Genomic DNA, 71,739 nt, shown 5'->3' with positions numbered 1-71,739 from the left:
GTTCCAGTGAGACAGGGAGTTTATGGATGGGTACAGGTTCAGGGCATATTTGTGTGGAGTTCTGCATTGGTACCTTCCAGTGAGACAGGGAGTTTTTGGAGGGGTACAGGTAGAGGGTATATTTGTTTGGAGTTCTGCGTTGGTACGTTCCAGTGTGAATGGGAGGTTATTGAGGGGTACAGGTTCAGGGCATATTTGTTTGGAGTTCTGCATTGGTACGTTCCAGTGAGACAGGGAGGTTATGGAGGGTACACGTTCAGGGCATATTTGTGTGGAGTTCTGCAGTGGTACGTTCCAGTGAGACAGGGAGGTTAAGGTGGAGTACAGGTTCAGGGCATATTTGTGTGGATTTCTGCATTGGTACGTTCCTGTGAGACAGGGAGGTTATGGAGGGGTACAGGTTCAGGGCAAATTTGTGTGGAGTTCTGCATTGGTACATTCCAGTGAGACAAGGAGGTTCTGGGTGGGTACAGGTTCAGGGCATATTTGTGTGGAATTCTGCATTGGTACGTTCCAGTGAGACAGGGAGGTTATGGAGGGTACAGGTTCAGGGCACATTTGTGTGGAGTTCTGCATTGGTACGTTCCAGTGAGACAGGGAGGTTATGGAGGGGTACAGGTTCAGGGTATATTTATGTGGAGTTCTGCGTTGGTACGTTCCAGTATGACTGGGAGGTTATGGAGGGTACAGGTTCAGGGCAAATTTGTGTGGAGTTCTGCATTGGTACATTCCAGTGAGACAAGGATGTTCTGGGTGGGTACAGGTTCAGGGCATATTTGTGTGGAATTCTGCATTGGTACGTTCCAGTGAGACAGGGAGGTTATGGAGGGTACAGGTTCAGGGCATATTTGTGTGGAGTTCTGCATTGGTACGTTCCAGTGAGACAGGGAGGTTATGGAGGGGTACAGTTTCAGTATATATTTATGTGGAGTTCTGCGTTGGTACGTTACAGTATGACTGGGAGGTTATGGAGGGGTACAGGTTCAGTGCATATTTGTGTGGAGCTCTGCATTGGTACGTTCCACTGAGACAGGGAGGTTATGGAGGGGTACAGGTTCAGGGCAAATTTGTGTGTCGTTCTGCAGTGGGACGTTCCAGTGAGACATGAGGTTATGGACGGTTACAGGTTCAGGACACATTTGTGTGGACTTCTGCATTGGTACGTTCCAGTGAGACCGGGAGGTTATGGAGGGGTACTGGTTCAGGGCATATTTGTGCGGAGTTCTGCATTGGTACGTTCCAGTGAGACAGGGAGGTTATGGAGGGGTACAGGTTCAGGGCAACTTTGTGTGTAGTTCTGCATTGGTACGTTCCAGTGGGACTGGGAGGTTATGGAGGGTACCGGTACATGCCATATATGTGTAGAATTCTACAGTGGGACGTTCAGTGAGACTGGGAGTTTATGGACGTGTACGGGTTAAGGGCATATTTGTGTGGAATTCTGCATTGGTACGTTCCAGTGAGACGTGGAGGTTTTGGAGGGCTACAGGTTCAGGGCATATTTGTGTGGAGTTCTGCAGTGGGACCTTCCAGTGAGACAGGGAGGTTATGGACGGGTACAGTTTCAGGGCACATTTGTGTGGAGCTCTGCATTGGTACGTTCCAGTAAGACAGGGAGGTTATGGAGGGGTACAGGTTCAGGGCATATTTGTGTGGAGTTCTGCATTGGTACGTTCCTGTGAGACAGGGAGGTTATGGAGGGGTACAGGTTCAGGGCATATTTGTGTGGAGTTCTGCATTGGTACGTTCCAGTGAGACAGGGAGGTTACGGAGGGTACAGGTTCAGGGCATATTTGTGTGGAGTTCTACATTGGTACGTTCGTGTGAGACAGGGAGGTTATGGAGGGGTGCAGGTTCAGGGCATATTTGTGTGGAGTTCTGCATTGGTACCTTCCAGTGAGACAGGGAGGTTACGGAGGGTACAGGTTCAGGGCAAATTTGAGTGTAGTTCTGCATTGGCACTTTCCAGTGAGACAGGGAGGTTATGGAGGGGTACAGGTTCAGGGCAAATTTGTGTGGAGTTCTGCATTGGTACATTCCAGTGAGACAGGGAGGTTATGGAGGGTACAGGTTCAGGGCATATTTGTTTGGAGTTCTGCATTGGTACGTTCCAGTGAGACAGGGAGGTTATGGAGGGGTACAGTTTCAGGGTGTATTTGTGTGGAGTTCTGCGTTGGTACGTTCCAGTCTGACTGGGAGGTTAAGGAGGGGTACAGGTTCAGGGCATATTTGTGTGGACTTCAGCATTGGTACGTTCCAGTGAGGCAGGGAAGTTATGGAGGGTACAGGTTCAGGGCATATTTGTGTGGAGTTCTGCAGTGGGACGTTCCAGTGAGACATGAGGTTATGGACGGGTACAGGTTCAGGGCACATATGTGTGGAGTTCTGCATTGGTACATTCCAGTGAGACAGGGAGGTTATGGAGGGGTACAGGTTCAGGGTATATTTGTGTGGAGCTCTGCATTGGTACGTTCCAGTGAGACAGGGAGGTTTTGGAGGGGTACAGGTTCAGGGCAAATTTGTGTGTAGTTCTGCAGTGGGACGTTCCAGTGAGACATGAGGTTATGGACGGGTACAGGTTCAGGGCACATTTGTGTGGACATCTGCATTGGTACGTTCCAGTGAGACCAGGAGTTTATGGAGGGATACAGGTTCAGGGCATATTTGTGTGGAGTTCTGCATTGGTACGTTCCAGTGAGACAGGGAGGTTGTGGAGGGGTACAGGATCAGGACAAATTTGTGTGGAGTTCTGCATTGGTACGTTCCAGTGAGACAGGGAGGTTATGGCGTGTACAAGTTCAGGGCATATTTGTGTGGAGTTCTGCATTGGTACGTTCCAGTGAGACAGGGAGGTTATGGATGTGTACAGGTTCAGGGCATATTTGTTTGCAGTTCTGCATTGGTACTTTCCAGTGGGACTGGGAGGTTATGGAGGGTCCCGGTACATGGCATATTTGTGTGGAATTCTGCAGTGAGACGTTCCAGTGAGACAGGGAGTTTATGGACGTGTACAGGTTCAGGGCATATTTGTGTGGAATTCTGCATTGGTACGTTCCAGTGAGACAGGGAGGTTTTGGAGGGGTACAGGTTCAGGGCATTTTTGTGTGGAATTCTGCATTGGTACTTTCCAGTGAGACAGGGAGGTTATGGAGGGTACAGGTTCAGGGCATATTTGTGTGGAGTTCTGCATTGGTACGTTCCAGTGAGACAGGGAGGTTTTGGAGGGGTACAGGTTCAGGGTATATTTGTTTGGAGTTCTGCGTTGGTACGTTCCTGAGTGACTGGGAGGTTATGGAGGGGTACACGTTCAGGGCATATTTGTGTGGAGTTCTGCAGTGGGACGTTCCAGTGAGACAGGGAGGTTATGGATGGGTACAGGTTCAGGGAACATTTGTGTGGAGTTGTGCATTGGTACGTTCCAGTGTGACTGGGAGGTTATGGAGGGGTACAGGTTCAGGGCATATTTGTTTGGAGTTCTGCATTGGTACGTTCCAGTGAGACAGGGAAGTTATGGAGGGTACAGGTTCAGGGCATATTTGTGTGGAGATCTGCAGTGGGACGTTCCAGTGAGACATGAGGTTATGGACGGGTACAGGTTCAGGGCACATTTGTTTGGAGTTCTGCATTGGTACGTTCCAGTGGGACAGGGAGGTTATGGAGGGGTACAGGTTCAGGGCAAATTTGTGTGGAGTTCTGCAGTATGACGTTCCAGTAAGACATGAGGTTATGGACGGGTACAGGTTCAGGGCACATTTGTGTGGAGTTCTGCATTGGTACGTTCCAGTGAGACAGGGAGGTTATGGAGGGGTACAGGTTCAGGGCATATTTGTGTGGAGCACTGCATTGGTACGTTCCAGTGAGACAGGGAGGTTATGGAGGGGTACAGGTTCAGGGCAAATTTGTTTGTAGTTCTGCAGTGGGACGTTCCAGTGAGACATGAGGTTATGGACGGGTACAGGTTCAGGGCACATTTGTGTGGACTTCTGCATTGGTACGTTCCAGTGAGACAGGGAGGTTATGGAGGGGTACAGGTTCAGGGCATATTTGTGTGGAGTTCTGCATTGGTAAGTTCCAGTGAGACAGGGAGGTTATGGAGGGGTACCGGATCAGGGCAAATTTGTGTGTAGTTCTGCATTGGTACGTTCCAGTGAGACAGGGAGGTTATGGATGTGTACAGGTTTAGTGCATATTTGTGTGGAGTTCTGCATTGGTACTTTCCAGTGGGACTGGGAGGTTATGGAGGGTACCGGTACATGGCATATTTGTGTGGAATTCTACAGTGGGACGTTCCAGTGAGACTGGGAGTTTATGGACGTGTACGGGTTAAGGGCATATTTGTGTGGAATTCTGCATTGGTACGTACCAGTGAGACGTGGAGGTTTTGGAGGGCTACAGGTTCAGGGCATATTTGTGTGGAATTCTGCAGTGAGACGTTCCAGTGAGACAGGGAGTTTATGGACGTGTACAGGTTCAGGGCATATTTGTGTGGATTTCTGCATTGGTACGTTCCAATGAGACAGGGTGGTTATGGAGGGGTACAGGTTCAGGGCAAATTTGTGTGGAGTTCTGCATTGGTACGTTCCAGTGAGACAGGGAGGTTATGGAGGGTACAATTTTAGGGCATATTTGTAGGGAGTTCTGCATTGGAACGTTCCAGTGAGACAGGGATTTTATGGATGGGTACAGGTTCAGGGCATATTTGTGTGGAGTTCTGCATTGGTACTTTCCAGTGAGACAGGGAGGTTATGGAGGATACAGGTTCATGGCATATTTGTGTGGAGTTCTGCAGTGGGACGTTCCAGTGAGACAGGGAGGTTCTGGACGTGTACAGGTTCAAGTCATATTTGTGTGGAGTTCTGCATTGATACGTTCCAGTGTGACAGGGAAGTTATGGAGGGGTACAGGTTCAGGGCTTATTTGTGTGGAGTTCTTCGTTGGGACGTTCCAGTGAGACAGGGAGGTTAAGATGGAGTACAGGTTCAGGGCATATTTGTGTGGATTTCAGCATTGGTACGTTCCAATGAGACAGGGAGGTTATGGAGGGGTACAGGTTCAGGGCAAATTTGTGTGGAGTTCTGCATTGGTACGTTCCAGTGAGACAGGGAGGTTATGGAGGGTACAATGTTAGGGCATATTTGTAGGGAGTTCTCCATTGGAACGTTCCAGTGAGACAGGGAGTTTATGGATGGGTACAGGTTCAGGGCATATTTGTGTGGAGTTCTGCATTGGTACCTTCCAGTGAGACAGGGAGTTTTTGGAGGGGTACAGGTAGAGGGTATATTTGTTTGGAGTTCTGCGTTGGTACGTTCCAGTGTGAATGGGAGGTTATTGAGGGGTACAGGTTCAGGGCATATTTGTTTGGAGTTCTGCATTGGTACGTTCCAGTGAGACAGGGAGGTTATGGAGGGTACACGTTCAGGGCATATTTGTGTGGAGTTCTGCAGTGGTACGTTCCAGTGAGACAGGGAGGTTAAGGTGGAGTACAGGTTCAGGGCATATTTGTGTGGATTTCTGCATTGGTACGTTCCTGTGAGACAGGGAGGTTATGGAGGGGTACAGGTTCAGGGCAAATTTGTGTGGAGTTCTGCATTGGTACATTCCAGTGAGACAAGGAGGTTCTGGGTGGGTACAGGTTCAGGGCATATTTGTGTGGAATTCTGCATTGGTACGTTCCAGTGAGACAGGGAGGTTATGGAGGGTACAGGTTCAGGGCACATTTGTGTGGAGTTCTGCATTGGTACGTTCCAGTGAGACAGGGAGGTTATGGAGGGGTACAGGTTCAGGGTATATTTATGTGGAGTTCTGCGTTGGTACGTTCCAGTATGACTGGGAGGTTATGGAGGGTACAGGTTCAGGGCAAATTTGTGTGGAGTTCTGCATTGGTACATTCCAGTGAGACAAGGATGTTCTGGGTGGGTACAGGTTCAGGGCATATTTGTGTGGAATTCTGCATTGGTACGTTCCAGTGAGACAGGGAGGTTATGGAGGGTACAGGTTCAGGGCATATTTGTGTGGAGTTCTGCATTGGTACGTTCCAGTGAGACAGGGAGGTTATGGAGGGGTACAGTTTCAGTATATATTTATGTGGAGTTCTGCGTTGGTACGTTACAGTATGACTGGGAGGTTATGGAGGGGTACAGGTTCAGTGCATATTTGTGTGGAGCTCTGCATTGGTACGTTCCACTGAGACAGGGAGGTTATGGAGGGGTACAGGTTCAGGGCAAATTTGTGTGTCGTTCTGCAGTGGGACGTTCCAGTGAGACATGAGGTTATGGACGGTTACAGGTTCAGGACACATTTGTGTGGACTTCTGCATTGGTACGTTCCAGTGAGACCGGGAGGTTATGGAGGGGTACTGGTTCAGGGCATATTTGTGCGGAGTTCTGCATTGGTACGTTCCAGTGAGACAGGGAGGTTATGGAGGGGTACAGGTTCAGGGCAACTTTGTGTGTAGTTCTGCATTGGTACGTTCCAGTTAGACAGGGAGGTTATGGAGGGGTACAGGTTCAGGGTATATTTGTGTGGAGTTCTGCATTGGTACGTTCCAGTGAGACAGGGAGGTTATGGAGGGGTACAGGTTCAGGGCAAATTTGTGTGTAGTTCTGCATTGGTACGTTCCAGTGAGACAGGGAGGTTATGGAGGGTACAGGTTCAGGGCATATTTCTGTGGAGTTCTGCAGTGGTACGTTCCAGTGAGACAGGGAGGTTATTGGTGGGTACAGGTTCAGGGCATATTTGTGTGGAATTCTGCATTGGTACGTTCCAGTGAGACAGGGAGGTTTTGGAGGGGTACAGGTTCAGGGCATTTTTGTGTGGAATTCTGCATTGGTACGTTCCAGTGAGACAGGGAGGTTATGGAGGGTACAGGTTCAGGGCATATTTGTTTGGAGTTCTGCATTGGTACGTTCCAGTGAGACAGGGAGGTTATGGAGGGGTACAGTTTCAGGGTGTATTTGTGTGGAGTTCTGCGTTGGTACGTTCCAGTCTGACTGGGAGGTTAAGGAGGGGTACAGGTTCAGGGCATATTTGTGTGGACTTCAGCATTGGTACGTTCCAGTGAGACAGGGAAGTTATGGAGGGTACAGGTTCAGGGCATATTTGTGTGGAGTTCTGCAGTGGGACGTTCCAGTGAGACATGAGGTTATGGACGGGTACAGGTTCAGGGCACATATGTGTGGAGTTCTGCATTGGTACATTCCAGTGAGACAGGGAGGTTATGGAGGGGTACAGGTTCAGGGTATATTTGTGTGGAGCTCTGCATTGGTACGTTCCAGTGAGACAGGGAGGTTTTGGAGGGGTACAGGTTCAGGGCAAATTTGTGTGTAGTTCTGCAGTGGGACGTTCCAGTGAGACATGAGGTTATGGACGGGTACAGGTTCAGGGCACATTTGTGTGGACATCTGCATTGGTACGTTCCAGTGAGACCAGGAGTTTATGGAGGGATACAGGTTCAGGGCATATTTGTGTGGAGTTCTGCATTGGTACGTTCCAGTGAGACAGGGAGGTTATGGAGGGGTACAGGATCAGGACAAATTTGTGTGGAGTTCTGCATTGGTACGTTCCAGTGAGACAGGGAGGTTATGGCGTGTACAAGTTCAGGGCATATTTGTGTGGAGTTCTGCATTGGTACGTTCCAGTGAGACAGGGAGGTTATGGATGTGTACAGGTTTAGGGCATATTTGTTTGCAGTTCTGCATTGGTACTTTCCAGTGGGACTGGGAGGTTATGGAGGGTCCCGGTACATGGCATATTTGTGTGGAATTCTGCAGTGAGACGTTCCAGTGAGACAGGGAGTTTATGGACGTGTACAGGTTCAGGGCATATTTGTGTGGAATTCTGCATTGGTACGTTCCAGTGAGACAGGGAGGTTTTGGAGGGGTACAGGTTCAGGGCATTTTTGTGTGGAATTCTGCATTGGTACTTTCCAGTGAGACAGGGAGGTTATGGAGGGTACAGGTTCAGGGCATATTTGTGTGGAGTTCTGCATTGGTACGTTCCAGTGAGACAGGGAGGTTTTGGAGGGGTACAGGTTCAGGGTATATTTGTTTGGAGTTCTGCGTTGGTACGTTCCTGAGTGACTGGGAGGTTATGGAGGGGTACACGTTCAGGGCATATTTGTGTGGAGTTCTGCAGTGGGACGTTCCAGTGAGACAGGGAGGTTATGGATGGGTACAGGTTCAGGGAACATTTGTGTGGAGTTGTGCATTGGTACGTTCCAGTGTGACTGGGAGGTTATGGAGGGGTACAGGTTCAGGGCATATTTGTTTGGAGTTCTGCATTGGTACGTTCCAGTGAGACAGGGAAGTTATGGAGGGTACAGGTTCAGGGCATATTTGTGTGGAGATCTGCAGTGGGACGTTCCAGTGAGACATGAGGTTATGGACGGGTACAGGTTCAGGGCACATTTGTTTGGAGTTCTGCATTGGTACGTTCCAGTGGGACAGGGAGGTTATGGAGGGGTACAGGTTCAGGGCAAATTTGTGTGGAGTTCTGCAGTATGACGTTCCAGTAAGACATGAGGTTATGGACGGGTACAGGTTCAGGGCACATTTGTGTGGAGTTCTGCATTGGTACGTTCCAGTGAGACAGGGAGGTTATGGAGGGGTACAGGTTCAGGGCATATTTGTGTGGAGCACTGCATTGGTACGTTCCAGTGAGACAGGGAGGTTATGGAGGGGTACAGGTTCAGGGCAAATTTGTTTGTAGTTCTGCAGTGGGACGTTCCAGTGAGACATGAGGTTATGGACGGGTACAGGTTCAGGGCACATTTGTGTGGACTTCTGCATTGGTACGTTCCAGTGAGACAGGGAGGTTATGGAGGGGTACAGGTTCAGGGCATATTTGTGTGGAGTTCTGCATTGGTAAGTTCCAGTGAGACAGGGAGGTTATGGAGGGGTACCGGATCAGGGCAAATTTGTGTGTAGTTCTGCATTGGTACGTTCCAGTGAGACAGGGATGTTATGGATGTGTACAGGTTTAGTGCATATTTGTGTGGAGTTCTGCATTGGTACTTTCCAGTGGGACTGGGAGGTTATGGAGGGTACCGGTACATGGCATATTTGTGTGGAATTCTACAGTGGGACGTTCCAGTGAGACTGGGCGTTTATGGACGTGTACGGGTTAAGGGCATATTTGTGTGGAATTCTGCATTGGTACGTACCAGTGAGACGTGGAGGTTTTGGAGGGCTACAGGTTCAGGGCATATTTGTGTGGAATTCTGCAGTGAGACGTTCCAGTGAGACAGGGAGTTTATGGACGTGTACAGGTTCAGGGCATATTTGTGTGGATTTCTGCATTGGTACGTTCCAATGAGACAGGGTGGTTATGGAGGGGTACAGGTTCAGGGCAAATTTGTGTGGAGTTCTGCATTGGTACGTTCCAGTGAGACAGGGAGGTTATGGAGGGTACAATTTTAGGGCATATTTGTAGGGAGTTCTGCATTGGAACGTTCCAGTGAGACAGGGATTTTATGGATGGGTACAGGTTCAGGGCATATTTGTGTGGAGTTCTGCATTGGTACTTTCCAGTGAGACAGGGAGGTTATGGAGGATACAGGTTCATGGCATATTTGTGTGGAGTTCTGCAGTGGGACGTTCCAGTGAGACAGGGAGGTTCTGGACGTGTACAGGTTCAAGTCATATTTGTGTGGAGTTCTGCATTGATACGTTCCAGTGTGACAGGGAAGTTATGGAGGGGTACAGGTTCAGGGCTTATTTGTGTGGAGTTCTTCGTTGGGACGTTCCAGTGAGACAGGGAGGTTAAGATGGAGTACAGGTTCAGGGCATATTTGTGTGGATTTCAGCATTGGTACGTTCCAATGAGACAGGGAGGTTATGGAGGGGTACAGGTTCAGGGCAAATTTGTGTGGAGTTCTGCATTGGTACGTTCCAGTGAGACAGGGAGGTTATGGAGGGTACAATGTTAGGGCATATTTGTAGGGAGTTCTCCATTGGAACGTTCCAGTGAGACAGGGAGTTTATGGATGGGTACAGGTTCAGGGCATATTTGTGTGGAGTTCTGCATTGGTACCTTCCAGTGAGACAGGGAGTTTTTGGAGGGGTACAGGTAGAGGGTATATTTGTTTGGAGTTCTGCGTTGGTACGTTCCAGTGTGAATGGGAGGTTATTGAGGGGTACAGGTTCAGGGCATATTTGTTTGGAGTTCTGCATTGGTACGTTCCAGTGAGACAGGGAGGTTATGGAGGGTACACGTTCAGGGCATATTTGTGTGGAGTTCTGCAGTGGTACGTTCCAGTGAGACAGGGAGGTTAAGGTGGAGTACAGGTTCAGGGCATATTTGTGTGGATTTCTGCATTGGTACGTTCCTGTGAGACAGGGAGGTTATGGAGGGGTACAGGTTCAGGGCAAATTTGTGTGGAGTTCTGCATTGGTACATTCCAGTGAGACAAGGAGGTTCTGGGTGGGTACAGGTTCAGGGCATATTTGTGTGGAATTCTGCATTGGTACGTTCCAGTGAGACAGGGAGGTTATGGAGGGTACAGGTTCAGGGCACATTTGTGTGGAGTTCTGCATTGGTACGTTCCAGTGAGACAGGGAGGTTATGGAGGGGTACAGGTTCAGGGTATATTTATGTGGAGTTCTGCGTTGGTACGTTCCAGTATGACTGGGAGGTTATGGAGGGTACAGGTTCAGGGCAAATTTGTGTGGAGTTCTGCATTGGTACATTCCAGTGAGACAAGGATGTTCTGGGTGGGTACAGGTTCAGGGCATATTTGTGTGGAATTCTGCATTGGTACGTTCCAGTGAGACAGGGAGGTTATGGAGGGTACAGGTTCAGGGCATATTTGTGTGGAGTTCTGCATTGGTACGTTCCAGTGAGACAGGGAGGTTATGGAGGGGTACAGTTTCAGTATATATTTATGTGGAGTTCTGCGTTGGTACGTTACAGTATGACTGGGAGGTTATGGAGGGGTACAGGTTCAGTGCATATTTGTGTGGAGCTCTGCATTGGTACGTTCCACTGAGACAGGGAGGTTATGGAGGGGTACAGGTTCAGGGCAAATTTGTGTGTCGTTCTGCAGTGGGACGTTCCAGTGAGACATGAGGTTATGGACGGTTACAGGTTCAGGACACATTTGTGTGGACTTCTGCATTGGTACGTTCCAGTGAGACCGGGAGGTTATGGAGGGGTACTGGTTCAGGGCATATTTGTGCGGAGTTCTGCATTGGTACGTTCCAGTGAGACAGGGAGGTTATGGAGGGGTACAGGTTCAGGGCAACTTTGTGTGTAGTTCTGCATTGGTACGTTCCAGTTAGACAGGGAGGTTATGGAGGGGTACAGGTTCAGGGTATATTTGTGTGGAGTTCTGCATTGGTACGTTCCAGTGAGACAGGGAGGTTATGGAGGGGTACAGGTTCAGGGCAAATTTGTGTGTAGTTCTGCATTGGTACGTTCCAGTGAGACAGGGAGGTTATGGAGGGTACAGGTTCAGGGCATATTTCTGTGGAGTTCTGCAGTGGTACGTTCCAGTGAGACAGGGAGGTTATTGGTGGGTACAGGTTCAGGGCATATTTGTGTGGAATTCTGCATTGGTACGTTCCAGTGAGACAGGGAGGTTTTGGAGGGGTACAGGTTCAGGGCATATTTGTGTGGAGTTCTGCAGTGGGACGTTCCAGTGAGACAGGGAGGTTATGGACGGGTACAGATTCAGGGCACATTTGTGTGGAGTTCTGCATTGCTACGTTCCAGTGAGACAGGGAGGTTATGGAGGTGTACAGGTTCAGGACATATTTGTGTGGAGTTCTGCATTGGTACGTTCCAGTGAGACATAGAGGTTTTGGAGGGGTACAGGTTCAGGGCAAATTTGTGTGTAGTTCTGCATTGGTACGTTCCAGTGAGACAGGGAGGTTATGGAGGGTACAGGTTCAGGGCATATTTCTGTGGAGTTCTGCAGTGGTACGTTCCAGTGAGACAGGGAGGTTATTGGTGGGTACAGGTTCAGGGCATATTTGTGTGGAATTCTGCATTGGTACGTTCCAGTGTGAATGGGAGGTTATTGAGGGGTACAGGTTCAGGGCATATTTGTTTGGAGTTCTGCATTGGTACGTTCCAGTGAGACAGGGAGGTTATGGAGGGTACACGTTCAGGGCATATTTGTGTGGAGTTCTGCAGTGGTACGTTCCAGTGAGACAGGGAGGTTAAGGTGGAGTACAGGTTCAGGGCATATTTGTGTGGATTTCTGCATTGGTACGTTCCTGTGAGACAGGGAGGTTATGGAGGGGTACAGGTTCAGGGCAAATTTGTGTGGAGTTCTGCATTGGTACATTCCAGTGAGACAAGGAGGTTCTGGGTGGGTACAGGTTCAGGGCATATTTGTGTGGAATTCTGCATTGGTACGTTCCAGTGAGACAGGGAGGTTATGGAGGGTACAGGTTCAGGGCACATTTGTGTGGAGTTCTGCATTGGTACGTTCCAGTGAGACAGGGAGGTTATGGAGGGGTACAGGTTCAGGGTATATTTATGTGGAGTTCTGCGTTGGTACGTTCCAGTATGACTGGGAGGTTATGGAGGGTACAGGTTCAGGGCAAATTTGTGTGGAGTTCTGCATTGGTACATTCCAGTGAGACAAGGATGTTCTGGGTGGGTACAGGTTCAGGGCATATTTGTGTGGAATTCTGCATTGGTACGTTCCAGTGAGACAGGGAGGTTATGGAGGGTACAGGTTCAGGGCATATTTGTGTGGAGTTCTGCATTGGTACGTTCCAGTGAGACAGGGAGGTTATGGAGGGGTACAGGTTCAGTATATATTTATGTGGAGTTCTGCGTTGGTACGTTACAGTATGACTGGGAGGTTATGGAGGGGTACAGGTTCAGTGCATATTTGTGTGGAGCTCTGCATTGGTACGTTCCACTGAGACAGGGAGGTTATGGAGGGGTACAGGTTCAGGGCAAATTTGTGTGTCGTTCTGCAGTGGGACGTTCCAGTGAGACATGAGGTTATGGACGGTTACAGGTTCAGGACACATTTGTGTGGACTTCTGCATTGGTACGTTCCAGTGAGACCGGGAGGTTATGGAGGGGTACTGGTTCAGGGCATATTTGTGTGGAGTTCTGCATTGGTACGTTCCAGTGAGACAGGGAGGTTATGGAGGGGTACAGGTTCAGGGCAACTTTGTGTGTAGTTCTGCATTGGTACGTTCCAGTTAGACAGGGAGGTTATGGAGGGGTACAGGTTCAGGGTATATTTGTGTGGAGTTCTGCATTGGTACGTTCCAGTGAGACAGGGAGGTTATGGAGGGGTACAGGTTCAGGGCAAATTTGTGTGTAGTTCTGCATTGGTACGTTCCAGTGAGACAGGGAGGTTATGGAGGGTACAGGTTCAGGGCATATTTCTGTGGAGTTCTGCAGTGGTACGTTCCAGTGAGACAGGGAGGTTATTGGTGGGTACAGGTTCAGGGCATATCTGTGTGGAATTCTGCATTGGTACGTTCCAGTGAGACAGGGAGGTTTTGGAGGGGTACAGGTTCAGGGCATATTTGTGTGGAGTTCTGCAGTGGGACGTTCCAGTGAGACAGGGAGGTTATGGACGGGTACAGTTTCAGGGCACATTTGTGTGGAGTTCTGCATTGCTACGTTCCAGTGAGACAGGGAGGTTATGGAGGTGTACAGGTTCAGGACATATTTGTGTGGAGTTCTGCATTGGTACGTTCCAGTGAGACATAGAGGTTTTGGAGGGGTACAGGTTCAGGGCAAATTTGTGTGTAGTTCTGCATTGGTACGTTCCAGTGAGACAGGGAGGTTATGGAGGGTACAGGTTCAGGGCATATTTCTGTGGAGTTCTGCAGTGGTACGTTCCAGTGAGACAGGGAGGTTATTGGTGGGTACAGGTTCAGGGCATATTTGTGTGGAATTCTGCATTGGTACGTTCCAGTGAGACAGGGAGGTTTTGGAGGGGTACAGGTTCAGGGCATATTTGTGTGGAGTTCTGCAGTGGGACGTTCCAGTGAGACAGGGAGGTTATGGACGGGTACAGTTTCAGGGCACATTTGTGTGGAGTTCTGCATTGGTACGTTCCAGTGAGACAGGGAGGTTATGGAGGTGTACAGGTTCAGGACATATTTGTGTGGAGTTCTGCATTGGTACGTTCCAGTGAGACATAGAGGTTTTGGAGGGGTACAGGTTCAGGGCATATTTGTGTGGAGTTCTGCAGTGGGACGTTCCAGTGAGACAGGGAGGTTATGGAGGTGTACAGGTTCAGGACATATTTGTGTGGAGTTCTGCATTGGTACGTTCCAGTGAGACATAGAGGTTTTGGAGGGGTACAGGTTCAGGGCATATTTGTGTGGAGTTCTGCAGTGGGACGTTCCAGTGAGACAGGGAGGTTATGGACGGGTACAGGTTCAGGGCACATTTGTGTGGAGTTCTGCAGTGGGACGTTCCAGTGAGACAGGGAGGTTATGGAGGTGTACAGGTTCAGGACATATTTGTGTGGAGTTCTGCATTGGTACGTTCCAGTGAGACATAGAGGTTTTGGAGGGGTACAGGTTCAGGGCATATTTGTGTGGAGTTCTGCAGTGGGACGTTCCAGTGAGACAGGGAGGTTATGGACGGGTACAGGTTCAGGGCACATTTGTGTGGAGTTCTGCATTGGTACGTTCCAGTGAGACAGGGAGGTTATGGAGGTGTACAGGTTCAGGGCAAATTTGAGTGTAGTTCTGCATTGGCACTTTCCAGTGAGACAGGGAGGTTATGGAGGGGTATAGGTTAAGGGCAAATTTGTGTGGAGTTCTGCATTGGTACATTCCAGTGAGACCGGGAGGTTATGGAGGGTACAGGTTCAGGGCATATTTGTGTGGAGTTCTGCATTGGTACGTTCCAGTGAGATAGGGAGGTAATGGAGGGGTACAGGTTCAGGGTATATTTGTGTGGAGTTCTGCGTTGGTACGTTCCAGTGTGACTGGGAGGTTATGGAGGGGTACAGGTTCAGGGCATATTTGTGTGGAGATCTGCAGTGGGACGTTCCAGTGAGACATGAGGTTATGGACGGGTACAGGTTCAGGGCACATTTGTTTGGAGTTCTGCATTGGTACGTTCCAGTGGGACAGGGAGGTTATAGAGGGCTACAGGTTCAGGGCAAATTTGTGTGGAGTTCTGCAGTATGACGTTCCAGTAAGACATGAGGTTATGGACGGGTACAGGTTCAGGGCACATTTTTTGTGGAGTTCTGCATTGGTACGTTCCAGTGAGACAGGGAGGTTATGGAGGGGTACAGGTTCAGGGCATATTTGTGTGGAGCACTACATTGGTACGTTCCAGTGAGACAGGGAGGTTATGGAGGGGTACAGGTTCAGGGCAAATTTGTTTGTAGTTCTGCAGTGGGACGTTCCAGTGAGACATGAGGTTATGGACGAGTACAGGTTCAGGGCACATTTGTGTGGACTTCTGCATTGGTACGTTCCAGTGAGACAGGGAGGTTATGGAGGGGTACAGGTTCAGGGCATATTTGTGTGGAGTTCTGCATTGGTAAGTTCCAGTGAGACAGGGAGGTTATGGAGGGGTACCGGATCAGGGCAAATTTGTGTGTAGTTCTGCATTGGTACGTTCCAGTGAGACAGGGAAGTTATGGATGTGTACAGGTTTAGGGCATATTTTTGTGGAGTTCTGCATTGGTACTTTCCAGTGGGACTGGGAGGTTATGGAGGGTACCGGTACATGGCATATTTGTGTGGAATTCTACAGTGGGACGTTCCAGTGAGACTGGGAGTTTATGGACGTGTACGGGTTAAGGGCATATTTGTGTGGAATTCTGCATTGGTACGTACCAGTGAGACGTGGAGGTTTTGGAGGGCTACAGGTTCAGGGCATATTTGTGTGGAATTCTGCAGTGAGACGTTCCAGTGAGACAGGGAGTTTATGGACGTGTACAGGTTCAGGGCATATTTGTGTGGATTTCTGCATTGGTACGTTCCAATGAGACAGGGTGGTTATGGAGGAGTACAGGTTCAGGGCAAATTTGTGTGGAGTTCTGCATTGGTACGTTCCAGTGAGACAGGGAGGTTATGGAGGGTACAATTTTAGGGCATATTTGTAGGGAGTTCTGCATTGGAACGTTCCAGTGAGACAGGGATTTTATGGATGGGTACAGGTTCAGGGCATATTTGTGTGGAGTTCTGCATTGGTACTTTCCAGTGAGACAGGGAGGTTATGGAGGATACAGGTTCATGGCATATTTGTGTGGAGTTCTGCAGTGGGACGTTCCAGTGAGACAGGGAGGTTCTGGACGTGTACAGGTTCAAGGCATATTTGTGTGGAGTTCTGCATTGATACGTTCCAGTGTGACAGGGAAGTTATGGAGGGGTACAGGTTCAGGGCTTATTTGTGTGGAGTTCTTCGTTGGGACGTTCCAGTGAGACAGGGAGGTTAAGATGGAGTTCAGGTTCAGGGCATATTTGTGTGGATTTCAGCATTGGTACGTTCCAATGAGACAGAGAGGTTATGGAGGGGTACAGGTTCAGGGCAAATTTGTGTGGAGTTCTGCATTGGTACGTTCCAGTGAGACAGGGAGGTTATGGAGGGTACAATGTTAGGGCATATTTGTAGGGAGTTCTGCATTGGAACGTTCCAGTGAGACAGGGAGTTTATGGATGGGTACAGGTTCAGGGCATATTTGTGTGGAGTTCTGCATTGGTACGTTCCAGTGAGACAGGGAGTTTTTGGAGGGGTACAGGTAGAGGGTATATTTGTTTGGAGTTCTGCGTTGGTACGTTCCAGTGTGAATGGGAGGTTATTGAGGGGTACAGGTTCAGGGCATATTTGTTTGGAGTTCTGCATTGGTACGTTCCAGTGAGACAGGGAGGTTATGGAGGGTACACGTTCAGGGCATATTTGTGTGGAGTTCTGCAGTGGTACGTTCCAGTGAGACAGGGAGGTTAAGGTGGAGTACAGGTTCAGGGCATATTTGTGTGGATTTCTGCATTGGTACGTTCCTGTGAGACAGGGAGGTTATGGAGGGGTACAGGTTCAGGGCAAATTTGTGTGGAGTTCTGCATTGGTACATTCCAGTGAGACAAGGAGGTTCTGGGTGGGTACAGGTTCAGGGCATATTTGTGTGGAATTCTGCATTGGTACGTTCCAGTGAGACAGGGAAGTTATGGAGGGTACAGGTTCAGGGCACATTTGTGTGGAGTTCTGCATTGGTACGTTCCAGTGAGACAGGGAGGTTATGGAGGGGTACAGGTTCAGGGTATATTTATGTGGAGTTCTGCGTTGGTACGTTCCAGTATGACTGGGAGGTTATGGAGGATACAGGTTCATGGCATATTTGTGTGGATTTCTGCATTGGTACGTTCCTGTGAGACAGGGAGGTTATGGAGGGGTACAGGTTCAGGGCAAATTTGTGTGGAGTTCTGCATTGGTACATTCCAGTGAGACAAGGAGGTTCTGGGTGGGTACAGGTTCAGGGCATATTTGTGTGGAATTCTGCATTGGTACGTTCCAGTGAGACAGGGAGGTTATGGAGGGGTACAGGTTCAGGGCAAATTTGTGTGGAGTTCTGCATTGGTACATTCCACTGAGACAGGGAGGTTATGGAGGGTACAGGTTCAGGGCAAATTTGTGTGGAGTTCTGCATTGGTACATTCCAGTGAGACAAGGATGTTCTGGGTGGGTACAGGTTCAGGGCATATTTGTGTGGAATTCTGCATTGGTACGTTCCAGTGAGACAGGGAGGTTATGGAGGGTACAGGTTCAGGGCATATTTGTGTGGAGTTCTGCATTGGTACGTTCCAGTGAGACAGGGAGGTTATGGAGGGGTACAGGTTCAGTGTATATTTATGTGGAGTTCTGCGTTGGTACGTAACAGTATGACTGGGAGGTTATGGAGGGGTACAGGTTCAGTGCATATTTGTGTGGAGCTCTGCATTGGTACGTTCCACTGAGACAGGGAGGTTATGGAGGGGTACAGGTTCAGGGCAAATTTGTGTGTCGTTCTGCAGTGGGACGTTCCAGTGAGACATGAGGTTATGGACGGTTACAGGTTCAGGACACATTTGTGTGGACTTCTTCATTGGTACGTTCCAGTGAGACCGGGAGGTTATGGAGGGGTACTGGTTCAGGGCATATTTGTGTGGAGTTCTGCATTGGTACGTTCCAGTGAGACAGGGAGGTTCTGGACGTGTACAGGTTCAGGGCATATTTGTGTGGAGTTCTGCATTGATACGTTCCAGTGTGACAGGGAAGTTATGGAGGGGTACAGGTTCAGGGCTTATTTGTGTGGAGTTCTTCGTTGGGACGTTCCAGTGAGACAGGGAGGTTAAGATGGAGTACAGGTTCAGGGCATATTTGTGTGGATTTCAGCATTGGTACGTTCCAATGAGACAGGGAGGTTATGGAGGGGTACAGGTTCAGGGCAAATTTGTGTGGAGTTCTGCATTGGTACGTTCCAGTGAGACAGGGAGGTTATGGAGGGTACAATGTTAGGGCATATTTGTAGGGAGTTCTGCATTGGAACGTTCCAGTGAGACAGGGAGTTTATGGATGGGTACAGGTTCAGGGCATATTTGTGTGGAGTTCTGCATTGGTACGTTCCAGTGAGACAGGGAGTTTTTGGAGGGGTACAGGTAGAGGGTATATTTGTTTGGAGTTCTGCGTTGGTACGTTCCAGTGTGAATGGGAGGTTATTGAGGGGTACAGGTTCAGGGCATATTTGTTTGGAGTTCTGCATTGGTACGTTCCAGTGAGACAGGGAGGTTATGGAGGGTACACGTTCAGGGCATATTTGTGTGGAGTTCTGCAGTGGTACGTTCCAGTGAGACAGGGAGGTTAAGGTGGAGTACAGGTTCAGGGCATATTTGTGTGGATTTCTGCATTGGTACGTTCCTGTGAGACAGGGAGGTTATGGAGGGGTACAGGTTCAGGGCAAATTTGTGTGGAGTTCTGCATTGGTACATTCCAGTGAGACAAGGAGGTTCTGGGTGGGTACAGGTTCAGGGCATATTTGTGTGGAATTCTGCATTGGTACGTTCCAGTGAGACAGGGAAGTTATGGAGGGTACAGGTTCAGGGCACATTTGTGTGGAGTTCTGCATTGGTACGTTCCCGTGAGACAGGGAGGTTATGGAGGGGTACAGGTTCAGGGTATATTTATGTGGAGTTCTGCGTTGGTACGTTCCAGTATGACTGGGAGGTTATGGAGGATACAGGTTCATGGCATATTTGTGTGGATTTCTGCATTGGTACGTTCCTGTGAGACAGGGAGGTTATGGAGGGGTACAGGTTCAGGGCAAATTTGTGTGGAGTTCTGCATTGGTACATTCCAGTGAGACAAGGAGGTTCTGGGTGGGTACAGGTTCAGGGCATATTTGTGTGGAATTCTGCATTGGTACGTTCCAGTGAGACAGGGAGGTTATGGAAGGGTACAGGTTCAGGGCAAATTTGTGTGGAGTTCTGCATTGGTACATTCCACTGAGACAGGGAGGTTATGGAGGGTACAGGTTCAGGGCAAATTTGTGTGGAGTTCTGCATTGGTACATTCCAGTGAGACAAGGATGTTCTGGGTGGGTACAGGTTCAGGTCATATTTGTGTGGAATTCTGCATTGGTACGTTCCAGTGAGACAGGGAGGTTATGGAGGGTACAGGTTCAGGGCATATTTGTGTGGAGTTCTGCATTGGTACGTTCCAGTGAGACAGGGAGGTTATGGAGGGGTACAGGTTCAGTGTATATTTATGTGGAGTTCTGCGTTGGTACGTAACAGTATGACTGGGAGGTTATGGAGGGGTACAGGTTCAGTGCATATTTGTGTTGGGCTCTGCATTGGTACGTTCCACTGAGACAGGGAGGTTATGGAGGGGTACAGGTTCAGGGCAAATTTGTGTGTCGTTCTGCAGTGGGACGTTCCAGTGAGACATGAGGTTATGGACGGTTACAGGTTCAGGACACATTTGTGTGGACTTCTTCATTGGTACGTTCCAGTGAGACCGGGAGGTTATGGAGGGGTACTGGTTCAGGGCATATTTGTGTGGAGTTCTGCATTGGTACGTTCCAGTGAGACAGGGAGGTTATGGAGGGGTACAGGTTCAGGGCAACTTTGTGTGTAGTTCTGCATTGGTACGTTCCAGTTAGACAGGGAGGTTATGGAGGGGTACAGGTTCAGGGTATATTTGTGTGGAGTTCTGCATTGGTACGTTCCAGTGAGACAGTGAGGTTATGGAGGGGTACAGGTTCAGGGCAAATTTGTGTGTAGTTCTGCATTGGTACGTTCCAGTGAGACAGGGAGGTTATGGAGGGTACAGGTTCAGGGCATATTTCTGTGGAGTTCTGCAGTGGTACGTTCCAGTGAGACAGGGAGGTTATTGGTGGGTACAGGTTCAGGGCATATTTGTGTGCAATTCTGCATTGGTACGTTCCAGTGAGACATGGAGGTTTTGGAGGGGTACAGGTTCAGGGCATATTTGTGTGGAGTTCTGCAGTGGGACGTTCCAGTGAGACAGGGAGGTTATGGACGGGTACAGTTTCAGGGCACATTTGTGTGGAGTTCTGCATTGGTACGTTCCAGTGAGACAGGGAGGTTATGGAGGTGTACAGGTTCAGGACATATTTGTGTGGAGTTCTGCATTGGTACGTTCCAGTGAGACATAGAGGTTTTGGAGGGGTACAGGTTCAGGGCAAATTTGTGTGTAGTTCTGCATTGGTACGTTCCAGTGAGACAGGGAGGTTGTGGAGGGTACAGGTTCAGGGCATATTTCTGTGGAGTTCTGCAGTGGTACGTTCCAGTGAGACAGGGAGGTTATTGGTGGGTACAGGTTCAGGGCATATTTGTGTGGAATTCTGCATTGGTACGTTCCAGTGAGACAGGGAGGTTTTGGAGGGGTACAGGTTCAGGGCATATTTGTGTGGAGTTCTGCAGTGGGACGTTCCAGTGAGACAGGGAGGTTATGGACGGGTACAGTTTCAGGGCACATTTGTGTGGAGTTCTGCATTGGTACGTTCCAGTGAGACAGGGAGGTTATGGAGGGTACAATTTTAGGGCATATTTGTAGGGAGTTCTGCATTGGAACGTTCCAGTGAGACAGGGATTTTATGGATGGGTACAGGTTCAGGGCATATTTGTGTGGAGTTCTGCATTGGTACTTTCCAGTGAGACAGGGAGGTTATGGAGGATACAGGTTCATGGCATATTTGTGTGGAGTTCTGCAGTGGGACGTTCCAGTGAGACAGGGAGGTTCTGGACGTGTACAGGTTCAAGGCATATTTGTGTGGAGTTCTGCATTGATACGTTCCAGTGTGACAGGGAAGTTATGGAGGGGTACAGGTTCAGGGCTTATTTGTGTGGAGTTCTTCGTTGGGACGTTCCAGTGAGACAGGGAGGTTAAGATGGAGTTCAGGTTCAGGGCATATTTGTGTGGATTTCAGCATTGGTACGTTCCAATGAGACAGGGAGGTTATGGAGGGGTACAGGTTCAGGGCAAATTTGTGTGGAGTTCTGCATTGGTACGTTCCAGTGAGACAGGGAGGTTATGGAGGGTACAATGTTAGGGCATATTTGTAGGGAGTTCTGCATTGGAACGTTCCAGTGAGACAGGGAGTTTATGGATGGGTACAGGTTCAGGGCATATTTGTGTGGAGTTCTGCATTGGTACGTTCCAGTGAGACAGGGAGTTTTTGGAGGGGTACAGGTAGAGGGTATATTTGTTTGGAGTTCTGCGTTGGTACGTTCCAGTGTGAATGGGAGGTTATTGAGGGGTACAGGTTCAGGGCATATTTGTTTGGAGTTCTGCATTGGTACGTTCCAGTGAGACAGGGAGGTTATGGAGGGTACACGTTCAGGGCATATTTGTGTGGAGTTCTGCAGTGGTACGTTCCAGTGAGACAGGGAGGTTAAGGTGGAGTACAGGTTCAGGGCATATTTGTGTGGATTTCTGCATTGGTACGTTCCTGTGAGACAGGGAGGTTATGGAGGGGTACAGGTTCAGGGCAAATTTGTGTGGAGTTCTGCATTGGTACATTCCAGTGAGACAAGGAGGTTCTGGGTGGGTACAGGTTCAGGGCATATTTGTGTGGAATTCTGCATTGGTACGTTCCAGTGAGACAGGGAAGTTATGGAGGGTACAGGTTCAGGGCACATTTGTGTGGAGTTCTGCATTGGTACGTTCCAGTGAGACAGGGAGGTTATGGAGGGGTACAGGTTCAGGGTATATTTATGTGGAGTTCTGCGTTGGTACGTTCCAGTATGACTGGGAGGTTATGGAGGATACAGGTTCATGGCATATTTGTGTGGATTTCTGCATTGGTACGTTCCTGTGAGACAGGGAGGTTATGGAGGGGTACAGGTTCAGGGCAAATTTGTGTGGAGTTCTGCATTGGTACATTCCAGTGAGACAAGGAGGTTCTGGGTGGGTACAGGTTCAGGGCATATTTGTGTGGAATTCTGCATTGGTACGTTCCAGTGAGACAGGGAGGTTATGGAGGGGTACAGGTTCAGGGCAAATTTGTGTGGAGTTCTGCATTGGTACATTCCACTGAGTCAGGGAGGTTATGGAGGGTACAGGTTCAGGGCAAATTTGTGTGGAGTTCTGCATTGGTACATTCCAGTGAGACAAGGATGTTCTGGGTGGGTACAGGTTCAGGGCATATTTGTGTGGAATTCTGCATTGGTACGTTCCAGTGAGACAGGGAGGTTATGGAGGGTACAGGTTCAGGGCATATTTGTGTGGAGTTCTGCATTGGTACGTTCCAGTGAGACAGGGAGGTTATGGAGGGGTACAGGTTCAGTGTATATTTATGTGGAGTTCTGCGTTGGTACGTAACAGTATGACTGGGAGGTTATGGAGGGGTACAGGTTCAGTGCATATTTGTGTGGAGCTCTGCATTGGAACGTTCCACTGAGACAGGGAGGTTATGGAGGGGTACAGGTTCAGGGCAAATTTGTGTGTCGTTCTGCAGTGGGACGTTCCAGTGAGACATGAGGTTATGGACGGTTACAGGTTCAGGACACATTTGTGTGGACTTCTTCATTGGTACGTTCCAGTGAGACCGGGAGGTTATGGAGGGGTACTGGTTCAGGGCATATTTGTGTGGAGTTCTGCATTGGTACGTTCCAGTGAGACAGGGAGGTTCTGGACGTGTACAGGTTCAGGGCATATTTGTGTGGAGTTCTGCATTGATACGTTCCAGTGTGACAGGGAAGTTATGGAGGGGTACAGGTTCAGGGCTTATTTGTGTGGAGTTCTTCGTTGGGACGTTCCAGTGAGACAGGGAGGTTAAGATGGAGTACAGGTTCAGGGCATATTTGTGTGGATTTCAGCATTGGTACGTTCCAATGAGACAGGGAGGTTATGGAGGGGTACAGGTTCAGGGCAAATTTGTGTGGAGTTCTGCATTGGTACGTTCCAGTGAGACAGGGAGGTTATGGAGGGTACAATGTTAGGGCATATTTGTAGGGAGTTCTGCATTGGAACGTTCCAGTGAGACAGGGAGTTTATGGATGGGTACAGGTTCAGGGCATATTTGTGTGGAGTTCTGCATTGGTACGTTCCAGTGAGACAGGGAGTTTTTGGAGGGGTACAGGTAGAGGGTATATTTGTTTGGAGTTCTGCGTTGGTACGTTCCAGTGTGAATGGGAGGTTATTGAGGGGTACAGGTTCAGGGCATATTTGTTTGGAGTTCTGCATTGGTACGTTCCAGTGAGACAGGGAGGTTATGGAGGGTACACGTTCAGGGCATATTTGTGTGGAGTTCTGCAGTGGTACGTTCCAGTGAGACAGGGAGGTTAAGGTGGAGTACAGGTTCAGGGCATATTTGTGTGGATTTCTGCATTGGTACGTTGCTGTGAGACAGGGAGGTTATGGAGGGGTACAGGTTCAGGGCAAATTTGTGTGGAGTTCTGCATTGGTACATTCCAGTGAGACAAGGAGGTTCTGGGTGGGTACAGGTTCAGGGCATATTTGTGTGGAATTCTGCATTGGTACGTTCCAGTGAGACAGGGAAGTTATGGAGGGTACAGGTTCAGGGCACATTTGTGTGGAGTTCTGCATTGGTACGTTCCAGTGAGACAGGGAGGTTATGGAGGGGTACAGGTTCAGGGTATATTTATGTGGAGTTCTGCGTTGGTACGTTCCAGTATGACTGGGAGGTTATGGAGGATACAGGTTCATGGCATATTTGTGTGGATTTCTGCATTGGTACGTTCCTGTGAGACAGGGAGGTTATGGAGGGGTACAGGTTCAGGGCAAATTTGTGTGGAGTTCTGCATTGGTACATTCCAGTGAGACAAGGAGGTTCTGGGTGGGTACAGGTTCAGGGCATATTTGTGTGGAATTCAGCATTGGTACGTTCCAGTGAGACAGGGAGGTTATGGAGGGGTACAGGTTCAGGGCAAATTTGTGTGGAGTTCTGCATTGGTACATTCCACTGAGACAGGGAGGTTATGGAGGGTACAGGTTCAGGGCAAATTTGTGTGGAGTTCTGCATTGGTACATTCCAGTGAGACAAGGATGTTCTGGGTGGGTACAGGTTCAGGTCATATTTGTGTGGAATTCTGCATTGGTACGTTCCAGTGAGACAGGGAGGTTATGGAGGGTACAGGTTCAGGGCATATTTGTGTGGAGTTCTGCATTGGTACGTTCCAGTGAGACAGGGAGGTTATGGAGGGGTACAGGTTCAGTGTATATTTATGTGGAGTTCTGCGTTGGTACGTAACAGTATGACTGGGAGGTTATGGAGGGGTACAGGTTCAGTGCATATTTGTGTTGGGCTCTGCATTGGTACGTTCCACTGAGACAGGGAGGTTATGGAGGGGTACAGGTTCAGGGCAAATTTGTGTGTCGTTCTGCAGTGGGACGTTCCAGTGAGACATGAGGTTATGGACGTTACAGGTTCAGGACACATTTGTGTGGACTTCTTCATTGGTACGTTCCAGTGAGACCGGGAGGTTATGGAGGGGTACTGGTTCAGGGCATATTTGTGTGGAGTTCTGCATTGGTACGTTCCAGTGAGACAGGGAGGTTATGGAGGGGTACAGGTTCAGGGCAACTTTGTGTGTAGTTCTGCATTGGTACGTTCCAGTTAGACAGGGAGGTTATGGAGGGGTACAGGTTCAGGGTATATTTGTGTGGAGTTCTGCATTGGTACGTTCCAGTGAGACAGTGAGGTTATGGAGGGGTACAGGTTCAGGGCAAATTTGTGTGTAGTTCTGCATTGGTACGTTCCAGTGAGACAGGGAGGTTATGGAGGGTACAGGTTCAGGGCATATTTCTGTGGAGTTCTGCAGTGGTACGTTCCAGTGAGACAGGGAGGTTATTGGTGGGTACCGGTTCAGGGCATATTTGTGTGCAATTCTGCATTGGTACGTTCCAGTGAGACATGGAGGTTTTGGAGGGGTACAGGTTCAGGGCATATTTGTGTGGAGTTCTGCAGTGGGACGTTCCAGTGAGACAGGGAGGTTATGGACGGGTACAGTTTCAGGGCACATTTGTGTGGAGTTCTGCATTGGTACGTTCCAGTGAGACAGGGAGGTTATGGAGGTGTACAGGTTCAGGACATATTTGTGTGGAGTTCTGCATTGGTACGTTCCAGTGAGACATAGAGGTTTTGGAGGGGTACAGGTTCAGGGCAAATTTGTGTGTAGTTCTGCATTGGTACGTTCCAGTGAGACAGGGAGGTTGTGGAGGGTACAGGTTCAGGGCATATTTCTGTGGAGTTCTGCAGTGGTACGTTCCAGTGAGACAGGGAGGTTATTGGTGGGTACAGGTTCAGGGCATATTTGTGTGGAATTCTGCATTGGTACGTTCCAGTGAGACAGGGAGGTTTTGGAGGGGTACAGGTTCAGGGCATATTTGTGTGGAGTTCTGCAGTGGGACGTTCCAGTGAGACAGGGAGGTTATGGACGGGTACAGTTTCAGGGCACATTTGTGTGGAGTTCTGCATTGGTACGTTCCAGTGAGACAGGGAGGTTATGGAGGTGTACAGGTTCAGGACATATTTGTGTGGTGTTCTGCATTGGTACGTTCCAGTGAGACATAGAGGTTTTGGAGGGGTACAGGTTCAGGGCATATTTGTGTGGAGTTCTGCAGTGGGACGTTCCAGTGAGACAGGGAGGTTATGGAGGTGTACAGGTTCAGGACATATTTGTGTGGAGTTCTGCATTGGTACGTTCCAGTGAGACATAGAGGTTTTGGAGGGGTACAGGTTCAGGGCATATTTGTGTGGAGTTCTGCAGTGGGACGTTCCAGTGAGACAGGGAGGTTATGGACGGGTACAGGTTCAGGGCACATTTGTGTGGAGTTCTGCATTGGTACGTTCCAGTGAGACAGGGAGGTTATGGAGGTGTACAGGTTCAGGGCAAATTTGAGTGTAGTTCCGCATTGGCACTTTCCAGTGAGACAGGGAGGTAATGGAGGGGTACAGGTTCAGGGCATATTTGTGTGGAGTTCTGCATTGGACGTTCCAGTGAGACAGGGAGGTTATGGAGGTGTACAGGTTCAGGACATATTTGTGTGGAGCTCTGCATTGGTACGTTCCAGTGAGACATAGAGGTTTTGGAGGGGTACAGGTTCAGGGCTTATTTGTGTGGAGTTCTCCGTTGGGACGTTCCAGTGAGACAGGGAGGTTAAGATGGAGTACAGGTTCAGGGCATATTTGTGTGGATTTCTGCATTGGTACGTTCCAATGAGACAGGGAGGTTATGGAGGGGTACAGGTTCAGGGCAAATTTGTGTGGAGTTCTGCATTGGTACGTTCCAGTGAAACAGGGAGGTTATGGAGGTTACAAGTTCAGGGCATATTTGTGTGGAGTTCTGCATTGGTACGTTCCAGTGAGACAGGGAGGTTATGGATGTGTACAGGTTTAGGGCATATTTGTGTGGAGTACTGCATTGGTACTTTCCAGTGGGACTGGGAGGTTATGGAGTGTACCGGTACATGGCATATATGTGTGGAATTCTACAGTGGGACGTTCGAGTGAGACGTGGTGGTTTTGGAGGGCTACAGTTTCAGGGCATATTTGTGTGGAGTTCTGCATTGTTACGTTCCTGTGAGACAGGGAGTTTATGGACGGGTACAGTTTCTGGGCATATTTGTGTGGAGTTCTGCATTGGTACTTTCCAGTGAGACAGGGAGTTTATTGAGGATACAGGTTCATGGCATATTTGTGTGGAGTTCTGCAGTGGGACGTTCCAGTGAGACAGGGAGGTTATGGACGTGTACAGGTTCAAGGCATATTTGTGTGGAGTTCTGCATTGGTACGTTCCAATGAGACAGGGAAGTTATGGAGGGTACAGGTTCAGGGCATATTTGTGTGGAGTTCTCCGTTGGGACGTTCCAGTGAGACAGGGAGGTTAAGATGGAGTACAGGTTCAGGGCATATTTGTGTGGATTTCTGCATTGGTACGTTCCAATGAGACAGGGAGGTTATGGAGGGGTACAGGTTCAGGGCAAATTTGTGTGGAGTTCTGCATTGGTACGTTCCAGTGAGACAGGGAGGTTATGGAGGTGTACAGGTTCAGGGCAAATTTGAGTGTAGTTCCGCATTGGCACTTTCCAGTGAGACAGGGAGGTAATGGAGGGGTACAGGTTCAGGGCATATTTGTGTGGAGTTCTGCATTGGACGTTCCAGTGAGACAGGGAGGTTATGGAGGGGTACAGGTTCAGGGCAAATTTGTGTGGAGTTCTGCATTGGTACGTTCCAGTGAAACAGGGAGGTTATGGAGGTTACAAGTTCAGGGCATATTTGTGTGGAGTTCTGCATTGGTACGTTCCAGTGAGACAGGGAGGTTATGGATGTGTACAGGTTTAGGGCATATTTGTGTGGAGTACTGCATTGGTACTTTCCAGTGGGACTGGGAGGTTATGGAGTGTACCGGTACATGGCATATATGTGTGGAATTCTACAGTGGGACGTTCGAGTGAGACTGGGAGTTTATGGACGTGTACGGGTTAAGGGCATATTTGTGTGGAATTCTGCATTGGTACGTTCCAGTGAGACGTGGTGGTTTTGGAGGGCTACAGTTTCAGGGCATATTTGTGTGGAGTTCTGCAGTGGGACGTTCCAGTGAGACAGGGAGGTTATGGAGGGGTACAGGTTCAGGGCATATCTGTGTGGAGTTCTGCATTGTTACGTTCCTGTGAGACAGGGAGTTTATGGACGGGTACAGTTTCTGGGCATATTTGTGTGGAGTTCTGCATTGGTACTTTCCAGTGAGACAGGGAGTTTATTGAGGATACAGGTTCATGGCATATTTGTGTGGAGTTCTGCAGTGGGACGTTCCAGTGAGACAGGGAGGTTATGGACGTGTACAGGTTCAAGGCATATTTGTGTGGAGTTCTGCATTGGTACGTTCCAATGAGACAGGGAAGTTATGGAGGGTACAGGTTCAGGGCATATTTGTGTGGAGTTCTCCGTTGGGACGTTCCAGTGAGACAGGGAGGTTAAGATGGAGTACAGGTTCAGGGCATATTTGTGTGGATTTCTGCATTGGTACGTTCCAATGAGACAGGGAGGTTATGGAGGGGTACAGGTTCAGGGCAAATTTGTGTGGAGTTCTGCATTGGTACGTTCCAGTGAGACAGGGAGGTTATGGAGGGTACAATTTTAGGGCATATTTGTATGGAGTTCTGCATTGGTACGTTCCAGTGAGACAGGGAGGTTATGGATGGGTACAGGTTCAGGGCATATTTGTGTGGAGTTCTGCATTGGTACGTTCCAGTGAGACAGGGAGGATTTGGAGGGGTACAGGTAGAGGGTATATTTGTTTGGAGTTCTGCGTTGGTACGTTCCAGTGTGAATGGGAGGTTATGGAGGGGTACAGGTTCAGGGCAAATTTGTGTGGAGTTCTGCATTGGTACATTCCACTGAGACAGGGAGGTTATGGAGGGTACAGGTTCAGGGCAAACTTGTGTGGAGTTCTGCATTGGTACATTCCAGTGAGACAAGGATGTTCTGGGTGGGTACAGGTTCAGGGCATATTTGTGTGGAATTCTGCATTGGTACGTTCCAGTGAGACAGGGAGGTTATGGAGGGTACTGGTTCAGGGCATATTTGTGTGGAGTTCTGCATTGGTACGTTCCAGTGAGACAGGGAGGTTATGGAGGGGTACAGGTTCAGTGTATATTTATGTGGAGTTCTGCGTTGGTACGTTACAGTATGACTGGGAGGTTATGGAGGGGTACAGGTTCAGTGCATATTTGTGTGGAGCTCTGCATTGGTACGTTCCACTGAGACAGGGAGGTTATGGAGGGGTACAGGTTCAGGGCAAATTTGTGTTTCGTTCTGCAGTGGGACGTTCCAGTGAGACATGAGGTTATTGACGGTTACAGGTTCAGGACACATTTGTGTGGACTTCTGCATTGGTACGTTCCAGTGAGACCGGGAGGTTATGGAGGGGTACTGGTTCAGGGCACATTTGTGTGGAGTTCTGCATTGGTACGTTCCAGTGAGACAGGGAGGTTATGTAGGGGTACAGGTTCAGGGCAAATTTGTGTGTAGTTCTGCATTGGTACGTTCCAGTGAGACAGGGATGTTTTGGAGGGGTACAGGTTCAGGGCATATTTGTGTGGAGTTCTGCAGTGGGACGTTCCAGTGAGACAGGGAGGTTATGGACGGGTACAGTTTCAGGGCACATTTGTGTGGAGTTCTGCATTGGTACGTTCCAGTGAGACAGGGAGGTTATGGAGGTGTACAGGTTCAGGGCATATTTGTGTGGAGCTCTGCATTGGTACGTTCCAGTGAGACATAGAGGTTTTGGAGGGGTACAGGTTCAGGGCATATTTGTGTGGAGTTCTGCAGTGGGACGTTCCAGTGAGACAGGGAGGTTATGGACGGGTACAGGTTCAGGGCACATTTGTGTGGAGTTCTGCATTGGTACGTTCCAGTGAGACAGGGAGGTTATGGAGGTGTACAGGTTCAGGGCAAATTTGAGTGTAGTTCTGCATTGGCACTTTCCAGTGAGACAGGGAGGTTATGGAGGGGTATAGGTTAAGGGCAAATTTGTGTGGAGTTCTGCATTGGTACATTCCAGTGAGACCGGGAGGTTATGGAGGGTACAGGTTCAGGGCATATTTGTGTGGAGTTCTGCATTGGTACGTTCCAGTGAGATAGGGAGGTAATGGAGGGGTACAGGTTCAGGGTATATTTGTGTGGAGTTCTGCGCTGGTACGTTCCAGTGTGACTGGGAGGTTATGGAGGGGTACAGGTTCAGGGCATATTTGTGTGGAGTTCTGCATTGGACGTTCCAGTGAGACAGGGAGGTTATGGAGGGGTACAGGTTCAGGGCATATTTGTGTGGAGTTCTGCATTGGTACGTTCCAGTGAGACAGGGAGGTTATGGATGTGTACAGGTTTAGGGCATATTTGTGTGGAGTACTGCATTGGTACTTTCCAGTGGGACTGGGAGGTTATGGAGTGTACCGGTACATGGCATATATGTGTGGAATTCTACAGTGGGACGTTCCAGTGAGACTGGGAGTTTATGGACGTGTACGGGTTAAGGGCATATTTGTGTGGAATTCTGCATTGGTACGTTCCAGTGAGACGTGGAGGTTTTGGAGGGCTACAGGTTCAGGGCATATTTGTGTGGAGTTCTGCAGTGGGACGTTCCAGTGAGACAGGGAGGTTATGGACGGGTACATTTTCAGGGCACATTTGTGTGGAGTTCTGCGTTGGGACGTTCCAGTGAGACAGGGAGGTTAAGATGGAGTACAGGTTCAGGGCATATTTGTGTGGATTTCTGCATTGGTACGTTCCAATGAGACAGGGAGGTTATGGAGGGGTACAGGTTCAGGGCAAATTTGTGTGGAGTTCTGCATTGATACGTTCCAGTGAGACAGGGAGGTTATGGACGGGTACAGGTTCAGGGCACATTTGTGTGGAGTTCTGCATTGGTACGTTCCAGTGAGACAGGGAGGTTATGGAGGTGTACAGGTTCAGGGCAAATTTGAGTGTAGTTCTGCATTGGCACTTTCCAGTGAGACAGGGAGGTTATGGAGGGGTATAGGTTAAGGGCAAATTTGTGTGGAGTTCTGCATTGGTACATTCCAGTGAGACCGGGAGGTTATGGAGGGTACAGGTTCAGGGCATATTTGTGTGGAGTTCTGCATTGGTACGTTCCAGTGAGATAGGGAGGTAATGGAGGGGTACAGGTTCAGGGTATATTTGTGTGGAGTTCTGCGTTGGTACGTTCCAGTGTGACTGGGAGGTTATGGAGGGGTACAGGTTCAGGGCATATTTGTGTGGAGTTCTGCATTGGACGTTCCAGTGAGACAGGGAGGTTATGGAGGGGTACAGGTTCAGGGCAAATTTGTGTGGAGTTCTGCATTGGTGCGTTCCAGTGAAACAGGGAGGTTATGGAGGTTACAAGTTCAGGGCATATTTGTGTGGAGTTCTGCATTGGTACGTTCCAGTGAGACAGGGAGGTTATGGAGGGTACAATTTTAGGGCATATTTGTATGGAGTTCTGCATTGGTACGTTCCAGTGAGACAGGGAGGTTATGGATGGGTACAGGTTCAGGGCATATTTGTGTGGAGTTCTGCATTGGTACGTTCCAGTGAGACAGGGAGGATTTGGAGGGGTACAGGTAGAGGGTATATTTGTTTGGAGTTCTGCGTTGGTACGTTCCAGTGTGAATGGGAGGTTATGGAGGGGTACAGGTTCAGGGCAAATTTGTGTGGAGTTCTGCATTGGTACATTCCACTGAGACAGGGAGGTTATGGAGGGTACAGGTTCAGGGCAAACTTGTGTGGAGTTCTGCATTGGTACATTCCAGTGAGACAAGGATGTTCTGGGTGGGTACAGGTTCAGGGCATATTTGTGTGGAATTCTGCATTGGTACGTTCCAGTGAGACAGGGAGGTTATGGAGGGTACTGGTTCAGGGCATATTTGTGTGGAGTTCTGCATTGGTACGTTCCAGTGAGACAGGGAGGTTATGGAGGGGTACAGGTTCAGTGTATATTTATGTGGAGTTCTGCGTTGGTACGTTACAGTATGACTGGGAGGTTATGGAGGGGTACAGGTTCAGTGCATATTTGTGTGGAGCTCTGCATTGGTACGTTCCACTGAGACAGGGAGGTTATGGAGGGGTACAGGTTCAGGGCAAATTTGTGTTTCGTTCTGCAGTGGGACGTTCCAGTGAGACATGAGGTTATTGACGGTTACAGGTTCAGGACACATTTGTGTGGACTTCTGCATTGGTACGTTCCAGTGAGACCGGGAGGTTATGGAGGGGTACTGGTTCAGGGCACATTTGTGTGGAGTTCTGCATTGGTACGTTCCAGTGAGACAGGGAGGTTATGTAGGGGTACAGGTTCAGGGCAAATTTGTGTGTAGTTCTGCATTGGTACGTTCCAGTGAGACAGGGATGTTTTGGAGGGGTACAGGTTCAGGGCATATTTGTGTGGAGTTCTGCAGTGGGACGTTCCAGTGAGACAGGGAGGTTATGGACGGGTACAGTTTCAGGGCACATTTGTGTGGAGTTCTGCATTGGTACGTTCCAGTGAGACAGGGAGGTTATGGAGGTGTACAGGTTCAGGACATATTTGTGTGGAGCTCTGCATTGGTATGTTCCAGTGAGACATAGAGGTTTTGGAGGGGTACAGGTTCAGGGCATATTTGTGTGGAGTTCTGCAGTGGGACGTTCCAGTGAGACAGGGAGGTTATGGACGGGTACAGGTTCAGGGCACATTTGTGTGGAGTTCTGCATTGGTACGTTCCAGTGAGACAGGGAGGTTATGGAGGTGTACAGGTTCAGGGCAAATTTGAGTGTAGTTCTGCATTGGCACTTTCCAGTGAGACAGGGAGGTTATGGAGGGGTATAGGTTAAGGGCAAATTTGTGTGGAGTTCTGCATTGGTACATTCCAGTGAGACCGGGAGGTTATGGAGGGTACAGGTTCAGGGCATATTTGTGTGGAGTTCTGCATTGGTACGTTCCAGTGAGATAGGGAGGTAATGGAGGGGTACAGGTTCAGGGTATATTTGTGTGGAGTTCTGCGTTGGTACGTTCCAGTGTGACTGGGAGGTTATGGAGGGGTACAGGTTCAGGGCATATTTGTGTGGAGTTCTGCATTGGACGTTCCAGTGAGACAGGGAGGTTATGGAGGGGTACAGGTTCAGGGCATATTTGTGTGGAGTTCTGCATTGGTACGTTCCAGTGAGACAGGGAGGTTATGGATGTGTACAGGTTTAGGGCATATTTGTGTGGAGTACTGCATTGGTACTTTCCAGTGGGACTGGGAGGTTATGGAGTGTACCGGTACATGGCATATATGTGTGGAATTCTACAGTGGGACGTTCCAGTGAGACTGGGAGTTTATGGACGTGTACGGGTTAAGGGCATATTTGTGTGGAATTCTGCATTGGTACGTTCCAGTGAGACGTGGAGGTTTTGGAGGGCTACAGGTTCAGGGCATATTTGTGTGGAGTTCTGCAGTGGGACGTTCCAGTGAGACAGGGAGGTTATGGACGGGTACAGTTTCAGGGCACATTTGTGTGGAGTTCTGCGTTGGGACGTTCCAGTGAGACAGGGAGGTTAAGATGGAGTACAGGTTCAGGGCATATTTGTGTGGATTTCTGCATTGGTACGTTCCAATGAGACAGGGAGGTTATGGAGGGGTACAGGTTCAGGGCAAATTTGTGTGGAGTTCTGCATTGATACGTTCCAGTGAGACAGGGAGGTTATGGACGGGTACAGGTTCAGGGCACATTTGTGTGGAGTTCTGCATTGGTACGTTCCAGTGAGACAGGGAGGTTATGGAGGTGTACAGGTTCAGGGCAAATTTGAGTGTAGTTCTGCATTGGCACTTTCCAGTGAGACAGGGAGGTTATGGAGGGGTATAGGTTAAGGGCAAATTTGTGTGGAGTTCTGCATTGGTACATTCCAGTGAGACCGGGAGGTTATGGAGGGTACAGGTTCAGGGCATATTTGTGTGGAGTTCTGCATTGGTACGTTCCAGTGAGATAGGGAGGTAATGGAGGGGTACAGGTTCAGGGTATATTTGTGTGGAGTTCTGCGTTGGTACGTTCCAGTGTGACTGGGAGGTTATGGAGGGGTACAGGTTCAGGGCATATTTGTGTGGAGTTCTGCATTGGACGTTCCAGTGAGACAGGGAGGTTATGGAGGGGTACAGGTTCAGGGCAAATTTGTGTGGAGTTCTGCATTGGTGCGTTCCAGTGAAACAGGGAGGTTATGGAGGTTACAAGTTCAGGGCATATTTGTGTGGAGTTCTGCATTGGTACGTTCCAGTGAGACAGGGAGGTTATGGATGTGTACAGGTTTAGGGCATATTTGTGTGGAGTACTGCATTGGTACTTTCCAGTGGGACTGGGAGGTTATGGAGTGTACCGGTACATGGCATATATGTGTGGAATTCTACAGTGGGACGTTCCAGTGAGACTGGGAGTTTATGGACGTGTACGGGTTAAGGGCATATTTGTGTGGAATTCTGCATTGGTACGTTCCAGTGAGACGTGGAGGTTTTGGAGGGCTACAGGTTCAGGGCATATTTGTGTGGAGTTCTGCAGTGGGACGTTCCAGTGAGACAGGGAGGTTATGGACGGGTACAGTTTCAGGGCACATTTGTGTGGAGTTCTGCATTGGTACGTTCCAGTGAGACAGGGAGGTTATGGAGGGGTACAGGTTCAGGGCATATTTGTGTGGAGTTCTGCATTGGTTCGTTCCTGTGAGACAGGGAGTTTATGGACGGGTACAGGTTCTGGGCATATTTGTGTGGAGTTCTGCATTGGTACTTTCCAGTGAGACAGGGAGGTTATGGAGGATGCAGGTTCATGGCATATTTGTGTGGAGTTCTGCATTGGTACGTACCAATGAGACAGGGAAGATATGGAGGGTACAGGTTCAGGGCATATTTGTGTGGAGTTCTGCGTTGGGACGTTCCAGTGAGACAGGGAGGTTAAGATGGAGTACAGGTTCAGGGCATATTTGTGTGGATTTCTGCATTGGTACGTTCCAATGAGACAGGGAGGTTATGGAGGGGTACAGGTTCAGGGCAAATTTGTGTGGAGTTCTGCATTGATACGTTCCAGTGAGACAGGGAGGTTATGGACGGGTACAGGTTCAGGGCACATTTGTGTGGAGTTCTGCATTGGTACGTTCCAGTGAGACAGGGAGGTTATGGAGGTGTACAGGTTCAGGGCAAATTTGAGTGTAGTTCTGCATTGGCACTTTCCAGTGAGACAGGGAGGTTATGGAGGGGTATAGGTTAAGGGCAAATTTGTGTGGAGTTCTGCATTGGTACATTCCAGTGAGACCGGGAGGTTATGGAGGGTACAGGTTCAGGGCATATTTGTGTGGAGTTCTGCATTGGTACGTTCCAGTGAGATAGGGAGGTAATGGAGGGGTACAGGTTCAGGGTATATTTGTGTGGAGTTCTGCGTTGGTACGTTCCAGTGTGACTGGGAGGTTATGGAGGGGTACAGGTTCAGGGCATATTTGTGTGGAGTTCTGCATTGGACGTTCCAGTGAGACAGGGAGGTTATGGAGGGGTACAGGTTCAGGGCAAATTTGTGTGGAGTTCTGCATTGGTGCGTTCCAGTGAAACAGGGAGGTTATGGAGGTTACAAGTTCAGGGCATATTTGTGTGGAGTTCTGCATTGGTACGTTCCAGTGAGACAGGGAGGTTATGGATGTGTACTGGTTTAGGGCATATTTGTGTGGAGTACTGCATTGGTACTTTCCAGTGGGACTGGGAGGTTATGGAGTGTACCGGTACATGGCATATATGTGTGGAATTCTACAGTGGGACGTTCCAGTGAGACTGGGAGTTTATGGACGTGTACGGGTTAAGGGCATATTTGTGTGGAATTCTGCATTGGTACGTTCCAGTGAGACGTGGAGGTTTTGGAGGGCTACAGGTTCAGGGCATATTTGTGTGGAGTTCTGCAGTGGGACGTTCCAGTGAGACAGGGAGGTTATGGACGGGTACAGTTTCAGGGCACATTTGTGTGGAGTTCTGCATTGGTACGTTCCAGTGAGACAGGGAGGTTATGGAGGGGTACAGGTTCAGGGCATATTTGTGTGGAGTTCTGCATTGGTTCGTTCCTGTGAGACAGGGAGTTTATGGACGGGTACAGGTTCTGGGCATATTTGTGTGGAGTTCTGCATTGGTACTTTCCAGTGAGACAGGGAGGTTATGGAGGATACAGGTTCATGGCATATTTGTGTGGAGTTCTGCATTGGTACGTTCCAATGAGACAGGGAAGTTATGGAGGGTACAGGTTCAGGGCATATTTGTGTGGAGTTCTGCGTTGGGACGTTCCAGTGAGACAGGGAGGTTAAGATGGAGTACAGGCTCAGGGCATATTTGTGTGGATTTCTGCATTGGTACGTTCCAATGAGACAGGGAGGTTATGGAGGGGTACAGGTTCAGGGCAAATTTGTGTGGAGTTCTGCATTGATACGTTCCAGTGAGACAGGGAGGTTATGGACGGGTACAGGTTCAGGGCACATTTGTGTGGAGTTCTGCATTGGTACGTTCCAGTGACACAGGGAGGTTATGGAGGTGTACAGGTTCAGGGCAAATTTGAGTGTAGTTCTGCATTTGCACTTTCCAGTGAGACAGGGAGGTTATGGAGGGGTATAGGTTAAGGGCAAATTTGTGTGGAGTTCTGCATTGGTACATTCCAGTGAGACCGGGAGGTTATGGAGGGTACAGGTTCAGGGCATATTTGTGTGGAGTTCTGCATTGGTACGTTCCAGTGAGATAGGGAGGTAATGGAGGGATACAGGTTCAGGGTATATTTGTGTGGAGTTCTGCGTTGGTACGTTCCAGTGTGACTGGGAGGTTATGGAGGGGTACAGGTTCAGGGCATATTTGTGTGGAGTTCTGCATTGGACGTTCCAGTGAGACAGGGAGGTTATGGAGGGGTACAGGTTCAGGGCAAATTTGTGTGGAGTTCTGCATTGGTGCGTTCCAGTGAAACAGGGAGGTTATGGATGTTACAAGTTCAGGGCATATTTGTGTGGAGTTCTGCATTGGTACGTTCCAGTGAGACAGGGAGGTTATGGATGTGTACAGGTTTAGGGCATATTTGTGTGGAGTACTGCATTGGTACTTTCCAGTGGGACTGGGAGGTTATGGAGTGTACCGGTACATCGCATATATGTGTGGAATTCTACAGTGGGACGTTCCAGTGAGACTGGGAGTTTATGGACGTGTACGGGTTAAGGGCATATTTGTGTGGAATTCTGCATTGGTACGTTCCAGTGAGACGTGGAGGTTTTGGAGGGCTACAGGTTCAGGGCATATTTGTGTGGAGTTCTGCAGTGGGACGTTCCAGTGAGACAGGGAGGTTATGGACGGGTACAGTTTCAGGGCACATTTGTGTGGAGTTCTGCATTGGTACGTTCCAGTGAGACAGGGAGGTTATGGAGGGGTACAGGTTCAGGGCATATTTGTGTGGAGTTCTGCATTGGTTCGTTCCTGTGAGACAGGGAGTTTATGGACGGGTACAGGTTCTGGGCATATTTGTGTGTAGTTCTGCATTGGTACTTTCCAGTGAGACAGGGAGGTTATGGAGGATACAGGTTCATGGCATATTTGTGTGGAGTTCTGCATTGGTACGTTCCAATGAGACAGGGAAGTTATGGAGGGTACAGGTTCAGGGCATATTTGTGTGGAGTTCTGCGTTGGGACGTTCCAGTGAGACAGGGTGGTTAAGATGGAGTACAGGTTCAGGGCATATTTGTGTGGATTTCTGCATTGGTACGTTCCAATGAGACAGGGAGGTTATGGAGGGGTACAGGTTCAGGGCAAATTTGTGTGGAGTTCTGCATTGGTACGTTCCAGTGAGACAGGGAGGTTATGGAGGGTACAATGTTAGGGCATATTTGTAGGGAGTTCTGCATTGGAACGTTCCAGTGAGACAGGGAGTTTATGGATGGGTACAGGTTCAGGGCATATTTGTGTGGAGTTCTGCATTGGTACGTTCCAGTGAGACAGGGAGGATTTGGAGGGGTACAGGTAGAGGGTATATTTGTTTGGAGTTCTGCGTTGGTACGTTCCAGTGTGAATGGGAGGTTATGGAGGGGTACAGGTTCAGGGCATATTTGTTTGGAGTTCTGCATTGGTACGTTCCAGTGAGACAGGGAGGTTATGGAGGGTACACTTTCAGGGCATATTTGTGTGGAGTTCTGCAGTGGTACGTTCCAGTGAGACTGGGAGGTTAAGGTGGAGTACAGGTTCAGGGCATATTTGTGTGGATTTCTGCATTGGTACGTTCCTGTGAGACAGGGAGGTTATGGAGGGGTACAGGTTCAGGGCAAATTTGTGTGGAGTTCTGCATTGGTACATTCCAGTGAGACAAGGAGGTTCTGGGTGGGTACAGGTTCAGGGCATATTTGTGTGGAATTCTGCATTGGTACGTTCCAGTGAGACAGGGAGGTTATGGAGGGGTACAGGTTCAGGGCAAATTTGTGTGGAGTTCTGCATTGGTACATTCCACTGAGACAGGGAGGTTATGGAGGGTACAGGTTCAGGGCAAATTTGTGTGGAGTTCTGCATTGGTACATTCCAGTGAGACAAGGATGTTCTGGGTGGGTACAGGTTCAGGGCATATTTGTGTGGAATTCTGCATTGGTACGTTCCAGTGAGACAGGGAGGTTATGGAGGGTACAGGTTCAGGGCATATTTGTGTGGAGTTCTGCATTGGTACGTTCCAGTGAGACAGGGAGGTTATGGAGGGGTACAGGTTCAGTGTATATTTATGTAGAGTTCTGCGTTGGTACGTTACAGTATGACTGGGAGGTTATTGAGGGGTACAGGTTCAGTGCATATTTGTGTGGAGCTCTGCATTGGTACGTTCCACTGAGACAGGGAGGTTATGGAGGGGTACAGGTTCAGGGCAAATTTGTGTGTCGTTCTGCAGTGGGACGTTCCAGTGAGACATGAGGTTATGGACGGTTACAGGTTCAGGACACATTTGTGTGGACTTCTGCATTGGTACGTTCCAGTGAGACCGGGAGGTTATGGAGGGGTACTGGTTCAGGGCATATTTGTGTGGAGTTCTGCATTGGTACGTTCCAGTGAGACAGGGAGGTTATGGAGGGGTACAGGTTCAGGGCAAATTTGTATGTAGTTCTGCATTGGTACGTTCCAGTTAGACAGGGAGGTTATGGAGGGGTACAGGTTCAGGGTATATTTGTGTGGAGTTCTGCATTGGTACGTTCCAGTGAGACAGGGAGGTTATGGAGGGGTACAGGTTCAGGGCAAATTTGTGTGTAGTTCTGCATTGGTACGTTCCAGTGAGACAGGGAGGTTATGGAGGGTACAGGTTCAGGGCATATTTCTGTGGAGTTCTGCAGTGGTACGTTCCAGTGAGACAGGGAGGTTATTGGTGGGTACAGGTTCAGGGCATATTTGTGTGGAATTCTGCATTGGTACGTTCCAGTGAGACAGGGAGGTTATGGAGGGTACATGTTCAGGGCATATTTGAGTGGAATTCTGCATTGGTACGTTCCAGTGAGACAGGGAGGTTATGGAGGGGTACAGGTTCAGGGTATATTTGTGTGGAGTTCTGCGTTGGTACGTTCCAGTGTGACTGGGAGGTTATGGAGAGGTACAGGTTCAGGGCATATTTGTTTGGAGTTCTGCAGTGGGACGTTCCAGTGAGACATGAGGTTATGGACGGGTAAAGGTTCAGGGCACATTTGTGTGGACTTCTGCATTGGTACGTTCCAGTGAGACCGGGAGGTTATGGAGTGGTACAGGTTCAGGGCATATTTGTGTGGAGTTCTGCATTGGTAAGTTCCAGTGAGACAGGGAGGTTATGGAGGGGTACAGGTTCAGGGCAAATTTGTGTGGAGTTCTGCACTGGTACGTTCCAGTGAGACAGGGAGGTTATGGACGTGTACAGTTCAGGCCATATTTGTGTGGAATTCTGAATTGGTACGTTCCAGTGAGACAGGGAGGTTTTGGAGGGGTACAGGTTCAGGGCATATTTGTGTGGAGTTCTGCAGTGGGACGTTCCAGTGAGACAGGGAGGTTATGGACGGGTACAGTTTCAGGGCACATTTGTGTGGAGTTCTGCATTGGTACGTTCCAGTGAGACAGGGAGGTTATGGATGTGTACAGGTTTAGGGCATATTTGTGTGGAGTACTGCATTGGTACTTTCCAGTGGGACTGGGAGGTTATGGAGGGTACCGGTACATGGCATATATGTGTGGAATTCTACAGTGGGACGTTCCAGTGAGACTGGGAGTTTATGGACGTGTACGGGTTAAGGGCATATTTGTGTGGAATTCTGCATTGGTACGTTCCAGTGAGACGTGGAGGTTTTGGAGGGCTACAGGTTCAGGGCATATTTGTGTGGAGTTCTGCAGTGGGACGTTCCAGTGAGACAGGGAGGTTATGGACGGGTACAGTTTCAGGGCACATTTGTGTGGAGTTCTGCATTGGTACGTTCCAGTGAGACAGGGAGGTTATGGAGGGGTACAGGTTCAGGGCAAATTTGTGTGTAGTTCTGCATTGGTACGTTCCAGTGAGACAGGGAGGTTATGGAGGGTACAGGTTCAGGGCATATTTCTGTGGAGTTCTGCAGTGGTACGTTCCAGTGAGACAGGGAGGTTATTGGTGGGTACAGGTTCAGGGCATATTTGTGTGGAATTCTGCATTGGTACGTTCCAGTGAGACAGGGAGGTTATGGAGGGTACATGTTCAGGGCATATTTGAGTGGAGTTCTGCATTGGTACGTTCCAGTGAGACAGGGAGGTTATGGAGGGGTACAGGTTCAGGGTATATTTGTGTGGAGTTCTGCGTTGGTACGTTCCAGTGTGACTGGGAGGTTATGGAGAGGTACAGGTTCAGGGCATATTTGTTTGGAGTTCTGCAGTGGGACGTTCCAGTGAGACATGAGGTTATGGACGGGTAAAGGTTCAGGGCACATTTGTGTGGACTTCTGCATTGGTACGTTCCAGTGAGACCGGGAGGTTATGGAGTGGTACAGGTTCAGGGCAATTTTGTGTGGAGTTCTGCATTGGTAAGTTCCAGTGAGACAGGGAGGTTATGGAGGGGTACAGGTTCAGGGCAAATTTGTGTGGAGTTCTGCACTGGTACGTTCCAGTGAGACAGGGAGGTTATGGACGTGTACAGTTCAGGCCATATTTGTGTGGAATTCTGAATTGGTACGTTCCAGTGAGACAGGGAGGTTTTGGAGGGGTACAGGTTCAGGGCATATTTGTGTGGAGTTCTGCAGTGGGACGTTCCAGTGAGACAGGGAGGTTATGGACGGGTACAGTTTCAGGGCACATTTGTGTGGAGTTCTGCATTGGTACGTTCCAGTGAGACAGGGAGGTTATGGATGTGTACAGGTTTAGGGCATATTTGTGTGGAGTACTGCATTGGTACTTTCCAGTGGGACTGGGAGGTTATGGAGGGTACCGGTACATGGCATATATGTGTGGAATTCTACAGTGGGACGTTCCAGTGAGACTGGGAGTTTATGGACGTGTACGGGTTAAGGGCATATTTGTGTGGAATTCTGCATTGGTACGTTCCAGTGAGACGTGGAGGTTTTGGAGGGCTACAGGTTCAGGGCATATTTGTGTGGAGTTCTGCAGTGGGACGTTCCAGTGAGACAGGGAGGTTATGGACGGGTACAGTTTCAGGGCACATTTGTGTGGAGTTCTGCATTGGTACGTTCCAGTGAGACAGGGAGGTTATGGAGGGGTACAGGTTCAGGGCAAATTTGTGTGTAGTTCTGCATTGGTACGTTCCAGTGAGACAGGGAGGTTATGGAGGGTACAGGTTCAGGGCATATTTCTGTGGAGTTCTGCAGTGGTACGTTCCAGTGAGACAGGGAGGTTATTGGTGGGTACAGGTTCAGGGCATATTTGTGTGGAATTCTGCATTGGTACGTTCCAGTGAGACAGGGAGGTTATGGAGGGTACATGTTCAGGGCATATTTGAGTGGAGTTCTGCATTGGTACGTTCCAGTGAGACAGGGAGGTTATGGAGGGGTACAGGTTCAGGGTATATTTGTGTGGAGTTCTGCGTTGGTACGTTCCAGTGTGACTGGGAGGTTATGGAGAGGTACAGGTTCAGGGCATATTTGTTTGGAGTTCTGCAGTGGGACGTTCCAGTGAGACATGAGGTTATGGACGGGTAAAGGTTCAGGGCACATTTGTGTGGACTTCTGCATTGGTACGTTCCAGTGAGACCGGGAGGTTATGGAGTGGTACAGGTTCAGGGCAATTTTGTGTGGAGTTCTGCATTGGTAAGTTCCAGTGAGACAGGGAGGTTATGGAGGGGTACAGGTTCAGGGCAAATTTGTGTGGAGTTCTGCACTGGTACGTTCCAGTGAGACAGGGAGGTTATGGACGTGTACAGTTCAGGCCATATTTGTGTGGAATTCTGAATTGGTACGTTCCAGTGAGACAGGGAGGTTTTGGAGGGGTACAGGTTCAGGGCATATTTGTGTGGAGTTCTGCAGTGGGACGTTCCAGTGAGACAGGGAGGTTATGGACGGGTACAGTTTCAGGGCACATTTGTGTGGAGTTCTGCATTGGTACGTTCCAGTGAGACAGGGAGGTTATGGATGTGTACAGGTTTAGGGCATATTTGTGTGGAGTACTGCATTGGTACTTTCCAGTGGGACTGGGAGGTTATGGAGGGTACCGGTACATGGCATATATGTGTGGAATTCTACAGTGGGACGTTCCAGTGAGACTGGGAGTTTATGGACGTGTACGGGTTAAGGGCATATTTGTGTGGAATTCTGCATTGGTACGTTCCAGTGAGACGTGGAGGTTTTGGAGGGCTACAGGTTCAGGGCATATTTGTGTGGATTTCTGCAGTGGGACGTTCCAGTGAGACAGGGAGGTTATGGACGGGTACAGTTTCAGGGCACATTTGTGTGGAGTTCTGCATTGGTACGTTCCAGTGAGACAGGGAGGTTATGGAGGGGTACAGGTTCAGGGCAAATTTGTGTGTAGTTCTGCATTGGTACGTTCCAGTGAGACAGGGAGGTTATGGAGGGTACAGGTTCAGGGCATATTTCTGTGGAGTTCTGCAGTGGTACGTTCCAGTGAGACAGGGAGGTTATTGGTGGGTACAGGTTCAGGGCATATTTGTGTGGAATTCTGCATTGGTACGTTCCAGTGAGACAGGGAGGTTATGGAGGGTACATGTTCAGGGCATATTTGAGTGGAGTTCTGCATTGGTACGTTCCAGTGAGACAGGGAGGTTATGGAGGGGTACAGGTTCAGGGTATATTTGTGTGGAGTTCTGCGTTGGTACGTTCCAGTGTGACTGGGAGGTTATGGAGAGGTACAGGTTCAGGGCATATTTGTTTGGAGTTCTGCAGTGGGACGTTCCAGTGAGACATGAGGTTATGGACGGGTAAAGGTTCAGGGCACATTTGTGTGGACTTCTGCATTGGTACGTTCCAGTGAGACCGGGAGGTTATGGAGTGGTACAGGTTCAGGGCATATTTGTGTGGAGTTCTGCATTGGTAAGTTCCAGTGAGACAGGGAGGTTATGGAGGGGTACAGGTTCAGGGCAAATTTGTGTGGAGTTCTGCACTGGTACGTTCCAGTGAGACAGGGAGGTTATGGACGTGTACAGTTCAGGCCATATTTGTGTGGAATTCTGAATTGGTACGTTCCAGTGAGACAGGGAGGTTTTGGAGGGGTACAGGTTCAGGGCATATTTGTGTGGAGTTCTGCAGTGGGACGTTCCAGTGAGACAGGGAGGTTATGGACGGGTACAGTTTCAGGGCACATTTGTGTGGAGTTCTGCATTGGTACGTTCCAGTGAGACAGGGAGGTTATGGATGTGTACAGGTTCAGGGCAAATTTGAGTGTAGTTCTGCATTGGCACTTTCCAGTGAGACAGGGAGGTTATGGAGGGGTATAGGTTAAGGGCAAATTTGTGTGGAGTTCTGCATTGGTACATTCCAGTGAGACCGGGAGGTTATGGAGGGTACAGGTTCAGGGCATATTTGTGTGGAGTTCTGCATTGGTACGTTCCAGTGAGATAGTGAGGTAATGGAGGGGTACAGGTTCAGGGTATATTTGTGTGGAGTTCTGCGTTGGTACGTTCCAGTGTGACTGGGAGGTTATGGAGGGGTACAGGTTCAGGGCATATTTGTTTGGAGTTCTGCAGTGGGACATTCCAGTGATACATGAGGTTATGGACGGGTACAGGTTCAGGGCACATTTGTGTGGAGTTCTGCATTGGTACGTTCCAGTGAGACCGGGAGGTTATGGAGGGGTACAGGTTCAGGGCATATTTGTGTGGAGTTCTGCATTGGAAGTTCCAGTGAGACAGGGAGGTTATGGAGGGGTACAGGTTCAGGGCAAATTTGTGTGGAGTTCTGCATTGGTACGTTCCAGTGAAACAGGGAGTTTATGGAGGTTACAAGTTCAGGGCATATTTGTGTGGAGTTCTGCATTGGTACGTTCCAGTGAGACAGGGAGGTTATGGATGTGTACAGGTTTAGGGCATATTTGTGTGGAGTACTGCATTGGTACTTTCCAGTGGGACTGGGAGGTTATGGAGGGTACCGGTACATGGCATATATGTGTGGAATTCTACAGTGGGACGTTCCAGTGAGACTGGGAGTTTATGGACGTGTACGGGTTAAGGGCATATTTGTGTGGAATTCTGCATTGGTACGTTCCAGTGAGACGTGGAGGTTTTGGAGGGCTACAGGTTCAGGGCATATTTGTGTGGAGTTCTGCAGTGGGACGTTCCAGTGAGACAGGGAGGTTATGGACGGGTACAGTTTCAGGGCACATTTGTGTGGAGTTCTGCATTGGTACGTTCCAGTGAGACAGGGAGGTTATGGAGGGGTACAGGTTCAGGGCATATTTGTGTGGAGTTCTGCATTGGTACGTTCCTGTGAGACAGGGAGGTTATGGAGGGGTACAGGTTCAGGGCATATTTGTGTGGAGTTCTGCATTGGTACGTTCCAGTGAGACAGGGAGGTTACGGAGGGTACAGGTTCAGGGCATATTTGTGTGGAGTTCTGCATTGGTACGTTCGTGTGAGACAGGGAGGTTATGGAGGGGTACAGGTTCAGGGCATATTTGTGTGGAGTTCTGCATTGGTACCTTCCAGTGAGACAGGGAGGTTACGGAGGGTACAGGTTCAGGGCAAATTTGAGTGTAGTTCTGCATTGGCACTTTCCAGTGAGACAGGGAGGTTATGGAGGGGTACAGGTTCAGGGCAAATTTGTGTGGAGTTCTGCATTGGTACATTCCAGTGAGACAGGGAGGTTATGGAGGGTACAGGTTCAGGGCATATTTGTTTGGAGTTCTGCATTGGTACGTTCCAGTGAGACAGGGAGGTTATGGAGGGGTACAGGTTCAGGGTATATTTGTGTGGAGTTCTGCGTTGGTACGTTCCAGTCTGACTGGGAGGTTATGGAGGAGTACAGATTCAGGGCATATTTGTGTGGACTTCTGCATTGGTACGTTCCAGTGAGACAGGGAGGTTATGGATGTGTACAGGTTTAGGGCATATTTGTGTGGAGTACTGCATTGGTACTTTCCAGTGGGACTGGGAGGTTATGGAGGGTACCGGTACATGGCATATATGTGTGGAATTCTACAGTGGGACGTTCCAGTGAGACTGGGAGTTTATGGACGTGTACGGGTTAAGGGCATATTTGTGTGGAATTCTGCATTGGTACGTTCCAGTGAGACGTGGAGGTTTTGGAGGGCTACAGGTTCAGGGCATATTTGTGTGGAGTTCTGCAGTGGGACGTTCCAGTGAGACAGGGAGGTTATGGACGGGTACAGTTTCAGGGCACATTTGTGTGGAGTTCTGCATTGGTACGTTCCAGTGAGACAGGGAGGTTATGGAGGGGTACAGGTTCAGGGCATATTTGTGTGGAGTTCTGCATTGGTACGTTCCTGTGAGACAGGGAGGTTATGGAGGGGTACAGGTTCAGGGCATATTTGTGTGGAGTTCTGCATTGGTACGTTCCAGTGAGACAGGGAGGTTACGGAGGGTACAGGTTCAGGGCATATTTGTGTGGAGTTCTGCATTGGTACGTTCGTGTGAGACAGGGAGGTTATGGAGGGGTACAGGTTCAGGGCATATTTGTGTGGAGTTCTGCATTGGTACCTTCCAGTGAGACAGGGAGGTTACGGAGGGTACAGGTTCAGGGCAAATTTGAGTGTAGTTCTGCATTGGCACTTTCCAGTGAGACAGGGAGGTTATGGAGGGGTACAGGTTCAGGGCAAATTTGTGTGGAGTTCTGCATTGGTACATTCCAGTGAGACAGGGAGGTTATGGAGGGTACAGGTTCAGGGCATATTTGTTTGGAGTTCTGCATTGGTACGTTCCAGTGAGACAGGGAGGTTATGGAGGGGTACAGGTTCAGGGTATATTTGTGTGGAGTTCTGCGTTGGTACGTTCCAGTCTGACTGGGAGGTTATGGAGGAGTACAGATTCAGGGCATATTTGTGTGGACTTCTGCATTGGTACGTTCCAGTGAGACAGGGAAGTTATGGAGGGTACAGGTTCAGGGATATTTGTGTGGAGTTCTGCAGTGGGACGTTCCAGTGAGACATGAGGTTATGGACGGGTACAGGTTCAGGGCACATTTGTGTGGAGTTCTGCATTGGTACATTCCAGTGAGACAGGGAGGTTATGGAGGGGTACAGGTTCAGGGTATATTTGTGTGGAGCTCTGCATTGGTACGTTCCAGTGAGACAGGGAGGTTTTGGAGGGGTACAGGTTCAGGGCAAATTTGTGTGTAGTTCTGCAGTGGGACGTTCCAGTGAGACATGAGGTTATGGACGGGTACAGGTTCAGGGCAAATTTGTGTGTAGTTCTGCATTGGTACGTTCCAGTGAGACAGGGAGGTTATGGAGGGGTACAGGTTCAGGACAAATTTGTGTGGAGTTCTGCATTGGTACGTTCCAGTGAGACAGGGAGGTTATGGCGGGTACAAGTTCAGGGCATATTTGTGTGGAGTTCTGCATTGGTACGTTCCAGTGAGACAGGGAGGTTATGGATGTGTACAGGTTCAGGGCATATTTGTGTGCAGTTCTGCATTGGTACTTTCCAGTGGGACTGGGAGGTTATGGAGGGTTCCGGTACATGGCATATTTGTGTGGAATTCTGCAGTGAGACGTTCCAGTGAGACAGGGAGTTTATGGACGTGTACAGGTTCAGGGTATATTTGTGTGGAACTCTGCATTGGTACGTTCCAGTGAGACAGGGAGGTTTTGGAGGGGTACAGGTTCAGGGCATTTTTGTGTGGAATTCTGCATTGGTACTTTCCAGTGAGACAGGGAGGTAATGGAGGGTACAGGTTCAGGGCATATTTGTGTGGAGTTCTGCATTGGTACGTTCCAGTGAGATAGGGAGGTAATGGAGGGGTACAGGTTCAGGGTATATTTGTGTGGAGTTCTGCGTTGGTACGTTCCAGTGTGACTGGGAGGTTATGGAGGGGTACAGGTTCAGGGCATATTTGTTTGGAGTTCTGCAGTGGGACATTCCAGTGATACATGAGGTTATGGACGGGTACAGGTTCAGGGCACATTTGTGTGGACTTCTGCATTGGTACGTTCCAGTGAGACCGGGAGGTTATGGAGGGGTACAGGTTCAGGGCATATTTGTGTGGAGTTCTGCATTGGACGTTCCAGTGAGACAGGGAGGTTATGGAGGGGTACAGGTTCAGGGCAAATTTTTGTGGAGTTCTGCATTGGTACGTTCCAGTGAAACAGGGAGGTTATGGAGGTTACAAGTTCAGGGCATATTTGTGTGGAGTTCTGCATTGGTACGTTCCAGTGAGACAGGGAGGTTATGGATTTGTACAGGTTTAGGGCATATTTGTGTGGAGTACTGCATTGGTACTTTCCAGTGGGACTGGGAGTTTATGGAGGGTACCGGTACATGGCATATATGTGTGGAATTCTACAGTGGGACGTTCCAGTGAGACTGGGAGTTTATGGACGTGTACGGGTTAAGGGCATAGTTGTGTGGAATTCTGCATTGGTACGTTCCAGTGAGACGTGGAGGTTTTGGAGGGCTACAGGTTCAGGGCATATTTGTGTGGAGTTCTGCATTGGTACGTTCGTGTGAGACAGGGAGGTTACGGAGGGTACAGGTTCAGGGCAAATTTGAGTGTAGTTCTGCATTGGCACCTTCCAGTGAGACAGGGAGGTTATGGAGGGGTACAGGTTCAGGGCAAATTTGTGTGGAGTTCTGCATTGGTACGTTCCAGTGAGACAGGGAGGTTATGGCGGGTACAAGTTCAGGGCATATTTGTGTGGAGTTCTGCATTGGTACGTTCCAGTGAGACAGGGAGGTTATGGATGTGTACAGGTTCAGGGCATATTTGTGTGCAGTTCTGCATTGGTACTTTCCAGTGGGACTGGGAGGTTATGGAGGGTTCCGGTACATGGCATATTTGTGTGGAATTCTGCAGTGAGACGTTCCAGTGAGACAGGGAGTTTATGGACGTGTACAGGTTCAGGGTATATTTGTGTGGAATTCTGCATTGGTACGTTCCAGTGAGACAGGGAGGTTTTGGAGGGGTACAGGTTCAGGGCATTTTTGTGTGGAATTCTGCATTGGTACTTTCCAGTGAGACAGGGAGGTAATGGAGGGTACAGGTTCAGGGCATATTTGTGTGGAGTTCTGCATTGGTACGTTCCAGTGAGATAGGGAGGTAATGGAGGGGTACAGGTTCAGGGTATATTTGTGTGGAGTTCTGCGTTGGTACGTTCCAGTATGACTGGGAGGTTATGGAGGGGTACAGGTTCAGGGCATATTTGTTTGGAGTTCTGCAGTGGGACATTCCAGTGATACATGAGGTTATGGACGGGTACAGGTTCAGGGCACATTTGTGTGGACTTCTGCATTGGTACGTTCCAGTGAGACCGGGAGGTTATGGAGGGGTACAGGTTCAGGGCATATTTGTGTGGAGTTCTGCATTGGACGTTCCAGTGAGACAGGGAGGTTATGGAGGGGTACAGGTTCAGGGCAAATTTGTGTGGAGTTCTGCATTGGTACGTTCCAGTGAAACAGGGAGGTTATGGAGGTTACAAGTTCAGGGCATATTTGTGTGGAGTTCTGCATTGGTACGTTCCAGTGAGACAGGTAGGTTATGGATTTGTACAGGTTTAGGGCATATTTGTGTGGAGTACTGCATTGGTACTTTCCAGTGGGACTGGGAGGTTATGGAGGGTACCGGTACATGGCATATATGTGTGGAATTCTACAGTGGGACGTTCCAGTGAGACTGGGAGTTTATGGACGTGTACGGGTTAAGGGCATATTTGTGTGGAATTCTGCATTGGTACGTTCCAGTGAGACGTGGAGGTTTTGGAGGGCTACAGGTTCAGGGCATATTTGTGTGGAGTTCTGCATTGGTACGTTCGTGTGAGACAGGGAGGTTACGGAGGGTACAGGTTCAGGGCAAATTTGAGTGTAGTTCTGCATTGGCACCTTCCAGTGAGACAGGGAGGTTATGGAGGGGTACAGGTTCAGGGCAAATTTGTGTGGAGTTCTGCATTGGTACGTTCCAGTGAGACAGGGAGGTTATGGCGGGTACAAGTTCAGGGCATATTTGTGTGGAGTTCTGCATTGGTACGTTCCAGTGAGACAGGGAGGTTATGGATGTGTACAGGTTCAGGGCATATTTGTGTGCAGTTCTGCATTGGTACTTTCCAGTGGGACTGGGAGGTTATGGAGGGTTCCGGTACATGGCATATTTGTGTGGAATTCTGCAGTGAGACGTTCCAGTGAGACAGGGAGTTTATGGACGTGTACAGGTTCAGGGTATATTTGTGTGGAATTCTGCATTGGTACGTTCCAGTGAGACAGGGAGGTTTTGGAGGGGTACAGGTTCAGGGCATTTTTGTGTGGAATTCTGCATTGGTACTTTCCAGTGAGACAGGGAGGTAATGGAGGGTACAGGTTCAGGGCATATTTGTGTGGAGTTCTGCATTGGTACGTTCCAGTGAGATAGGGAGGTAATGGAGGGGTACAGGTTCAGGGTATATTTGTGTGGAGTTCTGCGTTGGTACGTTCCAGTGTGACTGGGAGGTTATGGAGGGGTACAGGTTCAGGGCATATTTGTTTGGAGTTCTGCAGTGGGACATTCCAGTGATACATGAGGTTATGGACGGGTACAGGTTCAGGGCACATTTGTGTGGACTTCTGCATTGGTACGTTCCAGTGAGACCGGGAGGTTATGGAGGGGTACAGGTTCAGGGCATATTTGTGTGGAGTTCTGCATTGGACGTTCCAGTGAGACAGGGAGGTTATGGAGGGGTACAGGTTCAGGGCAAATTTGTGTGGAGTTCTGCATTGGTACGTTCCAGTGAAACAGGGAGGTTATGGAGGTTACAAGTTCAGGGCATATTTGTGTGGAGTTCTGCATTGGTACGTTCCAGTGAGACAGGGGGGTTATGGATTTGTACAGGTTTAGGGCATATTTGTGTGGAGTACTGCATTGGTACTTTCCAGTGGGACTGGGAGGTTATGGAGGGTACCGGTACATGGCATATATGTGTGGAATTCTACAGTGGGACGTTCCAGTGAGACTGGGAGTTTATGGACGTGTACGGGTTAAGGGCATATTTGTGTTGAATTCTGCATTGGTACGTTCCAGTGAGACGTGGAGGTTTTGGAGGGCTACAGGTTCAGGGCATATTTGTGTGGAGTTCTGCAGTGGGACGTTCCAGTGAGACAGGGAGGTTATGGACGGGTACAGTTTCAGGGCACATTTGTGTGGAGTTCTGCATTGGTACGTTCCAGTGAGACAGGGAGGTTATGGAGGGGTACAGGTTCAGGGCATATTTGTGTGGAGTTCTGCATTGGTACGTTCGTGTGAGACAGGGAGGTTACGGAGGGTACAGGTTCAGGGCAAATTTGAGTGTAGTTCTGCATTGGCACTTTCCAGTGAGACAGGGAGGTTATGGAGGGGTACAGGTTCAGGGCAAATTTGTGTGGAGTTCTGCATTGGTACGTTCCAGTGAGACAGGGAGGTTATGGAGGAGTACAGGTTCAGGGTATATTTGTGTGGAGTTCTGCGTTGGTACGTTCCAGTCTGACTGGGAGGTTATGGAGGAGTACAGATTCAGGGCATATTTGTGTGGACTTCTGCATTGGTACGTTCCAGTGAGACAGGGAAGTTATGGAGGGTACAGGTTCAGGGCATATTTGAGTGGAGTTCTGCATTGGTACGTTCCAGTGAGACAGGGAGGTTATGGAGGGGTACAGGTTCAGGGTATATTTGTGTGGAGTTCTGCGTTGGTACGTTCCAGTGTGACTGGGAGGTTATGGAGAGGTACAGGTTCAGGGCATATTTGTTTGGAGTTCTGCAGTGGGACGTTCCAGTGAGACATGAGGTTATGAACGGGTAAAGGTTCAGGGCACATTTGTGTGGACTTCTGCATTGGTACGTTCCAGTGAGACCGGGATGTTATGGAGTGGTACAGGTTCAGGGCATATTTGTGTGGAGTTCTGCATTGGTAAGTTCCAGTGAGACAGGGAGGTGATGGAGGGGTACAGGTTCAGGGCAAATTTGTGTGGAGTTCTGCACTGGTACGTTCCAGTGAGACAGGGAGGTTATGGACGTGTACAGTTCAGGCCATATTTGTGTGGAATTCTGCATTGGTACGTTCCAGTGAGACAGGGAGGTTTTGGAGGGGTACAGGTTCAGGGCATATTTGTGTGGAGTTCTGCAGTGGGACGTTCCAGTGAGACAGGGAGGTTATGGACGGGTACAGTTTCAGGGCACATTTGTGTGGAGTTCTGCATTGGTACGTTCCAGTGAGACAGGGAGGTTATGGATGTGTACAGGTTCAGGGCAAATTTGAGTGTAGTTCTGCATTGGCACTTTCCAGTGAGACAGGGAGGTTATGGAGGGGTATAGGGTAAGGGCAAATTTGTGTGGAGTTCTGCATTGGTACATTCCAGTGAGACCGGGAGGTTATGGAGGGTACAGGTTCAGGGCATATTTGTGTGGAGTTCTGCATTGGTACGTTCCAGTGAGATAGTGAGGTAATGGAGGGGTACAGGTTCAGGGTATATTTGTGTGGAGTTCTGCGTTGGTACGTTCCAGTGTGACTGGGAGGTTATGGAGGGGTGCAGGTTCAGGGCATATTTGTTTGGAGTTCTGCAGTGGGACATTCCAGTGATACATGAGGTTATGGACGGGTACAGGTTCAGGGCACATTTGTGTGGACTTCTGCATTGGTACGTTCCAGTGAGACCGGGAGGTTATGGAGGGGTACAGGTTCAGGGCATATTTGTGTGGAGTTCTGCATTGGAAGTTCCAGTGAGACAGGGAGGTTATGGAGGGGTACAGGTTCAGGGCAAATTTGTGTGGAGTTCTGCATTGGTACGTTCCAGTGAAACAGGGAGGTTATGGAGGTTACAAGTTCAGGGCATATTTGTGTGGAGTTCTGCATTGGTACGTTCCAGTGAGACAGGGAGGTTATGGATGTGTACAGGTTTAGGGCATATTTGTGTGGAGTACTGCATTGGTACTTTCCAGTGGGACTGGGAGGTTATGGAGGGTACCGGTACATGGCATATATGTGTGGAATTCTACAGTGGGACGTTCCAGTGAGACTGGGAGTTTATGGACGTGTACGGGTTAAGGGCATATTTGTGTGGAATTCTGCATTGGTACGTTCCAGTGAGACGTGGAGGTTTTGGAGGGCTACAGGTTCAGGGCATATTTGTGTGGAGTTCTGCAGTGGGACGTTCCAGTGAGACAGGGAGGTTATGGACGGGTACAGTTTCAGGGCACATTTGTGTGGAGTTCTGCATTGGTACGTTCCAGTGAGACAGGGAGGTTATGGAGGGGTACAGGTTCAGGGCATATTTGTGTGGAGTTCTGCATTGGTACGTTCCTGTGAGACAGGGAGGTTATGGAGGGGTACAGGTTCAGGGCATATTTGTGTGGAGTTCTGCATTGGTACGTTCCAGTGAGACAGGGAGGTTACGGAGGGTACAGGTTCAGGGCATATTTGTGTGGAGTTCTGCATTGGTACGTTCGAGTGAGACAGGGAGGTTATGGAGGGGTACAGGTTCAGGGCATATTTGTGTGGAGTTCTGCATTGGTACCTTCCAGTGAGACAGGGAGGTTACGGAGGGTACAGGTTCAGGGCAAATTTGAGTGTAGTTCTGCATTGGCACTTTCCACTGAGACAGGGAGGTTATGGAGGGGTACAGGTTCAGGGCAAATTTGTGTGGAGTTCTGCATTGGTACATTCCAGTGAGACAGGGAGGTTATGGAGGGTACAGGTTCAGGGCATATTTGTTTGGAGTTCTGCATTGGTACGTTCCAGTGAGACAGGGAGGTTATGGAGGGGTACAGGTTCAGGGTATATTTGTGTGGAGTTCTGCGTTGGTACGTTCCAGTCTGACTGGGAGGTTATGGAGGAGTACAGATTCAGGGCATATTTGTGTGGACTTCTGCATTGGTACGTTCCAGTGAGACAGGGAAGTTATGGAGGGTACAGGTTCAGGGCATATTTGTGTGGAGTTCTGCAGTGGGACGTTCCAGTGAGACATGAGGTTATGGACGGGTACAGGTTCAGGGCACATTTGTGTGGAGTTCTGCATTGGTACATTCCAGTGAGACAGGGAGGTTATGGAGGGGTACAGGTTCAGGGTATATTTGTGTGGAGCTCTGCATTGGTACGTTCCAGTGAGACAGGGAGGTTTTGGAGGGGTACAGGTTCAGGGCAAATTTGTGTGTAGTTCTGCAGTGGGACGTTCCAGTGAGACATGAGGTTATGGACGGGTACAGGTTCAGGGCACATTTGTGTGGACATCTGCATTGGTACGTTCCAGTGAGACCAGGAGTTTATGGAGGGATACAGGTTCAGGGCATATTTGTGTGGAGTTCTGCATTGGTACGTTCCAGTGAGACAGGGAGGTTATGGAGGGGTACAGGTTCAGGACAAATTTGTGTGGAGTTCTGCATTGGTACGTTCCAGTGAGACAGGGAGGTTATGGCGGGTACAAGTTCAGGGCATATTTGTGTGGAGTTCTGCATTGGTACGTTCCAGTGAGACAGGGAGGTTATGGATGTGTACAGGTTCAGGGCATATTTGTGTGCAGTTCTGCATTGGTACTTTCCAGTGGGACTGGGAGGTTATGGAGGGTTCCGGTACATGGCATATTTGTGTGGAATTCTGCAGTGAGACGTTCCAGTGAGACAGGGAGTTTATGGACGTGTACAGGTTCAGTGTATATTTGTGTGGAATTCTGCATTGGTACGTTCCAGTGAGACAGGGAGGTTTTGGAGGGGTACAGGTTCAGGGCATTTTTGTGTGGAATTCTGCATTGGTACTTTCCAGTGAGACAGGGAGGTAATGGAGGGTACAGGTTCAGGGCATATTTGTGTGGAGTTCTGCATTGGTACGTTCCAGTGAGATAGGGAGGTAATGGAGGGGTGCAGGTTCAGGGTATATTTGTGTGGAGTTCTGCGTTGGTACGTTCCAGTGTGACTGGGAGGTTATGGAGGGGTACAGGTTCAGGGCATATTTGTTTGGAGTTCTGCAGTGGGACATTCCAGTGATACATGAGGTTATGGACGGGTACAGGTTCAGGGCACATTTGTGTGGACTTCTGCATTGGTACGTTCCAGTGAGACCGGGAGGTTATGGAGGGGTACAGGTTCAGGGCATATTTGTGTGGAGTTCTGCATTGGACGTTCCAGTGAGACAGGGAGGTTATGGAGGGGTACAGGTTCAGGGCAAATTTGTGTGGAGTTCTGCATTGGTACGTTCCAGTGAAACAGGGAGGTTATGGAGGTTACAAGTTCAGGGCATATTTGTGTGGAGTTCTGCATTGGTACGTTCCAGTGAGACAGGGAGGTTATGGATTTGTACAGGTTTAGGGCATATTTGTGTGGAGTACTGCATTGGTACTTTCCAGTGGGACTGGGAGGTTATGGAGGGTACCGGTACATGGCATATATGTGTGGAATTCTACAGTGGGAGGTTCCAGTGAGACTGGGAGTTTATGGACGTGTACGGGTTAAGGGCATATTTGTGTGGAATTCTGCATTGGTACGTTCCAGTGAGACGTGGAGGTTTTGGAGGGCTACAGGTTCAGGGCATATTTGTGTGGAGTTCTGCAGTGGGACGTTCCAGTGAGACAGGGAGGTTATGGACGGGTACAGTTTCAGGGCACATTTGTGTGGAGTTCTGCATTGGTACGTTCCAGTGAGACAGGGAGGTTATGGAGGGGTACAGGTTCAGGGCATATTTGTGTGGAGTTCTGCATTGGTACGTTCGTGTGAGACAGGGAGGTTACGGAGGGTACAGGTTCAGGGCAAATTTGAGTGTAGTTCTGCATTGGCACTTTCCAGTGAGACAGGGAGGTTATGGAGGGGTACAGGTTCAGGGCAAATTTGTGTGGAGTTCTGCATTGGTACGTTCCAGTGAGACAGGGAGGTTATGGAGGGGTACAGGTTCAGGGTATATTTGTGTGGAGTTCTGCGTTGGTACGTTCCAGTCTGACTGGGAGGTTATGGAGGAGTACAGATTCAGGGCATATTTGTGTGGACTTCTGCATTGGTACGTTCCAGTGAGACAGGGAAGTTATGGAGGGTACAGGTTCAGGGCATATTTGTGTGGAGTTCTGCAGTGGGACGTTCCAGTGAGACATGAGGTTATGGACGGGTACAGGTTCAGGGCACATTTGTGTGGAGTTCTGCATTGGTACATTCCAGTGAGACAGGGAGGTTATGGAGGGGTACAGGTTCAGGGTATATTTGTGTGGAGCTCTGCATTGGTACGTTCCAGTGAGACAGGGAGGTTTTGGAGGGGTACAGGTTCAGGGCAAATTTGTGTGTAGTTCTGCAGTGGGACGTTCCAGTGAGACATGAGGTTATGGACGGGTACAGGTTCAGGGCACATTTGTGTGGACATCTGCATTGGTACGTTCCAGTGAGACCAGGAGTTTATGGAGGGATACAGGTTCAGGGCATATTTGTGTGGAGTTCTGCATTGGTACGTTCCAGTGAGACAGGGAGGTTATGGAGGGGTACAGGTTCAGGACAAATTTGTGTGGAGTTCTGCATTGGTACGTTCCAGTGAGACAGGGAGGTTATGGCGGGTACAAGTTCAGGGCATATTTGTGTGGAGTTCTGCATTGGTACGTTCCAGTGAGACAGGGAGGTTATGGATGTGTACAGGTTCAGGGCATATTTGTGTGCAGTTCTGCATTGGTACTTTCCAGTGGGACTGGGAGGTTATGGAGGGTTCCGGTACATGGCATATTTGTGTGGAATTCTGCAGTGAGACGTTCCAGTGAGACAGGGAGTTTATGGACGTGTACAGGTTCAGGGTATATTTGTGTGGAATTCTGCATTGGTACGTTCCAGTGAGACAGGGAGGTTTTGGAGGGGTACAGGTTCAGGGCATTTTTGTGTGGAATTCCGCATTGGTACTTTCCAGTGAGACAGGGAGGTTATGGAGGGTACAGGTTCAGGGCATATTTGTGTGGAGTTCTGCATTGGTACGTTCCAGTGAGACAGGGAGGTTTTGGAGGGGTACAGGTTCAGGGTATTTTTGTTTGGAGTTCTGCGTTGGTACGTTCCTGAGTGACTGGGAGGTTATGGAGGGGTACACGTTCAGGGCATATTTGTGTGGAGTTCTGCAGTGGGACGTTCCAGTGAGACAGGGAGGTTATGGATGGGTACAGGTTCAGGGAACATTTGTGTGGAGTTGTGCATTGGTACTTTCCAGTGTGACTGGGAGGTTATGGAGGGGTACAGGTTCAGGGCATATTTGTTTGGAGTTCTGCATTGGTACGTTCCAGTGAGACAGGGAGGTTATGGAGGGGTACAGGTTCAGGGCAAATTTGTTTGTAGTTCTGCAGTGGGACGTTCCAGTGAGACATGAGGTTATGGACGGGTACAGGTTCAGGGCACATTTGTGTGGACTTCTGCATTGGTACGTTCCAGTGAGACAGGGAGGTTATGGAGGGGTACAGGTTCAGGGCATATTTGTGTGGAGTTCTGCATTGGTAAGTTCCAGTGAGACAGGGAGGTTATGGAGGGGTACCGGATCAGGGCAAATTTGTGTGTAGTTCTGCATTGGTACGTTCCAGTGAGACAGGGAGGTTATGGAGGGTACAGGTTCAGGGTCTATTTCTGTGGAGTTCTGCAGTGGTACGTTCCAGTGAGACAGGGAGTTTATGGACGGGTACAGGTTCAGGGCATATTTGTGTGGAGTTCTGCATTGGTACGTTCCAGTGAGACAGGGAGGTTATGGATGTGTACAGGTTTAGGGCATATTTGTGTGGAGTTCTGCATTGGTACTTTCCAGTGGGACTGGGAGGTTATGGAGGGTACCGGTACATGGCATATTTGTGTGGAATTCTACAGTGGGACGTTCCAGTGAGACTGGGAGTTTATGGACGTGTACGGGTTAAGGGCATATTTGTGTGGAATTCTGCATTGGTACGTACCAGTGAGACGTGGACGTTTTGGAGGGCTACAGGTTCAGGGCATATTTGTGTGGAATTCTGCAGTGAGGCGTTCCAGTGAGACAGGGAGTTTATGGACGTGTACAGGTTCAGGGCATATTTGTGTGGATTTCTGCATTGGTACGTTCCAATGAGACAGGGAGGTTATGGAGGGGTACAGGTTCAGGGCAAATTTGTGTGGAGTTCTGCATTGGTACGTTCCAGTGAGACAGGGAGGTTATGGAGGGTACAATTTTAGGGCATATTTGTAGGGAGTTCTGCATTGGAACGTTCCAGTGAGACAGGGATTTTATGGATGGGTACAGGTTCAGGGCATATTTGTGTGGAGTTCTGCATTGGTACTTTCCAGTGAGACAGGGAGGTTATGGAGGATACAGGTTCATGGCATATTTGTGTGGAGTTCTGCAGTGGGACGTTCCAGTGAGACAGGGAGGTTATGGACGTGTACAGGTTCAAGGCATATTTGTGTGGAGTTCTGCATTGATACGTTCCAGTGTGACAGGGAAGTTATGGAGGGGTACAGGTTCAGGGCTTATTTGTGTGGAGTTCTTCGTTGGGACGTTCCAGTGAGACAGGGAGGTTAAGATGGAGTACAGGTTCAGGGCATATTTGTGTGGATTTCTGCATTGGTACGTTCCAATGAGACAGGGAGGTTATGGAGGGGTACAGGTTCAGGGCAAATTTGTGTGGAGTTCTGCATTGGTACGTTCCAGTGAGACAGGGAGGTTATGGAGGGTACAATTTTAGGGCATATTTGTAGGGAGTTCTGCATTGGAACGTTCCAGTGAGACAGGGAGTTTATGGATGGGTACAGGTTCAGGGCATATTTGTGTGGAGTTCTGCATTGGTACGTTCCAGTGAGACAGGGAGGTTTTGGAGGGGTACAGGTAGAGGGTATATTTGTTTGGAGTTCTGCGTTGGTACGTTCCAGTGTGAATGGGAGGTTATTGAGGGGTACAGGTTCAGGGCATATTTGTTTGGAGTTCTGCATTGGTACGTTCCAGTGAGACAGGGAGGTTATGGAGGGTACACGTTCAGGGCATATTTGTGTGGAGTTCTGCAGTGGTACGTTCCAGTGAGACAGGGAGGTTAAGGTGGAGTACAGATTCAGGGCATATTTGTGTGGATGTCCGCATTGGTACGTTCCTGTGAGACAGGGAGGTTATGGAGGGGTACAGGATCAGGGCAAATTTGTGTGGAGTTCTGCATTGGTACATTCCAGTGAGACAAGGAGGTTCTGGGTGGGTCGGGTTCAGGGCAAATTTGTGTGGAGTTCTGCATTGGTACGTTCCAGTGAGACAGTGAGGTTATGGAGGGTACAGGTTCAGGGCATATTTGTGTGGAGTTCTGCGTTGGGACGTTCCAGTGAGACAGTGAGGTTATGGAGGGTACAGGTTCAGGGCATATTTGTGTGGAGATCTGCGTTGGGACGTTCCAGTGAGACAGGGAGGTTAAGATGGAGTACAGGTTCAGGGCATATTGGTGTGGATTTCTGCATTGGTACGTTCCAATGAGACAGGGAGGTTATGGAGGGGTCGGGTTCAGGGCAAATTTGAGTGGAGTTCTGATTTGGTACGTTCCAGTGAGACAGGGAGGTTATGGAGGGTACAATTTTAGGGCATATTTGTATGGAGTTCTGCATTGGTACGTTCCAGTGAGACAGGGAGGTTACGGATGGGTACAGGTTCAGGGCATATTTATGTGGAGTTCTGCATTGGTACGTTCCAGTGAGACAGCGAGGTTTTGGAGGGGACAGGTAGAGGGTATATTTGTTTGGAGTTCTGCGTTGGTACGTTCCAGTGTGAATGGGAGGTTATGGAGGGGTACAGGTTCAGGGCATATTTGTTTGGAGTTCTGCATTGGTACGTTCCAGTGAGACAGGGAGGTTATGGAGGGTACACGTTCAGGGCATATTTGTGTGGAGTTCTGCAGTGGTAAGTTCCAGTGAGACAGGGAGGTTAAGGTGGAGTAAAGGCTCAGGGCATATTTGTGTGGATTTCTGCATTGGTACGTTCCACTGAGACAGGGAGGTTATGGAGGGGTACAGGTTCAGGGCAAATTTGTGTGTCGTTCTGCAGTGGGACGTTGCAGTGAGACATGAGGTTATGGACAGTTTCAGGTTCAGGGCACATTTGTGTGGACTTCTGCATTGGTACGTTCCAGTGAGACGGGAGGTTATGGAGGGGTACTGGTTCAGGGCATATTTGTGTGGAGTTCTGCATTGGTACGTTCCAGTGAGACAGGGAGGTTATGGAGGGGTGCAGGTTCAGGGCAAATTTGTGTGTAGTTCTGCATTGGTACGTTCCAGTGAGACAGGGAGGTTATGGAGGGGTACAGGTTCAGGGTATATTTGTGTGGAGTTCTGCATTGGTACGTTCCAGTGAGACAGGGAGGTTATGGAGGGGTACAGGTTCAGGGCAAATTTGTGTGTAGTTCTGCATTGGTACGTTCCAGTGAGACAGGGAGGTTATGGAGGGTACAGGTTCAGGGCATATTTGATCGGAGATCCTCATTGGTACGTTCCAGTGAGACAGGGAGGTTATGGAGGGGTACAGGTTCAGGGTATATTTGTGTGGAGTTCTGCGTTGGTACGTTCCAGTGTGACTGGGGTGTGATGGAGGGGTACAGGTTCAGGGCATATTTGTTTGGTGTTCTGCAGTGGGACGTTCCAGTGAGACATGAGGTTATGGACGGGTACAGGTTAAGGGCACATTTGTGTGGACTTCTGCATTGTTACGTTCCAGTGAGACCGGGAGGATTTGGAGGGGTACAGGTTCAGGGCATATTTGTGTGGAGTTCTGCAGTGGGACGTTCCAGTGAGACAGGGAGGTTATGGACGGGTACAGGTTCAGGGCACATTTGTGTGGAGTTCTGCATTGGTACGTTCCAGTGAGACAGGGAGGTTATGGAGGGGTACAGGTTCAGGGCATATTTGTGTGGAGTTCTGCATTGGTACGTTCCAGTGAGACAGGGAGGTTACGGAGGGTACGGGTTCAGGGCAGATTTGAGTGTAGTTCTGCATTGGCACTTTCCAGTGAGACAGGGAGGTTATGGAGGGGTACCGGCTCAGGCCAAATTTGTGTGGAGTTCTGCATTGGTACATTCCAGTGAGACAGGGAGGTTATGGAGGGTACAGGTTCAGGGCAAATTTGTGTGGAGTTCTGCATTGGTACATTCCTGTGAGACAAGGAGTTTCTGGGTGGGTACAGGTTCAGGGCATATTTGTGTGGAAATCTGCATTGGTACGTTCCAGTGAGACAGGGAGGTTATGGAGGGTACAGGTTCACGGCATATTTGTGTGGAGTTCTGCATTGGTACGTTCCAGTGAGACAGGGAGGTTATGGAGGGGTACAGGTTCAGGGTATATTTATGTGGAGTTCTGCGTTGGTACGTTCCAGTATGACTGGGAGGTTATGGAGGTGTACAGGTTCAGTGCATATTTGTGTGGAGCTCTGCATTGGTACGTTCCACTGAGACAGGGAGGTTATGGAGGGGTACAGGTTCAGGGCAAATTTGTGTGTCGTTCTGCAGTGGGACGTTCCAGTGAGACATGAGGTTATGGACGGTTACAGGTTCAGGACACATTTGTGTGGACTTCTGCATTGGTACGTTCCAGTGAGACAGGGAGGTTATGGAGGGGTACTGGTTCAGGGCATATTTGTGTGGAGTTCTGCATTGGTACGTTCCAGTGAGACAGGGAGGTTATGGAGGGGTACAGGTTCAGGGCAAATTTGTGTGTAGTTCTGCATTGGTACGTTCCAGTGAGACAGGGAGGTTATGGAGGGGTACAGGTTCAGGGCATATTTGTGTGGAGCTCTGCATTGGTACGTTCCAGTGAGACAGGGTGGTTCTGGAGGGGTACAGGTTCAGCGCAAATTTGTGTGCAGTTCTGCAGTGGGACGTTCCAGTGAGACATGAGGTTATGGACAAGTACAGGTTCAGGGCACATTTGTGTGGACTTCTGCATTGGTACGTTCCAGTGAGACCTGGAGGTTATGGAGGGGTACAGGTTCAGGGCATATTTGTGTGGAGTTCTGCATTGGTAACTTCCAGTGAGACAGGGAGGTTATGGAGGGGCACCGGATCAGGGCAAATTTGTGTGTAGTTCTGCATTGGTACGTTCCAGTGATACAGGGAGGTTATGGAGGTTACAGGTTCCGGGTCTATTTCTGTGGAGTTCTGCAGTGGTACGTTCCAGTGAGACAGGGAGTTTATGGACGGGTACAATTTCTGGGCATATTTTTTGTGGAGTTCTGCATTGGTACTTTCCAGTGAGACAGGGAGTTTATGGAGGATACAGGTTCATGGCATATTTGTGTGGAGTTCTGCAGTGGGACGTTCCAGTGAGACAGGGAGGTTATGGACGTGTACAGGTTCAAGGCATATTTGTGTGGAGTTCTGCATTGGTACGTTCCAGTGAGACAGGGAAGTTATGGAGGGGTACAGGTTCAGGGCATATTTGTGTGGAGTTCTGCATTGGTACGTTCCAGTGAGACAGTGAGATTATGGAGGGTACAGGTTCAGGGCATATTTGTGTGGAGTTCTGCGTTGGGACGTTCCAGTGAGACAGGGAGGTTAAGATGGAGTACAGGTTCAGGGCATATTTGTGTGGATTTCTGCATTGGTACGTTCCAATGAGACAGGGAGGTTATGGAGGGGTACAGGTTCAGGGCAAATTTGAGTGGAGTTCTGCATTCGTACGTTCCAGTGAGACAGGGAGGTTATGGAGGGTACAATTTTAGGGCATATTTGTATGGAGTTCTGCATTGGTACGTTCCAGTGAGACAGGGAGGTTTTGGAGGGGTACAGGTAGAGGGTATATTTGTGTGGAGTTCTGCGTTGGTACGTTCCAGTGTGAATGGGAGGTTATGGAGGGGTACAGGTTCAGGGCATAATTGTTTGGAGTTCTGCATTGGTACGTTCCAGTGAGACAGGGAGGTTATTCAGGGTACACGTTCAGGGCATATTTGTGTGGAGTTCTGCAGTGGTAAGTTCCAGTGAGACAGGGAGGTTAAGGTGGAGTACAGGTTCAGGGCATATTTGTGTGGATTTCTGCATTGGTACGTTCCACTGAGACAGGGAGGTTATGGAGGGGTACAGGTTCAGGGCAAATATGTGTGTCGTTCTGCAGTGGGACGTTCCAGTGAGACATGAGGTTATGGACGGGTACAGGTTCAGGGCACATTTGTGTGGACTTCTGCATTGGTACGTTCCAGTGAGACCGGGAGGTTTTGGAGGGGTACAGGTTCAGGGCATATTTGTGTGGAGTTCTGCAGTGGGACGTTCCAGTGAGACAGGGAGGTTATGGACGGGTACAGGTTCAGGGCACATTTGTGTGGAGTTCTGCATTGGTACGTTCCAGTGAGACAGGGAGGTTATGGAGGGGTACAGGTTCAGGGCATATTTGTGTGGAGTTCTGCATTGGTACGTTCCAATGAGACAGGGAGGTTATGGAGGGGTACAGGTTCAGGGCAAGTTTGTGTGGAGTTCTGCATTGGTACGTTCCAGTGAGACAGGGAGGTTATGGAGGGTACAATTTTAGGGCATATTTGTAGGGAGTTCTGCATTGGAACTTTCCAGTGAGACAGGGATTTTATGGATGGGTACAGGTTCAGGGCATATTTGTGTGGAGTTCTGCATTGGTACTTTCCAGTGAGACAGGGAGGTTATGGAGGATACAGGTTCATGGCATATTTGTGTGGAGTTCTGCAGTGGGACGTTCCAGTGAGACAGGGAGGTTATGGACGTGTACAGGTTCAAGGCATATTTGTGTGGAGTTCTGCATTGATACGTTACAGTGTGACAGGGAAGTTATGGAGGGGTACAGGTTCAGGGTTTATTTGTGTGGAGTTCTTCGTTGGGACGTTCCAGTGAGACAGGGAGGTTAAGATGGAGTACAGGTTCAGGGCATATTTGTGTGGATTTCTGCATTGGTACGTTCCAATGAGACAGGGAGGTTATGGAGGGGTACAGGTTCAGGGCAAATTTGTGTGGAGTTCTGCATTGGTACGTTCCAGTGAGACAGGGAGGTTATGGAGGGTACAATTTTAGGGCATATTTGTAGGGAGTTCTGCATTGGAACGTTCCAGTGAGACAGGGAGTTTATGGATGGGTACAGGTTCAGGGCATATTTGTGTGGAGTTCTGCATTGGTACGTTCCAGTGAGACAGGGAGGTTTTGGGGGGTACAGGTAGAGGGTATATCTGTTTGGAGTTCTGCGTTGGTACGTTCCAGTGTGAATGGGAGGTTATTGAGGGGTACAGTTTCAGGGCATATTTGTTTGGAGTTCTGCATTGGTACGTTCCAGTGAGACAGGGAGGTTATGGAGGGTACACGTTCAGGGCATATTTGTGTGGAGTTCTGCAGTGGTACGTTCCAGTGAGACAGGGAGGTTAAGGTGGAGTACAGGTTCAGGGCATATTTGTGTGGATTTCTGCATTGGTACGTTCCTGTGAGACAGGGAGGTTATGGAGGGGTACAGGTTCAGGGCAAATTTGTGTGGAGTTCTGCATTGGTACATTCCAGTGAGACAAGGAGGTTCTGGGTGGGTACAGGTTCAGGGCATATTTGTGTGGAATTCTGCATTGGTACGTTCCAGTGAGACAGGGAGGTTATGGAGGGTACAGGTTCAGGGCATATTTGTGTGGAGTTCTGCATTGGTACGTTCCAGTGAGACAGGGAGGTTATGGAGGGGTACAGGTTCAGGGTATATTTATGTGGAGTTCTGCGTTGGTACGTTCCAGTATGACTGGGAGGTTATGGAGGATACAGGTTCATGGCATATTTGTGTGGAGTTCTGCAGTGTGACGTTGCAGTGAGACAGGGAGGTTATGGACGTTTACAGGTTCAAGGCATATTTGTGTGGAGTTCTGCATTGGTACGTTCCAGTGAGACAGGGAGGTTATGGAGGGGTACAGGTTCAGGGTATATTTGTGTGGAGTTCTGCGTTGGTACGTTCCAGTGTGAGTGGGGTGTGATGGAGGGGTACAGGTTCAGGGCATATTTGTTTGGTGTTCTGCAGTGGGACGTTCCAGTGAGACATGAGGTTATGGACGGGTACAGGTTCAGGGCACATTTGTGTGGACTTCTGCATTGGTACGTTCCAGTGAGACCGGGAGGTTTTGGAGGGGTACAGGTTCAGGGCATATTTGTGTGGAGTTCTGCAGTGGGACGTTCCAGTGAGATAGGGAGGTTATGGACGGGTACAGGTTCAGGGCACATTTGTGTGGAGTTCTGCATTGGTACGTTCCAGTGAGACAGGGAGGTTATGGAGGGGTACAGGTTCAGGGCATATTTGTGTGGAGTTCTGCATTGGTACTTTCCAATGAGACAGGGAGGTTATGGAGGGGTACAGGTTCAGGGCAAATTTGTGTGGAGTTCTGCATTGGTACGTTCCAGTGAGACAGGGAGGTTATGGAGGGTACAATTTTAGGGCATATTTGTAGGGAGTTCTGCATTGGAACGTTCCAGTGAGACAGGGATTTTATGGATGGGTACAGGTTCAGGGCATATTTGTGTGGAGTTCTGCATTGGTACTTTCCAGTGAGACAGGGCGGTTATGGAGGATACAGGTTCATGGCATATTTGTGTGGAGTTCTGCAGTGGGACGTTCCAGTGAGACAGGGAGGTTATGGACGTGTACAGGTTCAAGGCATATTTGTGTGGAGTTCTGCATTGATACGTTCCAGTGTGACAGGGAAGTTATGGAGGGGTACAGGTTCAGGGCTTATTTGTGTGGAGTTCTTCGTTGGGACGTTCCAGTGAGACAGGGAGGTTAAGATGGAGTACAGGTTCAGGGCATATTTGTGTGGATTTCTGCATTGGTACGTTCCAATGAGACAGGGAGGTTATGGAGGGGTACAGGTTCAGGGCAAATTTGTGTGGAGTTCTGCATTGGTACGTTCCAGTGAGACAGGGAGGTTATGGAGGGTACAATTTTAGGGCATATTTGTAGGGAGTTCTGCATTGGAACGTTCCAGTGAGACAGGGAGTTTATGGATGGGTACAGGTTCAGGGCATATTTGTGTGGAGTTCTGCATTGGTACGTTCCAGTGAGACAGGGAGGTTTTGGAGGGGTACAGGTTCATGGCATATTTGTGTGGAGTTCTGCAGTGGGACGTTCCAGTGAGACAGGGAGGTTATGGACGTGTACAGGTTCAAGGCATATTTGTGTGGAGTTCTGCATTGATACGTTACAGTGTGACAGGGAAGTTATGGAGGGGTACAGGTTCAGGGCTTATTTGTGTGGAGTTCTTCGTTGGGACGTTCCAGTGAGACAGGGAGGTTAAGATGGAGTACAGGTTCAGGGCATATTTGTGTGGATTTCTGCATTGGTACGTTCCAATGAGACAGGGAGGTTATGGAGGGGTACAGGTTCAGGGCAAATTTGTGTGGAGTTCTGCATTGGTACGTTCCAGTGAGACAGGGAGGTTATGGAGGGTACAATTTTAGGGCATATTTGTAGGGAGTTCTGCATTGGAACGTTCCAGTGAGACAGGGAGTTTATGGATGGGTACAGGTTCAGGGCATATTTGTGTGGAGTTCTGCATTGGTACGTTCCAGTGAGACAGGGAGGTTTTGGGGGGTACAGGTAGAGGGTATATCTGTTTGGAGTTCTGCGTTGGTACGTTCCAGTGTGAATGGGAGGTTATTGAGGGGTACAGTTTCAGGGCATATTTGTTTGGAGTTCTGCATTGGTACGTTCCAGTGAGACAGGGAGGTTATGGAGGGTACACGTTCAGGGCATATTTGTGTGGAGTTCTGCAGTGGTACGTTCCAGTGAGACAGGGAGGTTAAGGTGGAGTACAGGTTCAGGGCATATTTGTGTGGATTTCTGCATTGGTACGTTCCTGTGAGACAGGGAGGTTATGGAGGGGTACAGGTTCAGGGCAAATTTGTGTGGAGTTCTGCATTGGTACATTCCAGTGAGACAAGGAGGTTCTGGGTGGGTACAGGTTCAGGGCATATTTGTGTGGAATTCTGCATTGGTACGTTCCAGTGAGACAGGGAGGTTATGGAGGGTACAGGTTCAGGGCATATTTGTGTGGAGTTCTGCATTGGTACGTTCCAGTGAGACAGGGAGGTTATGGAGGGGTACAGGTTCAGGGTATATTTATGTGGAGTTCTGCGTTGGTACGTTCCAGTATGACAGGGAGGTTATGGAGGATACAGGTTCATGGCATATTTGTGTGGAGTTCTGCAGTGTGACGTTGCAGTGAGACAGGGAGGTTATGGACGTTTACAGGTTCAAGGCATATTTGTGTGGAGTTCTGCATTGGTACGTTCCAGTGAGACAGGGAGGTTATGGAGGGGTACAGGTTCAGGGTATATTTGTGTGGAGTTCTGCGTTGGTACGTTCCAGTGTGAGTGGGGTGTGATGGAGGGGTACAGGTTCAGGGCATATTTGTTTGGTGTTCTGCATGGGACGTTCCAGTGAGACATGAGGTTATGGACGGGTACAGGTTCAGGGCACATTTGTGTGGACTTCTGCATTGGTACGTTCCAGTGAGACCGGGAGGTTTTGGAGGGGTACAGGTTCAGGGCATATTTGTGTGGAGTTCTGCAGTGGGACGTTCCAGTGAGATAGGGAGGTTATGGACGGGTACAGGTTCAGGGCACATTTGTGTGGAGTTCTGCATTGGTACGTTCCAGTGAGACAGGGAGGTTATGGAGGGGTACAGGTTCAGGGCATATTTGTGTGGAGTTCTGCATTGGTACTTTCCAATGAGACAGGGAGGTTATGGAGGGGTACAGGTTCAGGGCAAATTTGTGTGGAGTTCTGCATTGGTACGTTCCAGTGAGACAGGGAGGTTATGGAGGGTACAATTTTAGGGCATATTTGTAGGGAGTTCTGCATTGGAACGTTCCAGTGAGACAGGGATTTTATGGATGGGTACAGGTTCAGGGCATATTTGTGTGGAGTTCTGCATTGGTACTTTCCAGTGAGACAGGGCGGTTATGGAGGATACAGGTTCATGGCATATTTGTGTGGAGTTCTGCAGTGGGACGTTCCAGTGAGACAGGGAGGTTATGGACGTGTACAGGTTCAAGGCATATTTGTGTGGAGTTCTGCATTGATACGTTCCAGTGTGACAGGGAGGTTTTGGAGGGGTACAGGTTCAGGGCAAATTTGTGTGGAGTTCTGCATTGGTACGTTCCAGTGAGACAGGGAGGTTATGGAGGGTACAATTTTAGGGCATATTTGTAGGGAGTTCTGCATTGGAACGTTCCAGTGAGACAGGGAGTTTATGGATGGGTACAGGTTCAGGGCATATTTGTGTGGAGTTCTGCATTGGTACGTTCCAGTGAGACAGGGAGGTTTTGGAGGGGTACAGGTAGAGGGTATATTTGTTTGGAGTTCTGCGTTGGTACGTTCCAGTGTGAATGGGAGGTTATTGAGGGGTACAGGTACAGGGCATATTTGTTTGGAGTTCTGCATTGGTACGTTCCAGTGAGACAGGGAGGTTATGGAGGGTACACGTTCAGGGCATATTTGTGTGGAGTTCTGCAGTGGTACGTTCCAGTGAGACAGGGAGGTTAAGGTGGAGAACAGGTTCAGGGCATATTTGTGTGGATTTCTGCATTGGTACGTTCCTGTGAGACAGGGAGGTTATGGAGGCGTACAGGTTCAGGGCAAATTTGTTTGGAGTTCTGCATTGGTACATTCCAGTGAGACAAGGAGGTTCTGGGTGGGTACAGGTTCAGGGCATATTTGTGTGGAATTCTGCATTGGTACGTTCCAGTGAGACAGGGAGGTTATGGAGGGTACAGGTTCAGGGCATATTTGTGTGGAGTTCTGCATTGGTACGTTCCAGTGAGACAGGGAGGTTATGGAGGGGTACAGGTTCAGGGTATATTTATGTGGAGTTCTGCGTTGGTACGTTCCAGTATGACTGGGAGGTTATGGAGGATACAGGTTCATGGCATATTTGTGTGGAGTTCTGCAGTGGGACGTTCCAGTGAGACAGGGAGGTTATGGACGTGTACAGGTTCAAGGCATATTTGTGTGGAGTTCTGCATTGGTACGTTCCAGTGAGACAGGGAAGTTATGGAGGGGTACAGGTTCAGGGCATATTTGTGTGGAGTTCTGCATTGGTACGTTCCAGTGAGACAGTGAGGTTATGGAGGGTACAGGTTCAGGGCATATTTGTGTGGAGTTCTGCGTTGGGACGTTCCAGTGAGACAGGGAGGTTAAGATGGAGTACAGGTTCAGGGCATATTTGTGTGGATTTCTGCATTGGTACGTTCCAATGAGACAGGGAGGTTATGGAGGGGTACAGGTTCAGGGCAAATTTGAGTGGAGTTCTGCATTGGTACGTTCCAGTGAGACAGGGAGGTTATGGAGGGTACAATTTTAGGGCATATTTGTATGGAGTTCTGCATTGGTACGTTCCAGTGAGACAGGGAGGTTACGGATGGGTACAGGTTCAGGGCATATTTATGTGGAGTTCTGCATTGGTACGTTCCAGTGAGACAGGGAGGTTTTGGAGGGGTACAGGTAGAGGGTATATATGTTTGGAGTTCTGCGTTGGTACGTTCCAGTGTGAATGGAAGGTTATGGAGGGTACACGTTCAGGGCATATTTGTGTGGAGTTCTGCAGTGGTAAGTTCCAGTGAGACAGGGAGGTTAAGGTGGAGTACAGGTTCAGGGCATATTTGTGTGGATTTCTGCATTGGTACGTTCCACTGAGACAGGGAGGTTATGGAGGGGTACAGGTTCAGGGCAAATTTGTGTGTCGTTCTGCAGTGGGACGTTCCAGTGAGACATGAGGTTATGGACAGTTACAGCTTCAGGGCACATTTGTGTGGACTTCTGCATTGGTACGTTCCTGTGAGACGGGAGGTTATGGAGGGGTACTGGTTCAGGGCATATTTGTGTGGAGTTCTGCATTGGTACGTTCCAGTGAGACAGGGAGGTTATGGAGGGGTGCAGGTTCAGGGCAAATTTGTGTGTAGTTCTGCATTGGTACGTTCCAGTGAGACAGGGAGGTTATGGAGGGGTACAGGTTCAGGGTATGTTTGTGTGGAGTTCTGCATTGGTACGTTCCAGTGAGACAGGGAGGTTATGGAGGGGTACAGGTTCAGGGCAAATTTGTGTGTAGTTCTGCATTGGTACGTTCCAGTGAGACAGGGAGGTTATGGAGGGTACAGGTTCAGGGCATATTTGATCGGAGTTCCTCATTGGTACGTTCCAGTGAGACAGGGAGGTTATGGAGGGGTACAGGTTCAGGGTATATTTGTGTGGAGTTCTGCGTTGGTACGTTCCAGTGTGACTGGGGTGTGATGGAGGGGTACAGGTTCAGGGCATATTTGTTTGGTGTTCTGCAGTGGGACGTTCCAGTGAGACATGAGGTTATGGACGGGTACAGGTTCAGGGCACATTTGTGTGGACTTCTGCATTGGTACGTTCCAGTGAGACCGGGAGGTTTTGGAGGGGTACAGGGTCAGGGCATATTTGTGTGGATTTCTGCAGTGGGACGTTCCAGTGAGACAGGGAGGTTCTGGATGGGTACAGGTTCAGGGCATATTTGTGTGGAGTTCTGCATTGGTACGTTCCAGTGAGACAGGGAGGTTCTGGAGGGGTACAGGTAGAGGGGATATTTGTTTGGAATTCTGCGTTGGTACGTTCCAGTGTGAATGGGAGGTTATTGAGGGGTACAGGTTCAGGGCATATTTGTTTGGAGTTCTGCATTGGTACGTTCCAGTGAGACAGGGAGGTTATGGAGGGGTACACGTTCAGGGCATATTTGTGTGGAGTTCTGCAGTGGTACGTTCCAGTGAGACAGGGAGGTTAAGGTGGAGTACAGGTTCAGGGCATATTTGTGTGGATTTCTGCATTGGTACGTTCCTGCGAGACAGGGAGGTTATGGAGGGGTACAGGTTCAGGGCAAATTTGTGTGGAGTTCTGCATTGGTACATTCCAGTGAGACAAGGAGGTTCTGGGTGGGTACAGGTTCAGGGCATATTTGTGTGGAATTCTGCATTGGTACGTTCCAGTGAGACAGGGAGGTTATGGAGGGTACAGGTTCATGGCATATTTGTGTGGAGTTCTGCATTGGTACGTTCCAGTGAGACAGGGAGGTTATGGAGGGGTACAGGTTCAGGGTATATTTATGTGGAGTTCTGCGTTGGTACGTTCCAGTATGACTGGGAGGTTATGGAGGATACAGGTTCATGGCATATTTGTGTGGAGTTCTGCAGTGGGACGTTCCAGTGAGACAGGGAGGTTATGGACGTTTACAGGTTCAAGGCATATTTGTGTGGAGTTCTGCATTGGTACGTTCCAGTGAGACAGGGAGGTTATGGAGGGGTACAGGTTCAGGGTATATTTGTGTGGAGTTCTGCGTTGGTACGTTCCAGTGTGACTGGGGTGTGATGGAGGGGTACTGGTTCAGGGCATATTTGTTTGGTGTTCTGCAGTGGGACGTTCCAGTGAGACATGAGGTTATGGACGGGTACAGGTTCAGGGCACATTTGTGTGGACTTCTGCATTGGTACGTTCCAGTGAGACCGGGAGGTTTTGGAGGGGTACAGGTTCAGGGCATATATGTGTGGAGTTCTGCAGTGGGACGTTGCAGTGAGACAGGGAGGTTATGGACGGGTACAGGTTCAGGGCACATTTGTGTGGAGTTCTGCATTGGTACGTTCCAGTGAGACAGGGAGGTTATGGAGGGGTACAGGTTCAGGGCATATTTGTGTGGAGTTCTGCATTGGTACTTTCCAATGAGACAGGGAGGTTATGGAGGGGTACAGGTTCAGGGCAAATTTGTGTGGAGTTCTGCATTGGTACGTTCCAGTGAGACAGGGAGGTTATGGAGGGTACAATTTTAGGGCATATTTGTAGGGAGTTCTGCATTGGAACGTTCCAGTGAGACAGGGATTTTATGGATGGGTACAGGTTCAGGGCATATTTGTGTGGAGTTCTTCGTTGGGACGTTCCAGTGAGACAGGGAGGTTAAGATGGAGTACAGGTTCAGGGCATATTTGTGTGGATTTCTGCATTGGTACGTTCCAATGAGACAGGGAGGTTATGGAGGGGTACAGGTTCAGGGCAAATTTGAGTGGAGTTCTGCATTGGTACGTTCCAGTGAGACAGGGAGGTTATGGAGGGTACAATTTTAGGGCATATTTGTAGGGAGTTCTGCATTGGAACGTTCCAGTGAGACAGGGAGTTTATGGAGGGGTACAGGTTCAGGGTATATTTATGTGGAGTTCTGCGTTGGTACGTTCCAGTATGACTGGGAGGTTATGGAGGATACAGGTTCATGGCATATTTGTGTGGAGTTCTGCAGTGGGACGTTCCAGTGAGACAGGGAGGTTATGGACGTGTACAGGTTCAAGGCATATTTGTGTGGAGTTCT

Source organism: Hemitrygon akajei, unplaced genomic scaffold, assembly GCF_048418815.1.
Source record: "Hemitrygon akajei unplaced genomic scaffold, sHemAka1.3 Scf000137, whole genome shotgun sequence".
Lineage (NCBI taxonomy): Eukaryota > Metazoa > Chordata > Chondrichthyes > Myliobatiformes > Dasyatidae > Hemitrygon > Hemitrygon akajei.
This window is presented reverse-complemented; position numbering follows the sequence as displayed.